The following is a 72,089-nucleotide window of genomic DNA, read 5'->3' on the forward strand; positions in this document are numbered from 1 at the left end:
TTATTGTCTAGATTCCCAGAAACTTTACAAACTTAATATGACATTTATTATCTATATTCCCAAAACGTTACAAATTTAATAATGCTTAAACTGACAGGCATCTCGTTTCTACTTAAGCACTGAGAAAGAGGATGGGACTACGTTGCTGCCCTTGTGGTCCATCTGCTGGGACAGTGATCGAAATTCGCACCCAAGATTACTACGAGAACCGAATAATAAAAGTTCTCTTTGGCGGGAAAACGGGGGAACAAGTAGACACAAACATCTCCCATATTGACAAAAGAAAGCAAATTCTTAAAAAATAAAACATCCTGTGAAATACGGCACACACAAATAATCAATTAACAGCATACGTAAGCATCCTCACCTTAACAAATTTCCAAGAACAAACTAGTAGCTCGCTGGTAGTGCAATTCAGCACCACATGGGTGACCGATACCAACAGCTAATTTCTTTGTACTCACCCCTCTGTTCGTTCTTGCTTTCCGTACTATAAAATCATTCGCACACTCGACCTATTCTTTGTCAAAGTAATTAGGACGTGCTGCTTGCAAATGAGGGTTAAAAAGGAACCGTAAAAAATTTATGATATGGCCTAGAAAAATTTTACATCACACGCTTAGAACCTTAAGTATGTCACACACGCATCTCCTACCAGGTTTCACACGGGATCGTCATCCAAAGTACTCATCAGCCGTTACGACCACGTGTTAAACTAGGAGGGCTGAGGCCCCAGGTTACTTTAACATTGCAAAAAACGCTGATTCTAAAAGTGAAACTATACGATTTTTTTAGAGCTATTGCTACTCTCGTGTGCTGAAGGCACCAAGTGATTGCAGCGTTATAAATGGATAACGCCAGCCCCCATGCTCGCCTCTGAAAAAAGAAATCCTAACTGAAAACCTTAATTATAAAGGCAAAATTTCTCAAAAAATGAATGAATAGCCGTAACGACACGATAACTATTTCAGTCCTGAAAACGAGCGGATTAGTAACAGTGTAAAACATCGTACCTCATCCCACGGTGAAATTGGCGGCAAAGACGGAGATCGCCCTCGATTCCGTCGGCGAAGTTCAGCCGCTACCCCAAGAGTGACTAGCACGGCGGCTCTCAACGGCCGTTCCCTCACATGGAGGGGAGGGGGACCTGTTACCAACCCAGGACTACCCCTGGCAAACAGGTGCATCATCTCTGTCTTTACTCCAGGCTTAGGTTTGCACTAACCGACCTACAGGGTGACCACATCTCTGCCTTGGCACTACCAGCAGACGAACCCTTAATACAAACCCCAAACTTAATCAACCCAAGGCAACGTAGTGGGATTAGGGAAGGGAGTGCATTTATACAACTATGAATTGAATTAAATAAACAGGTAGTCCACATCTTCACTCGAGATATCACACTATTTAAACTAAAAAAATGTAGAAAGTATATTCAATATAATGCAACAAAGAAAGCTAATTGTAATGAGATGGAACAAACTGTTCCCTCTCAACTGTCTTTTGCATAGTTGTTAATAGTATCACGCTGGTCGTTGACACATTCCGCTCGATGGCCATAGAAATTGTAAGTGCGTTGTTATTTCCCAAACAGCAAGCACTCGAAGAATATCCGAGTGTGGCTTTCCTGATTATTACTTCACGATGCGCTATTTCCGAGCACTGACGGCTTGAAGTCAGTTGCCCACCCTTAGTACTCTGGGGAGTTGCTAGACGGATGTCCCTGCTTCCACAAAGTGCTACGAGACTTATAAAATATATTAAAGACGTTGTCATTTCCCGCGCATTATTTGTCACAGAGTGCTTCCATAATTGTCTTGCTATCGCAAAAGTTTGTCGTATAGGGGGAGGGGGGGGGGGGGGACAGTTTGACTGATGAAGAAATTACGGGGCTGCTTGAAGAATCCCTTTCCGAAACTGACGATGATAAGTTTGAAATCGACTACTGTATTTCTGATGCAGATCTTAAACTGCTTTTTTCCTTCATCTGATAAGCAAGAGCCATACAAGGAAATGGAAAAAGTTTACTCCTCTGCGGGGCTGCAGCAGTCACTGTGGCCCCAATGGAATGTGTTTAATGTCCTGTCCAGTGTTCCTTGTTTATTGACTTCTGTCTTTTCTGTTACTTCTCGAGCCTTGTAACAACAACTCGTCAGTTGCATCCAACTATTGGACAGTTGGATGAATGGGCGAAGGGAAGGGTCATAACATCTCCACCGAGAAGTCCGTGTGCAATCCTTTCAACCGTCCACGTTGCAAGGTATCAACCGATCTTCGTACCACAGTTCGAGAAAATGTGCCCGCTCCGCCAGGACCTACCAAAGACAGACAGCTTCATGAACTCAACCACCTACTGAAATTGTTACGCAACGTGTAACATATCCTTCAGTCATGGCAGATAATAAAGTGAGAAAAATAATTAAATCGAGCAAAAAGTACGCCTAGTGAAAGAAATGTCACGGAATCAATGCCACGATGCGGTGACTATTATAACACACATCAGTAAGTGATCAGTTATCTTGTTATATTATTGTTACATTGTATCACCATCACCGTATATTGTAGGCCATCACTTATTACGTTTCTTTTGATCTATCAGGCATTATTAACTGACATGCATGAAAAAATGGTAATAAGTATAGTCCGGACTTCGTATAAATGAGTGTGTGGATTCGAATTTTTAAGAATGTAGTATTTAAACGACACAACGCGATAAGCTATCGGTCGTTCTCCCTTCAAACAATATGTGTACAATTCCTGAAACATTCATCTTCAACATAAAACTCTTACAGAAAATTTAATATGCCCAATACCTAAAGGTTTTTACAATTAATGCAGACACATTTCCTGCCAATATGGCAAATTTATTCAATCAATGAGACAAATTACAGAATTAAATGACAGGTATTTCCTATAGGTTCTCAGGCAACATGCGAAGTAAGTTCCAAGAAGAGGAAGGCTTTGCTTCCGAATCTTTTGCTTTATAAAAATAAAGTTGAATGAGATTTACGAATTTTCTTCAACATTTCTCGTGATACTGTCTTCAAGTTACATCTAATATTCATTCTCTAGTCTTTCGTGTTGTATACATATTTTACGACATGGTTTTCGTGCAGAGTGATTATTCCATTCTAACAATTTTTAAATAAATGAAAATAAGACGTCTCCTTGAATTCTGGAAGTTATGGGTCGATGACTCCTCACTTCCAGAATTCAGGCCCGCCGGGGTGGCCGAGCGGTTCTAGGCGCTACAGCCTGAAACCGCGCGACCGCTACGGTCGCAGGTTCGAGTTCTGCCTCGGGCATGGATATGTGTGATGTCGTTAGGTTAGTTAGGTTTAAGTAGTTCTAAGTTCTAGAGGACTGATGACCTCAGAAGTTAAGTCCCATAGTGCTCAGACCCATTTGCGGAACGCCTGAAATCACTTCTGTTTTACTCGAGGACCTTCCGTCAATTACTACGAACTGTGACCTCTCTGACAGGAAATCGCAAATCCAGAATTCAGTTGGAGTAGAAAAATAGCAGTGAGACGTAGTATTTTGACTCGTTCGAATATGTTTCCTTTCGTCTGCACCTTTTTTTTTTTTTTTTTTTTTTTTTTTTTACAAATTAGCACAAATGGCTTTTGATGCAGTAGACCTGAGTGTTTATTGGCTCGCTCTGGAAGTCTGGAATTGTTTTAGCTGTGGTGAGGACAGATATTTTGTCCTGTTCACCTATTCGTGTACGAGATCAGGGAAAATAGATCGTGAAACCCCAGTCTGGACGTTCAGACTCTCTTAAAATCAGTAATTTTCAGTTACAAAGTGTTTTAACATTTAGTACAATTTTATTGCTAACGGTCTTCCCGCAGTGCTAAACACCGGTTCTCGTCTGTGTCTGCCGTGCGCTGCTGGGAGACGGGGTGCTCTGCCCCAGTGAGTGAGACAACGGCTAGGAGAGCGCTGTGCTGACCACGTGCCCCTCCATATCTGCGTCCAGCCTATCGGCTGAGGATGACACGGCTCTCAGTCGGTGCCGTTGGGGATTCCGAGGCCTGTTCTGACGGAGGAGTACAGTTATATCAAGTGACAAATTAAAGTTCACTTTTTCGGTTTGAAAAAAAAAAAAATGGTTATAGGTTTTACTTTGTGAAATAACATACATAAACATTTGTTTAGTTTCTCTTGGTTTTTAAACTCATTTTGTTGTACTTAAATGCTCATTTCTGTTGCATTTATGAAATTCATTAATTTTTGGGATATCTCTTTATGCTCTGATCAACCAGTCCTACCCAGCGTTTTTGTTTTGACTCGAGTATATTGTGAGAGTTTTTTTCAGTTTTTATTTACGCTGCTACTCATTTTATATAACAAAATTCTACTTTTGTAGTATCATGTCCGAAAATAAGACTCGTTGTCAGGTGATGGGTTTCGCGGATATGTGGAGTGCCACGATATCAGCGACAGAAGACAGCTGTCTGGTCGCCGCTGTTGCCGATGCTGTTCCATCGTTGGCAGCATTACTCGGTTCGTCTTCCCCACAAGTTTTAGCGACAGCTCATCGAGGTTGGACACATGTCTCGGTTGCACGGCAGAATCAGTTTTCTACAGTACATAGTCTGCTCTACCGTGTAGAGGGAAAAAATTGTGCTAATACATCGACTTTTCGCTTTACAGTAGGTTAGAATGTTTGTCTTTAGATGTCTACCTTTATTTATATCTTAGCGTTTTCAGTTAGTATCGTGAATGTCAGTAAACTTACTACAAGTCAGTGTCCTTTCATTTTCATTATTACACCGACAGTTTCATATTTATCATGAGGTGTGACGTCTTATGTGTCAGTGTCTGTATATTTCGGAATCACCAATACAAGCACTTTTTAAGGCGTCTTTGTGTGGTAGGGTTTAGTAACAGTTTCCAGTTAGTTCATGGCCGCACGTGGTCAGTCGCATACATTTCAAAAGTGACAACTGACTGTCGTCACGGATAACATTGTCGTGGTCGTCAGTAGAACTCACTGCTGCCCTGAGTTGCCGCTCGCGTGTGCAGTGTGCACACCTCCAAAGTGTCTTACATTCTGATCCAAGAAATGCTTTGCTTTAGTTGAAGAGTTCATCCACTGCAGCACTTGTCATTGGATTTGCTCTATACTTCAGGAGGAGGAGACTACTGTGTAACGTCCCTTCGACATCGAGGTCAGTAGAGGAGCAGCACAGGCTCGGATTAGGGAACGATGGAGAAACAAAGTGACCGTGCTCTTTCGAAGGAACCATACCAGCATTTGCCTTAAGCGATTTAGTGAAATCATGGAAAACCTAAATCAAGATGGCCGGACACGGGCTTATAGCTTCGTCCTCCAAAATGCGAGTCCAGTGTGCTAACCACTGCCATGTCCCGATCGGTCTCTGCGCTTCACTATTAGAGATAAGGAAAGGTACGTGAACACTTCACTGTTCCTTCACGTCACTGTTCCTCTGTGTCGCTGACTGTTCCTCTCCGTCGCTGTTCGTCTACGTCCCTGTGCATAATTTAACTTGTGATCATCACTCACATGAGCATTCACAATTATTCTACACGCATTAACAGGAGTACTATACTAGTACTGTCGCAACACAACTTCCTACACCCCTCGTGTTCCACAAATTTTGGTGCTTTTGAACTCTATACGATTTGTGTCCTCAACAGATCAGAACGTTTGATTTTTATTTACAATAACTTGACAGTTTACATAAATACTTCACTGTGGCAGAGTGTAGGGGAAGATTAGCCGGCTCCAGAAGAGACACATCAATGTTTAGACCTCCAGCAAAAATAACGCAGTTGGTGAGACCTGTGAAAGACGGTCTAGGGCTTAGAACGCCTGGAGTGAACAAAATACCATGTCAGTGTGGCGTCTGCTACGTCGGCCAAACAGTACGTACTGACGAGCAATGCCCGACGGAACACGAGAGATGCTTACGCCTACGCTGTCATGAAAAATCAGCCATGGCAGAACACGCTTTAGAAAATCAACACCGAATTCTGTTGGACGAAACATCTGTCATTATGAGGATGGAGGGATTTTGGGATAGCGTCATAAAAGAAATCGTAGAAATAATAAAAAATAGCTGAAAACATCAGCAACGAGGACGGCGGTTTACAGCTCAGCACAGCCTAGACCCGCCCATCGCGAGGTTGAAGTGGTCGCGAGGGAAAAACGACAGTCTCAACGCCTCAGTACGACCTCTAATTTCCCATATCTTTGAATGATGATCATTGCGCGATTTGAAAGTTGGTGGTAATAATATATACTTACATCCTCGGCGAAGATCGGATTTTGCAATTTAGTGAGCAGCCCCTTCCGTTTAGCGCATCGTCTGTCGGCAAGTGTGTCCCACTTCAAACTTTCTATGAGATTTGTAACGATCTCGCGATGGCTAAATGTACCAGGCACGAATCTTGCCGCTCCTCTTTGGACCTTCTCAATCTCTTGAATCAGACCCATCTGGTAAGCGTCCCATACAGACGAACAATACTCTAAAACTGGACGAACTAAAGTATTGTAAGCACTTTCCTTTGTTGAAGGACTGCATCGCTTCAGGATTCTACCAATAAACCGCAATCTAGAGTTCGCCTTGCCCGTTACTTGTGTAATCTGATCATTCCATTTGAGATCATTTCGAATAGTCACACCCAGGTATTTGACGGATGTTACCGCCTGGGCATTTATTTTGTACTCGTACATTAATGGGGATTTTCGCATTGTTATACGCAGTAGGTTACACTTACTAACATCGAGAGATAACTGCCAGTCATTACACCACGCATTTATTTTCTGCAAATCCTCATTGATTTGTTCACAACTTTCGTGTGATACTACTTTCCTGTAGACTACAGCATCTTCGGCAAACAGTCTAATGCCGCTTTCAATTCCCTCAACCAGATCGTTTATGTAAATCGTAAAAAGCAGCGAACCTGTTACGCTACCCTGGGGCACACCTGAAGTTACGCTTGTTTCAGTTGAAGTCACCCCATTCATGATGACATACTGCTCTCTGTCTGTTAGAAAACTTTCTCTCCAACCGCATATGTCATCGGATAGACTGTAAACAGGCACTTTTTGGGGAAAGCAACAGTGCGGAACTGAGTCGAACGCCTTTCGAAAGTCGAGGAATATGGCATCAACTAGGGAGCCGGTATCTAGAGCCTGTTGTAAATCATGCACAAAGAGGACCAGGCGTGTCTCGCATGACCGCTGTTTCCTAAAACCGTGCTGGTTTCTGCAGATGAGCTTCTCAGAGTCTAGAAAGGTCATTATGTCTGAACACAAAATATGTTCCATGATTCTACAACAAATCGATGTCAGTGAAATTGGCCAGTAATTATATGCATCCGATTTTCTACCCTTTTTACAGATTGTTATGACCTGGGTCTTCTTCCAGTCCCGTGGAACATTCCGCTGTTAAAATGATCTCTGATAGATGATGGATAAGAATGGTGCTATATTTGTAGCGTAGTCAACGTATAATCTTACGGGGATACTGTCTGGACCAGATGCCTTCCTGGCGTCTAAGGATATTAACTGTTTTACAATCCCAGATACACTAAACACTATGTCAGCCATCCTTTCGTTTGTTCGACAATTTAAAGGGGGAATGGTGCTACAGTCCTCTACCTTAAACGAGTTTTTGAAAGCTACGTTTAGGATTTGGGCCTTGTGTTTATCCTCATCCGTTACATTACCCGTACTGTCAGCAAGAGAAGGTATCGAATTACTTGTAGCGTTCATAACTTTTACGTACGACAGAAATTTATGGGGTTATTTTTAGAATTTCCAGATAAAATACTGCTTTCAAATTTGTTAAAATACTCTCTGTGACCTTTTGGCGGCTGCTTTCATTTCGCATAATTTCTGTTTTTCAGCGGGGCAGTGACTGCATTTAAAACGACTGTGCAAAATTCTCTGCTTTCTCAGCAACTTCCTAATGTGTTTGTTGAACCAAGGTGGATCCTTTCCCTCCCCTATATTTTTTCTGGACACATGTTGCTCTAGCACGTGGTGGACAATATCTTTAAATTCCGATCAAAGATGCTCAATATCTTTTATCTTTGTGTCCCGCGGTGAGTGCTTGGAGCTGACTAAGAAGACATTCATTAATGACAATTTTATTTGCTTTTCCAAATAAGAAAACTTTACTTTTTTTTTCTTCCCCAACTTCCACTGACATAGAAGCCGCAACGACATTATGGCCACTAATACCTCCTTCTACATTAACTTCTTCAAACATCAGGTGTGTTTGTCGCCAAGATATCTAATATGTTCCCATCACTCAAACTGCACACGCCCTACAATATTACAGACCTTCCACCAGCTTGAACAGTCCTCTGCTGACATGCAGGTTCCACGGATTCATGAGGTTGTACACGTCCATCTGTTCGATACAATTTGAAACGAACCTCGTCCGGCCAGGCAACATGTTTCCAGTAATCAACAGTCCAATGTCGGTGTTGACGGGTCCAGGCGAGGTGTAGTCGTGCAGTCATCAAGGGTACACGAGTGGGCCTTCGGCTCCGAAAGGCCATATCGATGATGTTCCGGTGAATGGACGAGAACTGAAATTTCCGACCGCAGCGCCGTATTCTGCCTGTTTACAAATCTCTGTATTTGAATACGCATGCCTATGCCAGGTTCTTTGGCGCTTCAGTGTACACACATATTTATACAATTATATAACATTATGATATTAGTAGGACATCCATATTTGTTCCCATGAATACTAAAAGCCTTACCTCCACGGGATTAGGAATGTGAACTAATTTAAAACAGACCACACATAAACGCCAGCGTTGTAGCGCAACTGTACCACAAATCTGAATGCTCTACCCGGTAAGTGTCATTGAAGTCTTTGGCTCACCGAAGCTGAACACGACCCATTCGGGTGTGCATGTTAACTTGCATTTACGTAGGAGTAAATTTAACAACCACTTTCTGACAGCATGTAAAATCTTGTGTCTATTATTTAGGTGCGTGGCTTATTACAGTTTTATATGCATCTCTCTACACTTATTTACTTTGTTATCAAAATTGTTTCGTTCATGAATCCAGCTTTGCGGAGCTATGCTTTTGGCGACGTTTAACTATGTTGACTAGTGCCATTGTCTTGCTGTATTATTCACTGACCCTCGCACTGGTTAATAAATTTACGTCACGGTAATAGTGATTACACATTATTATGCTTATTCGTTTAGCATCCCATTTTATGTACATAAAACACACAAAATTAATGAAACTAGTGTCTTTTTCATATTTAGATACAGCATTCCTTGCGTCTGGTCAATGGTCTGTCATACACTTAGATAGTAAGGAACGTGTTACATAACAATAAATAAGAAAAATAACTAGGCTACGTAGTAACTCCACTATTCGTTTGTTTAATCATTACTCTCAAGTGTCATACATATTTGTATTTCAAATCGTCACGTTTGGGAAAGTATGCTCTTTACTTGTGGTAACTAATACACATTCAAGTCTCTACTTTATATATTCTTCTCATTGACATGTAAAACTTTCACAAGTACGGATATTGCACATCATACAGCTTCTTTTCTCATTCCTGTAAAAACTTACTCCTACAAACATATACAACAACACAAGAAAAATTATAAAAATCTGACTGTTTCTTTACATATCTCTTTAAGTCTTTGTGTGGATACAACCCTTTAATTTTACTTGTGTCCGGATAGGCAGTCAAACAATATCCTCCATGTGAGATTCCCACTACTCTGAATGGAACAGGATACATTAACTGGCATTTTTTGTTATTTTCCTTCCTCAGTGAAGGTTTCGGGTTGTTCCAAAGAAGTGACATGCTTCCTATGTTAAATCTTATGCTTTTATCGAATATTTTATCGTAAGCCTCTTTTTATTCTTCAGGTACTCTCAGTTAATGAGATTATAACCTGCCTTACCTTTTCTTCTCACCAACCACCTGTTTGCTGTAATCACAGTGATGGGTTCAACCATTCATTGTTTCCATGTTTTGCCAGAAATATTTCTGCTGGCGCTCGAGAAGTAGAAGTGAGAGGTAGCATACTGACTATCTCCTCGAATGGCGCTAAATGATCTACCCATTTTGTTTACTTGTTGGGTACAAATGTGCACAAGGTGTCTTTGAATTCTCTGAATAGTTTTTCAGTATGTTGTCAATAACATCTGCCAGTATGAAGCATAAGATCTATTCTAGTTAGGTATCAAAATCTGTGAAATTTTTGTGTCTGCTTTTCGAGAATCTCCGATCCCGTTCGCACTGGCACAATTGTTTCGTTTATCTCCCATGCGTCTAGAACAAACGCACGTGTCCATTTGCCTTGCCCGCTGCTAACAAAGGACTCCTGTGTGGTGATAGCGCCGTATTCTGACACATTACCCTCAATTCTAGCATTTTCCTTATCTGCTATTTCACGGCTTCGCGTTTCGTCCACATAATGGGGTAAGGAGACGAACAGTAGATTTTGTGTGGAATTACCTCCATATACTACTGGTAACACTTAATGATTTCAGATTTGTCAGAAAAGACATCAACGTATTTTTTCAATAGCTCAGCCAATTCAGCATGGTGTGTAGTACTTGAGGCATCATGATTCTGCTATCTTGATCTGAAAGCGGTTCATGTTAAGCTCCACATTCCGATTACTAGTGCAAGGCTTCATTTCGCTAAAACAGCGAGACTGTCATCAATATACAGGGATTTCTTCTGTATAATCTTTACCCTACTACCCTGCCACCCTGCCACTCTTACCATGCCATGCATTAGTCTTCAAAAGATCCACAATGACTTCCTCGCCACCGACTGTCAAAATCCATTTGCCTCATGAGAGGCCAATTCTAACCTTATTATACAGTTCACAGATAACACCTTGACGTTTATGAATACGCATTTCGTTGCTCCGTTTCCTAAATTCAACGTAATTTGCGCCTGATATTTTACGTTTTGTGATTTTGCGCCAATAATTACCGAACTCCTGAAATTCTGCACAGCCAGGGTTGGTATGCATCGTGTCTTACTGATTTTGCCATACAAATTACTGTCAATAACATTTATCATAGCACCTGTGTCTATGGTCAGAGTAGTGGGAATTCCTTCCATTATCTCACTAACAATGGGTTGTACCAAATCTTCTGTCTGTTGCTTGCATGCCTCAGTGTCATTACATAAATCATCACGAACGCGTAAGTCGTCGTTATACCGCGTTATAACGACGCTGGTAGCATGTCTACTGCCTTTACTCCATCCCATAACACACATCGAGTGTTGAGTACGGTTGTATCTAGTTCGTTTCCCCGCTCGGTTTCAGTGGAGCATGACTGTTTGACATCTCCACTGTTCGAATAGATTGATTTTGTGGTGGCACCCAATTCTGGTTGACTGCTTGGGACCAGTTCTGGATGCCTCCAGCATTAGGCATTTGCCTGTCTCCTATTTTCGTGTTGTTTATATGGAGCAGTCCTCTGCTGTCCATCTTGCGGTGACCACATGCATTACCAGGTCTCTTCTGCACGTTTTGATTCTCATTACCATGTGGGTGGTCACGATAGCCAGGTAGCAATCTGTGTCATTTTACCTCGTTTTATTATACACTGAAGAACCAAAGAAACTGGTACACCTGCCTAATATTATGTAAGGCCACCGTGAGCTCGCAGAAGTGCCGCAATACGACGTGGCATGGACTCGATTAATGTCTGACGTAGTGCTGGAGGAAACTGACACCATGAATCCCGTAGGGCTGTCCATAAATCGGTAAGAGAGGGTGGAGAATTCTTCTAAACAGCACTTAGCAAGGCATCCCAGATATGCACAATAATGTTCATGTCTGGGGAGTCTGGTAGCCAGCGGAAGTGTTTAAACTCGGAAGAGTGTTCCTGGAGTCACTCTGTAGCAATTCTGGACGTGCGGGGTGCCGCATCGGCCTGCTGGAATTGCCCAAGTCCGTCGGAATGCACAGTTTACATGAATGGATGCAGGTTTTCAGACAGGATGCTTACGTACGTGTCACCTAGCAGAGTCGTTTGTAGACGTATGAAGGGTCCCATATCACTCCAGCTCCACGCGTCCCACACCATTCCAGAGCCTCCATCAGCTTGAACAGTTCCGTGCTGACATGCAGGGTCCGTAGATTCATGAGGTTGTCTCCATAGCCGTACACGTCCATCCGCTCGATACAATGCGAAACGAGACTCGTCTGATCAGGGAACTTGTTTCCAGTCATCAACAGTTCAATGTCTGTGTTGATCGGCCCAGGCTAGGAGGAAAGCTTTCTGTTGTATATTCATCAACGGTACACGAGTGGGCCTTCGGCTCCGAAAGCCCATATCGATGATGTTTCGTTGAATGGTTCGCACGCTGACACTTGTTGATGACCCAACACTGAAATCTCCTGCAATTTGAAGAAGGGTTGCACTTCCGTCACGTTGAACGATTCTCTTCAGTCGTCGTTGGTCCCGTTCTTGCAGGATCTTTTTCCGGCCGCTGCGATTTCGGAGATTTGATGTTTCACCGGATTCCTGATATTCAGGCTATACTCGTGACATGGTCATAAGGAAAAATCCCCACTTCATCGCTACCTCGGAGATGCTGTGTCCCATCGCTCGTGCTCCGACTGTAGCACCACGTTCAGACTCACTTAAGTCTTGATAAGCTGCCATTTTGGCAGCAGTGACCGATCTAACAACTGCGCCAGACACTCGTTGTCTTATACAGACGTTTCCGACCACAGCGCCGTATTCTGCGTTTACATGTCTCTGTATTTGAATACGCATGCGTATACCAATTTCTTTGGCGCTTCAGCGTAATATGGAGCATTATTCTGATTCTGCGGACTGTTTATATCTGCAGCTGCTTCTGCGCCAGGTGACGCTCCTGCCACGATTATTGTGGCCGTTGCTGGCTGTTGCTGCTTGCTGATCGATGCCGTTGCCAGAATTACCTTCTAAACCCTAATGTATGAGACCCAGAGAATCGAGAACATACGTGAACTGCTCCAGATCATCCTCCTGCGCGAGAATTGATTTTTCTTTAACATGCGCACGCAAATTCGATTTTAGTACTTTAATAACATCTTTGTGAGACATGGGTTAGTCCCATTATCTCGTCATATTTAAGTATCACTCGAAATACTTTCTCAGACTGCCTTGCTTTATTTTATAAGGCTCAAGATCGTATATTTCTTTTCGAAGTCATTCCTGTGTTAATGCAGGCTAGTGTTTGCTTAAGGAGGCCCTCTCGAGTTCTTCGTAGCTTTGAAATTTCTGAGCTTTTGCTGTGGCCAAAAGGTGGCATCACCTTGTCTAATATATATATATATATATATATATATATATATATATATATATATATATATATATATATGGTGTGTGTGTATTTGTACATGGTGGTCCATTGGTCGTAACCGGGCCAAATATCGCATGCAATAAGCGTCAAACGAAAAAACTACAAAGCCGAAACTTGACTAGCTTGAAGGGGGAAACCAGATGGCGCTATGGTTGGCCCGCTAGATGGCGCTGCTATAGGTCAAATAGATATAAACTGCGTTTTTTTTCAATAGGAACCCCCACTTTTTATTACATATTCGTGTAGTACGTAAAGAAATATGAATGTTTTAGTTGGACCTTTTTTTCGCTTTGTGATAGATGGCTCTGTAATAGTCACAAACATATGGCTCACAATTTTAGACGAACAGTTGGTAACAAGTAGATTTTTTAAATTAAAATACAGAACGTACCTACGTTTGAACATTTTATTTCGGTTGTTCCAATGTGATACATGTACCGACGTGAACTTATCATTTCTGAGAACGCATGCTTTACAGCGTGTTACCTGTTAAAACCAAATTAATGCAATAAATGCTCAAAATGATGTCCGTCAACCTCAATGCATTTGGCAATACGTGTAACGTCATTCCTCTCAACAGCGAGTAGTTCGCCTTCCGTAATGGTCGCACATGCATTGACAATGTGTTGACGCATGTTGTCAGGCGTTGTCGGTGGATCACGATAGCAAATATCCTTCAACTTTCCCCACAGAAAGAAATCCGGGGACGTCAGATCCGGTGAACGTGCGGGCCATGGTATGGTGCTTCGACGACCAATCCACCTGACATGAAATATGCTATTCAATACCGCTTCAACCGCAAGCGAGCTATGTGCCGGACATCCATCATGCTGGAAATACATCGCCATTCTGTCATGCAGTGAAACACTTGTAGTAACATCGGCAGAACATTACGTAGGAAATCAGCATACATTGTACCATTTAGATTGCCATCGATAAAATGGGGGCAAATTATCCTTCCTCCCATAATGCCGCACCATACATTAACCCGCCAAGGTCGCTGATGTACCACTTCTCGCATGCACCGTGGATTTTCCGTTGCCCAGTAGTGCATTTTACGCCGGTTTACGTTACCGCTGTTGGTGAATGACGCTTCGTCGCTAAATAGAACGCGTGCAAAAAATCTGTGATCGTCCCGTAATTTCTGTTGTGCCCAGTGGCAGACCTGCACACGACGTTCAAAGTCGTCGCCATGCAATTCCTGGTGCGTAGAAATATGGTACATTTGCAATCAATGTTGATGTAGCATTCTCAACACCGACGTTTTTGAGATTCGCGATTCTCGCGCAGTTTGTCAGCTACTGATGTGCGGATTAGCCGCGACAACAGCTAAAACATCTACAGAGCTTCGATTGCGTGTACAGGTACAGCTGCCCATGCAGCTTCAACACGATACCACAGTTAATCAAGAGTAGTGACTGGCGTATTCTGACGGGCCAGTTGCTCGGCCAACATTGACCAGACGTTTTCAGTTGGTATGAGATCTGGAGAATGTGCTGGCCAGGACAGCAGTCTAACATTTTCTGTATCCAGAAAGTCCCGTACAGGACCTGCAACTTGCTGTCGTGCATTATCCTGTTGAAATGTGGGGTTTCGCAGGGATCGAATGAATAGTAGACCCACGGGTCGTAACACATCTGAAATGTAACATCCACTGTTCAAAGTGTCGTCAGTGCGAACAAGAGGTGACCGAGACGTGTAACCAGTGGCACCCCATACCATCACGCTGGGTGATACGCCAGCATGGCGATGACGAATACAAACTTCCAATGTGCGTTCACTGCGACGTCGCCAAACACGGTCGTATGACCATCATGATGCTGTAAACAGAACTTGGATTCAGCCGAAAAAATGACGTTTTGCCATTCGTGCACCCAGGTTCGTCGTTGAGTACACCATCGCAGGCGTTGCTGTCTGTGATGCTGCGTCATAGGTAACCGCAGCCATGGTCTGCGAGCTGATAGTCCATGCTGCTGCAAACGTCGTCGAACTGTTCGTGCAAATAGATGTTGCCTTGCAAACGTCCCCATCTGTTCACTCAGGGATCGAAACGTGACTGCACGTTCCGTTACAGCCATGCGGATAAGATGCCTGTCATCTCGACTGCTAGTGATACGAGGCCGTTGGGATCCATCACGGCGTTCCGTGTTACCCTCCTGAACCCACCGATTCCATATTCCGCTACCAGTCGTTGGATCTCGACCAAAGCGAGCAGCAATGTCGCGATACGATAAATTGCAATCGCGATGGGCTACAATCCGATCTTTATCAAAGTCGGAAACATGATGGTACGCATTTCTTCTCCTTACACGAGGCATCACAACAACGTTTCACCAGGCATCGCCGGTCAACTGCTATTTGTGTATGAGAAATCGGTTGGAAACTTTCCTCATGTCAGCACGTCGTAGGTAACGCCACCGGCGACAACCGTGTGTGAATGCTCTGAAAAGGTAATTATTTGCGTATCACAGCATCTTCTTCCTGTCTGTTAAATTTCGCGCCTGTAGCATGTCATCTTCGTGGTGTAGTAATTTTAATGGCCAGTAGTGTATATACTGTGACTAGTTTTATCTTCTTCTGGGCGCTCCATGTTTGATGTAACATACTTCTAAATTTTCTTATGAGTAGGACCAGATGTAGAGACTTCTTCTCCAGAAAAAAATCTGGAATTTCCTATGTCTCAGTCAGCTCTCTTCTACTTGGATAGCCGACAAACTCAGTCCTGCACCTATTTGATCGCACGAACTATCTGTGCCGGGAAGTGACAGGTTGAGTCTCTTCATTGTATGTGCATTACGAATATATCGCCTGTGCGTGTGTTGTCAGTTACAGTTCATGCACGATACCTCTTACTGCTGCTGTCACTTGCCACAGGTCACTGACCTTAGCAGTTACTTCATTGCGCAATATTTGGTGTTTCGTCCGTTAATTCAGTTTTGATTTTCGTCATTTCACTTTTTACAACATCATTCAATGCGCTACATTCACATACTGCTTCGCAGCTTATACTCTGTGCAGCCGCACGTAATCCAGTACTAAGTGATTGGTTAACGTGTGCGTCTTGCGTCTGTAACCAAGACGAAGAGTTATTTGCAAGTTCTTGTCGTTACCTATCAAGAATCTCTTTGATCTTTCTTTTCTGCTCCACAACTAAATTTTAAAATTGATTTGTGATCTGTTACACAGAGGTTTCCATTGCAGTCTGTGCTGTCTTGAATGTGCCCACTCCATTTGATAATCGGTTTATTGTACCTGGTATACCCTGATAAGCGTCTCTTAATGCGGTAATTTCGCAGCATGTCCCCGTGAAATCCGTGTTGATCAGATCGGATTCTTCTTTTGTGACCAGATCAAGCGTTATTCTGATTTGATCTGATTGTTCTCTAGGGACTTCATGCAATGTTGCTTTAATCTGGACTAACAGTTTCTTCACACCGGTATTAAAATTTTCTTTCATCCGTGCGTCTAACTTCCCGTCAAAATTTTGAGCAATGCGCTCAGAATTATTCGTTGTTATATCATCTAATTTCTGGTATAACATTGCAAATGGAACTGCTACTGCAAACAGTTGCTGAATTGTTTCGATTGGAGGTGGTTGTATTTGCATATCTGTCTGTGGCGCCGCGCATGTAATTTCAACTTTCGGCTTCGCCATGTTGCAGTTTTCGATATTTTCTTGGCCCTGCACTTCAGCTATGTTAATTACCTTGCCATTTTTCGTCATAACACAAACAATATCTCTAAAAATTAGTCGTACATACTCTAATTGGGCTTGTGTAAGTATAACCGACGCAGTTAGCAATAATAAGATTCTCGCTTAAATTTCTAGAAGCAGCACGCAACGTTACGAAACAGAACAAGGTCGCGCCGGCATTTTAGCCACGCGGAATACAAAAGTGGCCATCTTAATGACACGATTCCTGAGGACACAACAATTAGTTAAATTAAAAATTCTTAAAATTGTAAACGGGGGAAATTGAGATGGGAAATTATACGTTCACTGTGAGACTTCAAAATTTGTGACATCTGATAGCAAAAGATAAAGCAAGGATACCGTTAATTTGTTTTTGCTATCTGATGCGATGACTGTAATGCGGTGTTGTAATATTGGATAATACTTTCGGTTTCCAGTAAATAAAAAGGATACTTCTTTTCAACTTTCCTTTCTCCTTGGATGCATCGAAGTACTTTCCCTCTTATCAGGCGTCATATCGGCGTATTATATGCGACAAGGAGATTACTTTGTAATGCATATACATACAATTTGTCTAGTCGCGCCGGCCGCGGTGGTCTAGTGGTTCTAGGCGCGCAGTCCGGAACCGCGGGACTGCTACGGTCGCAGGTTCGAATCCTGCCTCGGGCATGGATGTGTGTGATGTCCTTAGGTTAGTTAGGTTTAATTAGTTCTAAGTTCTAGGCAACTGATGACCTCAGAAGTTAAGTCGCATAGTGCTCAGAGCCATTTGAACCATTTTTTTTTTGTCTAGTCGCACGTCGCTGTTTCTAACGTATCCATGCTTCCTGGCAGATAATAAAGTGAGAAAAATAATTAAATTTAGCAAAACGTGTGCAATGCAAGAACGAAGGTTTGCCTCGGGAAAGAAACGTCACAAATGCGATGCCACAATGCGAGTCACTATTATAACACAGATCAATAAGGGATCAGTTACGTTGTTACAGTGTGTCATCTTCATTGTATTTTGTGAGACATTATTTATTATCTTTCATTTGATGTATCAGGCGATTTTATATTGACTTCCACGTAAAAAGTGGTAATAAGTATTATTTCGGACCTCGTAGAAAAGAATGTGCATGTTCCACTTTTTAAGAATATGGTACGTAAACAATGCGATGCCATAAGCTTTCGGTCGTTCTGCTTTCAAACAATGTGTGCACCATTTCTGACACGTTAATTTGCAACATTAAACTTGTTGTGACTTGGCAAGACAACCAAGTCACTATGAGGTGAAGCCGAAAGGCACGCGCTTAAGCTCACGCAGGCTGGCGCGAGGTCTGGAACAGTTAAGGGAATTAATAGTAGCAAATAAAGCACGCAGTTGATGTAATACTTAACTTTAATCCATAATTGGTGTACATCGCTCTTGTTGATACATCAATAATAATCTCAATACAAACTGGTAATGGCGCCTTGCTAGGTCGTAGCAAATGACGTAGCTGAAGGCTATGCTAACTATCGTCTCGGCAAATGAGAGCGTAATTGTCAGTGTAGCATCGCTAGCAAAGTCTGCTGTACAACTGGGGCGAGTGCTAGGACGTCTCTCTAGACCTGCCGTGTGGCGGCGCTCGGTCTGCAATCACTGACAGTGGCGAAACGCGGGTCCGACGTATACTAGCGGACCGCGGCCGATTTAAAGGCTACCACCTAGCAACTGTGGTGTCTGGCGGTGACACCACAAAACTAGTATAGAAAATTTGTCATTACTAAAAGGTTTCTACAAAGAATATACAAACATTTATTGTCAATACGCTTCTCGGGTTTCCCGCCAGATCGTATTGTGTAACTCTCAAACTCACGTATGTCGTTGGCCATCTCCTCCCAGTAGAGGTACCAGATGTGACTGTTCACGCTTTCCCATAGGACCTGTTGCAAATATACTTCTCGGGTTTGTCGCCGGATCGTATCAATTCGGTCGTACAATTTTTCCGACGGATCTGTTGCAAATACTCTTTTCGGGTTTGCCACCGGATCGTATCTATACGATTGTACCATAAGATCCGGCGGCAAACCCGAGAAGCGTATTTGCAACAGATCCGTCGGGAAAACAAGAAAAGTCACATTTCCTGTCAATATAGGAAATATTTGAGATAAATTACAGAGCTCAATTACACGTACCTCATATAGGTTTGAAGGTAATATCTCAAGTGAGTTCCAAGAAGAGGAAGGTCTCGCTTCTGAAAAAACTGAATGAGCTTTACAGATTTTCTTTAACTTTTCTCGTATCACTGTCTTCAAATTACAACGGATATTCATTCTCTAGTCTTTGACATTGTATACATATTTTATGACATGGTTCTCTTAAAATTAATTATTTCATAGCAAGAATTTTTTTAAAAAATGAACGAAATCTTTTACAAAATACATCTCAAACAGAAACGCTAATTATTTTAATGAGAAATTAATTATTTAAATGATATAAGAAATGGGTCCAGGTAACTGAATTATGGTGTTAGTACCTCTACATTTGAACTATCTAACATGAAATTGGATAGAATCTCTAAATACTTGAATTAAATTCAAGGTTCAGTGAAATTACATTTACTTCCTCAGTATGTATTCTCATATGCCCAATCAGGTACAATAACTTTACACCACGAAGTCAAAGGAATTAATGAGATAATATAACAGAAAAACATTGATACAGTTAGTTATAATATCATCAAGGTAGCAAGACGATACCAGTAATGGGATGCAAATGGCTAATATCATACGAGAGTTGAATGACAACCACAGAATTTTCCAGCAGTTGCTAGTTGCGTGAGTGCTAACACGAATCTGACGGTGATATTATACATGTTCCCAGACACCACAGTTTGACCAGTAGATCACTGGCGAGTCACACGAACGTTTACTTATATGGAATGACGATTTCAGACTGAATTAAATCCCTGACCCTATTGCAGCTAAACGCGATCGAAATCTTGTACCCCTACGCCGCAGATACCAATTATGGGCCGGAAGCTGCAGCTCGAAAACGTGTAATGCGACAACCGGTTGAGCTCCAAGCACGAAATTTTCTGAGTCTAGAGTGGGCATGAGAAGTGCTCAATGAAAGCCAAGGCGTGATGCCTTGCGAATAAACCAATAGGCAGTATTCCCACACAGAGAAACTAGAGTTCCAAATATTCCCAGGCTTCGTGACACTTCGGCGTCTACCCCCCATCCCCACAAAAAAGAAAATAAAACATATCCAACATATCCTAAAGTGGAGACTGCGACGTAGTAAGGTGCTATCTCGGTGAATACTGTACTGAGAATGGCTGTTTTGTATCGTTGTTGCTTGATGACATCGTAAAAAGGGCCGTGGCTTGTAACGTCATGGGTATGGCTCTGACCTGCGCAAGTGACGTCACAAATGTACACAATGTGTGTGTGTTATCACAGCAATTCTACTGTAATGTATACAACTTCCTTTACAGATGATCTGCAACTTCTCAGAAACCTTCCAACAAATATAAGTCTTCTGTTCGCTTTGTCTGTTACAGATTTTAGGTGTACTTCCCATTTAACATCGCTTCTAGTATTAACCCTAGCCTCGACTTTTGTTCCAGTGGCAAAGCACGCATCTGGAAAGTGAGAGATCACAGGATGGAATCCCAGTGAGACCACGTAAATATTCAGTCTACCTTTAATCTAGTCTTCACCTTCCAATGATATGGGGGATCGCCAGGAATGACACCAGATCGGGACTCCACATTAAATTTCAAATCGCCTTTCCCCGGGTGGATAACTGGGTTTTATTAGGGACACGTAAGTCGCCAATGTGACATCCAACTGAAAAACTTGTACCTGGCGTTGAGTCACATGAAATAGAAGTATTATTCCTAAATATTTAAACGATGTGGCAGGCTCAGTATGTTCACCACTAATCTTGTTATTGGATTTTATTGGTGCTTTCTCTTTACTATAGGCATTATCTTACATTTATCCAAATTTAAAAGAGTCCTCCAATTCAGTACACCAACTGGAAATTCTGTCCACGTCGTAGTACGTTCGTCATCATCCATCAATAACCCTTATCTGAAGATAGCAGCATAAAAACTCTTCCAGTGCCTGTTGACCATATCTGTAGTGGTGGTAATGTTGTTCATCCTTGGATTGATTTTACAAGGATATTGGTCATGTCATGGTATTACGTGTTGAGAATAGACATTCATATGTAACCCGCATCCAGCCATCAGGATTTAGGTTTTCTGTGATTTCCCTAAATCGCTTCAGGCAAATGCTGGGGTGGTTCCCGTGAACGGGGAAGCCCGATTTTGTCCACTGTCCTTTCCAAATCCGATGGGACAGATGACCTCACTGTTAGGTCCCCTCAGCCGAATCAATCAACCAACCAACCATTCATACATACATTGCCGAGTAGAGATTTAAAAGTCTGGTTTGACGAATATGCAACAGCTTGTAACAATCTCAAAGGCTTAAATATCAGCTGGTGAGTTCGAACAGGGCAGAATCATCATTCTTCAGGAAAACGGTTTGTCGTACCATCAGATTTTGACTGGTACAGTGTTTGTTGGAAAGGCAGTGATGTAAGTGCGGGATAATGGCTGGAATACTATAGAAGTCTGGTGCTGCACTCCTACACTTGTCAGGAGAGAGCTGGTCAGGATGCAGTGGAGAGCAACTACTTATGCTTGAGAACGCCAAGTAAACATTATTGACAATTACGTATTTATTAGGCAGCAATACTGGATTTTCTTCCAAAGTGACGCACCACAGCCGCACTGGATGGACAGTGCCTCTTCAGCAGCAAAAAGCCAAAGTGCCCGCGGCCTTCAGCTCTGCATATCCATCTCCAAAGTGCTCTCGTGTATCTGGAAGATTTGCACTGGTGAGTCTCATCCCAGGTCCACCAGAAGTACTCAGTAGCTCGCAGTGGTCGGCTACCAGCCCCTGTTTAGGAAACAGGAGCCAGCAGCGCTTGTGTTGGCCTCAGGAACGGGATAAGTAGCAAATCCTCTGGACGGCGGCCGACAGAGGGCATCCACGTCAGTCAGGTCAAGCCTCCAGCAGGCCTGCAGAGTGATGGCGGCCTCTGTGCACCATCAGCAGCATCTTTCCAGAACAACTCGTGTATCCATAGGCGACTGCAGACAGCTTAGCATGCTGCGGGTAGCGCTCCATTGTCTCTCCTCACAATGGATAACTGATAACTGGAACTGACGCAAGGGTCGAGACTATGCATTCAGCAATCAGACATTTGTTAAGAAGGACGGGACATGTATGATGGCATACCCCGTGCACAACGCGGCGATGGGGATGGCTGTGACAGCGTGTATCCTCGTTTTCTCTCGCTGTCAGCTCTCTGAGTGACTTTCGAAAATCACCTTTCCGAGGCTCATTCTTACTGCCTCGGCACCTGAATATTTATTGTTGCGTTGTGCCTGTCTTCCTTACAAAACTCTGCTTCGTCACTAGAATGACGGTATCTCTCGACTTCCACCAGGTTATTATGCTTCACTTGCACACTTGAACACTCGGTCGTTCCCCTTACTGCAACAGTTACTTTGTTTGCCACAACTCGCTAAGCATTTCTCCCTAGCTAGCAATCTACTCTTCATTGACGCAGGCGGTTCAGCTTCCAGGAGCTGCCAGGGTAGAACTTGGGCGAATTTTTAATATCCACCGGGGATACTAGCCTTGGGCGAAACAATACGGTCACGTGTATCGACAAGTGTGTACTTTTATCCACATGCTCGTAACAGGGTGTGCAATCTTGTCCATAGCTGTGGCTTGACACTGGAGCGCTCGGTGGATGTTGACTTCACTGTGTCAACACGTCGGTGCCATGTACTATGGTCCGCTTCAGTGGCACGCTTTCCATTGCACCGACCACAGATATTCAGAACCAACAAACTGCACAGATTACGATGAGGACGTGAACGCAGTCGCCCGTCAGCTGTGTGATAAGTTTTACGTTTTCAGAAGAGTCTCATTTAAACTGTTCTTATTGTCAAGACCATAAACGTGCTGGATAATACTTTGGTGGACAGAGTTCTTGTAGCCTATATTGTTGAACGGAATGGCCAAACACCGAATGTGCTGGTTTGCCGCACCACTGGATACCAGATGCGACGGGCTCCTATATGTTATAGCAGCTTTGAATATTAAGATGAGGGATGTTAGGACCCGAGGTACTGCTCCGTCGGACCACATAAGGGAGGACCTGTGCAGATTACATGAAATGTAATCGCAGTTGCGAATATGGACAACAATCAGCTTTAGAAAGGAAAGACGACAATGAAAATTTGTGCCGGATCGGGACTCTGATCCGGATGGTTGTGACAATTTTCGCAACTGCGAATAAATTTCATAATATACATAACAACTGTAGACGCCTGTTCCTTCGGACGTGCATGCGTGTCCGAACGAACACTGCACCGTACTTCTGAACAACAGACAATGCAATATCGTATAAATGAACAAACTTTAATCGAATAACGACGACTACTGCAACCTCCATCCTAGTTAAATCTGGACTCGCTACGTTGTTCGATCTTCGGTGGGTGATGTAGTGACACAGGAGGAAGTTGCGTTTGAGAAGGAACTGTCTCGATTTTCCTTACCGAGTTGCTACGCGAACATATCCTTTCCACTAACCGATTGGTGCCAGCTTCTTTACTGCTGGCAACCGGATTATTCCTGTAAAATAAACAAACTGGAGGCTTTGGCTACTGGACAGGGAAACTCTCGCGATTGATGTAAAATGATTTGTGAAAATTTCAATTATTTGGCATTGCATACTGTAGGAGAATCCGTAAAGTTCAAACATTAACTTCCTTTCCACAATATGTAATCTTAAAAATATTCGTTAACTAATAGCTCACTGAGTTCAGACAACTGATACTTGACTCGTCACTGTATTAGGCACTTGTCTTTAATACCGCAATGAATAACGCTACTGAAGATTTATACTATTCAATGATCGTAGCCTTCCGCAAATAATTAATGATTAGTCACAGCGTTTGTAGCACTTTCTATTTTAGTGTAGTCAACGTTCTTTCTCACGCGTTTAGCTAGGTTGGCATTGTGAACAGTGAGCCAACTAGCGAGCTGTCATTGTCTATTAAATCTTGTGTGCTTGGTATTTAGCCGGCCGGTGTGGCCGTGCGGTTAAAGGCGCTTCAGTCTGGAACCGCGTGACCGCTACGGTCGCAGGTTCGAATCCTGCCTCGGGCATAGATGTGTGTGATGTCCTTAGGTTAGTAGGTTTAATTAGTTCTAAGTTCTAGGCGACTGATGACCTCAGAAGTTGAGTCGCATAGTGCTCAGAGCCATTTTCTTGGTATTCATTCATCTCTACAAAATTCTACAAAACACGTTTATCACTAGTTTTTATTATTATTATTATTATTATTATTATTATTATTATTAGTACTATTATTATTAAAATTATCATTAAATTATTATTGATTAATTATTATTAAATTATTATTAAAATAAAATAAAAATATTATTAAATTAAAAACTTCGTTATCACCTACATGCAATACCTTCAAAATAAATTAAAATGGCCATTATATAAATGTAAATCGCACTCGAAATAGAGACTTGCCGTGGTTTACGTAGATATTCCCTGAGACTGTTTTATGAGTATACTAGCCGTTATTTTAGATTCGTCTCCATGTGGGATGGCAATTTCCATATATTCGTTTACAGTTTGGCGTGCTCACTAACGAAACACCAGGCTGGTATGGGCCATGGCCTGGCCAGCTCAAGGCGATCTTTCCCGGAAATTTCGCAAACTTGTGCCGCGTAAAGTGTGAATCATCCGATGGAGGCGTATTGTTAGCGCTTAAAGCCCAGCGGTCTCGCGGAGTTTTTAAAGGTGAAAGGAGGAACGGTGGATCAGGGCACGCGAATGGGCTGACTGTCGCGATGTCTAAAGGACAGCTTTATAATAATTTCGGATATTTCAGATTAACCTTAAAATCTAAATCTGGATAGCCAGCCAGGATTTCTACTGTAATTCACCACTTTATTGCTACATTTACGCCTGGACATTGTGACATTTTGACTTTCCTTTTGTGACAGCATTCGATTTACAGGTGTGCGCTTTTATCACGGAAGTTCAAGAAATATGAACATAACATAGCTTATGCTGAATAGAATAGCCATAAAATTTCTGCTAGCATAATTTATTTTTAATTATGCTATCGGAAAATTCGAAAAGGTGGTTGTAAGCCGAAAAGCACTGGACAGTTATGTTTCGTAGATAAGGAAAACATTGACATATATATAGAGAGAACACAGAAATGTGTGAGAGAAGAGTCTTCATACATTCAGTCCGCTATATATGTTTTGTGGATCAGATATGAAAATTTTACACTGAATTACGTAAAGTAGAATCGAGAAGAGACAGTTCACAGTATGTAGTGAAGCAGCAACCTGGATGGCTTCTTCGATAAAGCCACGGCCGATTATCTCCACAAACCTTCTCCTAATGAGTTTCGCTCCTTCTATGTTTCAGTGAGGTTAGCAATACGTATCTGACAGTAAATACCATATTATTCCAGGATATGGCAAATGTACTCAGTCTGTGTCCAACCGACATCTCTCTCCTCTTTCATAAAGTGATGATTGTCTCCAAGCAGCATTTCTCTTCAAGAACTCTGTTGACTCTGTAAATAAAGTCCTCGCAGTCGGTGTCATTTAAAAAGCTTTTGCGCTTAGTGCTACGTCGTAAAACAAAATACTTAAAACTCTAAAATATCCAATTTTTCAGCAGCGTTTCAGTTGCCTTCTTCTAAAAAAAAAATAAAAAAAAAAAAAAAAAAATAAAATAAAAAAAAATTAACTAAAAAAAAAAAAAAATAAAAAAAAAAATTAAAAAAATAAAAAAAAAAATAAAAATAAAAAAAAAAAAAATAAAAAAAAAAAAAAAAATTAAAATAAAAAAATAATAAATAAAAATCTAGACGGTTTTTGCGCTGAATAGCGCAGCGAATGTTGCAAGTCGAAGCTACCTCCGCTGACGTGTCAGTGCGGTCTTTCTAAGATCTCAGTGAAGGGGACATACAGGAATGCCCATTAATTGTTGTTTTATTCTGCTGCTCCCCATCCTGACACGATCGACAAATGTACTACGATTAAATCAGGATGTAGAAGGAAGAAAAGAAAATGTTACAAATTCGACCGCGTGCGCCTCCCCCCCCCCCCCCCCCCCACCACACACACACACACACACACACACACACACACACAAGAAGTGATTTACTTAAATCCCCAGATGCGTACAGTATACCATACGACAGCTGCCCTTCAGAATATATTGGCCAAACAAGAAGCAACTTTGAAGTAAGAGTGAGGTAATTCCAGTGCAAAGTCAGCTTTGAGCGTCCTCGTGCAAGAAACAGGACACACTATATCTAATATTGCCACTAATATTCAAAGACTTCACCGGAAATGAAAGGATAATATCCTACATATTCTGCAAGACCTTGAGACTTTTCACGCCCTAAGAAGAGCCTTGAAAATACCCTGAACTCGTATACCGATTTACGTCGCAGAAACGTCTTAGCCAATTTTTATTAGTTAAATGAACGATATTACTCCACTCTTACCACGTTGAAAAAATATCTGTGTAAATAATTATTAATCGTCAGGACATCGCGTGGGGTATCAGTGTCCTATAGGAGCTTTGATAGCAGCTGAAAATGTTTTGAAATTAAGTTAAACAGTAGTTTCCCGACTCACACAGAATCTAGTGTTTCTGAATATTATAATTTGTTTTTAAAAATGTACAGCCAACCCTTAACATTTCAATCGGGGTACTTTGTTATACCTTGTTTGCGACACTGCGCATGCCCGGATTTCCGCGTTGGTCACGCTTCATCTTTGGCTGGTTTAATGCTGGCAATAGCAACGCTTCCTCCCCAGGCTGTTTGTTTGGGAGTTAGTAACATGTTCCATGGATCATTTTGCACGATAGATCGTAATGATCTGGAATGAGTCGTTATACATTCACATCGCAAATTGATTTTTACATACGGTTACATTAAGAACATTTCTATTTATTTATTTACTTATTTACAAAAAGATAAAAAGATATACAGATGTGAGTAAGTAATTACTACCCACCACCTTTTACACATTACAGTAGTAGACATTATGCTACGGAAAAGGAGTTGTCAAGGAGCAACTTTGTTTGTTATCAAATTTTACTTTTCTGTCTGCCAGATATATTTTATATCACTGGGTAAATGATCGAAAATCTTTGGTGCAGCACTGTGCACCGCTTTTTGTTCTAAGGACAACCTTAATGTGCAATAATGAACGCCATTTTTCCATCTGGTATTATAATAATGTTCCTCATTGTTCCTCTTGAACTATAGTTGATTATTTACAACAAGCCGGCCGCGGTGGTCTCGCGGTTCTAGGCGCGCAGTCCGGAACCGTGCGACTGCTACGGTCGCAGGTTCGAATCCTGCCTCGGGCATGGATGTGTGTGATGTCCTTAGGTTAGTTAGGTTTAAGTAGTTCTAAGTTCTAGGGGACTGATAACCACAGCAGTTGAGTCCCATAGTGCTCAGAGCCATTTGAACCATTTACAACAAACTTCACGAGGGAATAAATATACTGTAAAGAAGCAGTCAGAATGCCCAACTCCTACAAGATGATCGTGGGTGAGCACGGCATATTATTCTCAGAACACGCTCTTGCACAATGAAGACTTTTTTCCCTTAAAAATTAGTTACCTCAGAATATTATTCCATATGACGTTACTGAATGAAAATATGCAAAATATGTCAACTTACTGATTTATTTCTCCCTAAGATTTGTAATGATTCAAAGCGAACATGTCGCTCAACTAAGTTGCTTCAGGTGATCGAAAATGTGTTGTTTTGCAATTTAAATACTTATAACTATGGACTCATAAGAACTTTGAAGTTTCCACCCCATTTATTGTTTCCTCACCATGTGTTACACTCATCAATGGTGTAGTACCTTTAGATGCGCAGAAATGAACATGTTGGGACTCTTTAAAATTGAGCGTGAGACTATTCACAGAAAACCAGTCAATGAAATTTTTAAGAACATTGTTTACAGTTTTTTTCTGCTCCTGTATGTATGATTGGATTGATTACAATCCTAGAGTCATCTGCAAAAAATAACTAATTATGCCTCTTGTATACTAGAAGGAAGATCGCTTACATACACTACTGGCCATTAAAATTGCTACACTAAGATGATAAACAGGTATTCATTGGACAAATATATTATACTAGAACTGACATGTGATCACATTTTTACGCAATTTGGGTGTTTAGATCCTGAGAAATCAGTACCCAGAGCAACCACCTCTGGCCGTAATAACGGCCTTGATACGCCTGGGAATTGAGTCAAACAGAGCTTGGATGGCGTTTACAGGTACAGCTGCCCATGCAGCTTCAGCACGATACCACAGTTCATCAAGAGTAGTGACTGGCGTATTGTAACGAGCCATTTGCTCAGCCACCATTGACCAGACGTTTTCAGTTGGTGAGAGATCTGGAGAATGTGCTGGCCAGGGCAGCAGTTGAACATTTTCTGTAACCAGAAGGGCCCTTACAGGACCTGCAACATGCATTCGTACATTATCCTGCTGAAATGTAGGGTTTCGCAGGGATCGAATGAAGGGTAGAGCCATGGGTCGTAACACATCTGAAATGTAATGTCCACTGTTCAAAGTGCCATCAATGCAAACAAGAGGTGACCGAGACGTGGAACCGATGGCACTCCATACCATCACGCTGCTCAGATTGTCTCCTAAATAGTTCCTATGCCTGGTAACTATAATTAAACATTCCGTACATAAAACATTATAACACGGAAGTATTGGAACAAAGCCTTTCTAGCACAAAGTGCCGTTACCCAAGATGGCGGCGATGACGTCATCCAAGATGGCGGATTTCGGTGAGAAGTTTGAATTTTGGTGGGAAGATAGGTCAATTGGGCGACCTCCACTAACCAAACCCCCTCTCCCAGAAAATCGCTGGAAGTTCAAATTCCAACAGGAGAATGCATCAGACCTCAACTAACCTAACAAAATCGTGGGAAGAGAGGTCACTTGGGGTACCCCCACTAACCAATGTCACCCAACCGCCACCTCTTCCTATGAATTTCCAGGAGAAGGACTCCCCCCTGCGGGTTCAGGTGTTAGGATCGGCCCGCGGTATCCTGCCTGTCATATGAGGCGACTAAAAGGAGTCTCAAACGTTTCAGCCTATATGTGATGGTCCCCTCTCGGGTTTGAGCTCCATATTTCCAAATTCTTCCGAAGAGCGAGCCAACTAGGGAAGGGCGCCTTACATGGTGGAATCTGTTGCCCTCTGCCAGCTGTGCATTGGCCACACCTCGATAACGCACAGCTATTTATTGCGCTGCGAGGACCCACTTCTATCTCGCTGCGGGTCAGCTTTGACTGTGCTCCACTAGAGGCCGTCAGTTGTCGACGTATTCCCGCTCGTTCTCGTAAGCAGGACTGAGCAGCGATAATGGTGCCTGCGAGATTATCGTGTTCCGAGAGCGCGGTTTGATAGTGAGGCGACCCGATACTCTGGGCTGGCCACCTGCAGCGCCGCCGGTCGCATGGGGCCGTTCCGAACGCGGCTATCCGAGTTACAAGTATACTAGTAAGGGACATGCACGTGTGACCCGTCACAGTTGTGCTGGTATGAATGAACGCATTTTGAGAGATTTAACACACATTTCGGTAGAACGATTTACAACTGAGACATTCGAACAAATCCAGTCCACGTAATTATAAATGTAAAGCTGCCAAAGTTTCCTGTAAAAGTGCAATCAGTTGTGGCATTCTGGTTACTCAGAAGTTGTCATGTAATGGCGACAAGGGAAATCGTGAAACCTTATGATAAAACAAGAGATGACGACTGTAAATTATTTTCTGCATGAAGATACGATTATCGTGGGGTCTAAGCTAAGCATTAACACGAAGTCATTTCTTGCAGTAGCGAGGAAAACTAGCCACCCACTTTCCTGCCAACCATAGATATTAATGTTGAATTTTGTGTGTGTGCGTTTTGTACTTACGGTTGTTTTTAACGTGACGTCTCATTTTACTAATGTTTCCTATTTCGTGTGTAACTGCGCATACGCAAGATTTCCTTTAGCGAAATTAGTTTAGAACTTCATTGCTTTTATGTTTGTTTTTATTTCTTCCTCTTTATTTAGCTACAGATTTATTATCCCACTGTTTCTTCACTCTTCGATGACTTAATACGGTTCATTGTATTTATTACGACCTCCGTTAGCATTAAAAATTGCCGTCAACTAGGGCAAGGTTGTTAACATATTATCTGTTTCAGACTTAATTCTGTAAAGTTTTCTATGAAAGCTAATTGTGTAACTTTTGTGTTTTATTTTTTGTAGTTGTAGGCCCTAGTTCTATAAAAGATATTTCGCTTTTGCAACAACGCTGTACAGGTAGAATGTTCGAGAAGGCAGGTGCTTTGGACTTAACGACAAGTCTTTCGCAGGCCCTGTAGCTACGCAGTTGGAAAGCTTGAAGGAACCGACCACCTTTTGAGGTGTTCCACTTTTCAGGTCATAGGTGCTTAATGTATTAATCACAGTACGTGATTACTGTTTGTTATCGTTTGATACCCTTCTGTTAACCTTCACCGCCTTGCAATTTTATTTTTATATGCTGTGTTTTCTGACTGAAAATATACAAATCACAGCAACAGACATAAGAAAAACTGCAAAAAGCCGGATCCACCTGTTACTAAAGATGAAAGAACCTTAAGATTACGATGCTTGAACTCAATAAACAGAAATGCATTATGAAAGTATGTTCTGCGGTTACTCATCACTTAGAAATAAAGTATTGATTGCACAAAAGAGAGCAGTAAAAATAATATGCGATGTTCACTTACGGAAATCATGTAGGCACCATAATCTTCAACGAGGTTAGCATTTTAACTGCGTCGTCAAAATACATATATTTGGTAATGACATTCGTCATAGACAAAAAAAAAAGGTTCAAATGGCTCTGAGCACTATGGGACTCAACATGTTAGGTCATAAGTCCCCTAGAACTTAGAACTACTTAAACCTAACTAACCTAAGGACATCACACACACACCCATGCCCGTGGCAGGATTCGAACCTGCGACCGTAGCAGTCCCGCGGTTCCGGACTGCAGCGCCAGAACCGCACGGTCACCGCGACCGGCCGTCATAAACAGCCCATCATAGTTTGAGAAGAACAATGATGTTCATAGGGAGAACACTAGAGGGGGAAAAAAGATCTTACCAATTATTAAAGCTGTCAGTGACTGAGAAAGGAGTTCAATATGCAGCAAAAAACATCTTTGCTACCTGCCAGACATTTTATGTTATTGGGCAAGTGATCAAAGCAAGTTTCAAATCGAATTTAAAAATTAAAATATCTGGCAGGTAGCAAAGTGAGTTTTAAATCGTACTTAAAAATCACTTCTCCTGGGCAACTCCTTTTGTTCCATTTATGAATGTGTATTGAAAACGTGGTAGCCAGAGAAAAAATTACGCTCTTTCCACATAATTTCCATAAAAGAATCATTCAAATGGTCTATCGAACATTGAACTAACTGACCAACCAAAGACTGTTGTACCGACAGTCGTACAGTAACACCCAAAAGAAAAACGATTTAAAGCAGCAGCTGAGGATTTGATCCACCTGCTAAACAGTACGTTGGAATTAATCTGTTATTTAGTGAAGAAGTCGCGTCTTATACACAACCAATTTTCTTCTACTCAAGCTATGTAAACGACCGTAGTACACAATAATAAATTCATTTAATTAAAAGAAAGTGTACATAGTCAAAACGAATAATTTACAATATAGTTTCGCAAATTAATCTGAAACTTTAATTCCGCAGTCCCATTTCCGAAGATATTACACTGCAGTTGAGTCTGTTCTCCCGTTAGTATCATAGTTACACAACAATTTACGTTACTTAGTATGAAGTGTGTAATATCCACTGCATAATTGTGCAGTCATCACATATCACTTCTCAATATTATATTTGATTACGTATACACCTCAGAAAACCAGTTGTCAGTTACCTTTGCTTCTGTGCTTCAAATTTGCCGCGCGGGATTAGCCGAGCGGTCTCAGGCGCTGCAGTCATGGACTGTGCGGCTGGTCCCGGCGGAGGTTCGAGTCCTCCCTCGGGCATGGGTGTGTGTGTTTGTCCTTAAAATAATTTAGGTTAAGTAGTGTGTAAGCTTAGGGACTGATGACCTTAGCAGTTAAGTCCCATAAGATTTCACACACAATTGAACATTTTTGAGCTTCAAATTTAGCTTATTTGGTTCTCTTATTGTTATGGACGATGAGAATATCATTAACGCGATCGGAATCTACACAACTTCTTTTCTGAGTCAGTAGCATCCCCGCCTTATTAAAAGTTCTTTCACTCGAGGCACTACTGGCAGGTAAACAGAAAACCTCTTTGCTGAGTTTCGACAGGGCACAAAAATTTGTTTTCCACCATGAAAAAAGGTCTGTGAACTGATCGTTTGGACTTTCCATGTTCATATATTTCTCAACCTCATCTTTCGATTTTATGGTAGATGTTCACCAATTTTGAAATTTTTTTGCTGGAGAAGGCATGACATCTTTGGTTATGTTCGTATCAACAACGTTGTTTAACATTTTTCGCACATCTTGATGCATTTTTTTCTCTTATTTGTTCGGGAAAAGCTAATTGTTCCTTGAAACAGGGATGCAAGAACGTTGCCACGTACTGAATGTCATGTAGTTCTTTGAGAACTTTCTGTTTTATAAACAGTTCTGCCCTTTCCCTTAGCTTACACATTGTCACATCGTCGGCTCGTTTCGCAGAGACCTATCAGTTTCAAAATCCACGGCATTGCAAATGGTAGTGTAGGCTCATTGTCTCCTTCCAAATCGTCCGTGGCCTCTTTGAAAACCTTCAGAAATTGAATAACGCTTTACATAGTCGCATTCTGATACGACATCATCATCTCGTGTTTATTTGAATCGCGCGAAACGGTCTCTATTTGGGCTTTCTGTGAATGGAATGAGTCTAACATCATGCACACATTGTTCCACCTGGTTTCCATATCATGGTGTAAGGTTTTATCTAATCTCGCGACTAAGCCAGATTGTTTCATAAAGCCTACTAGTTTACGTACATTCAGAATGGAGTCATACACTGCAGGAATCTCATTCATTAAGAAACCTTCATTGAATGTGTGCCTCTGTGTGTATTAATACAGTGCATCACACGTGGGAGTCGTTTGTGTGCTTGTAGTGCTTTCCTGAGTTAGCTCCCTGATCTGTAACGAAAGTAACCTGCCTAAGTTCCGAGGACGTTATCTGCAACTCTGCCATTTGTTCATATATTTCCGTAATGATCACCAGTCTTTGCAACATGAGGAAACCTCGTAGTTAAGAGTACACTGTTTTTTAGACTCCATTTGCCCGTCAACTAATCAATGTAAGTGGACGTGACAGTCAGGTTCAAATGGCTCTGAGCACTATGGGACTTAACATCTATGGTCATCAGTCACCAAGAACTTAGAACTACTTAAACCTAACTAACCTAAGGACAGCACACAATACCCAGCCATCACGAGGCAGAGAAAATCCCTGACCCCGCCGGGAATCGAACCCGGGAACCCGGGCGTGGGAAGCGAGAACGCTACCGCACGACCACGAGATGCGGGCTGACAGTCAGGTAATGGGGTCTTACGATAACTGTCTGTCCACAGATCGCACGTCATTGAACACTGCTTTTTACCAGTTGCGTCTTTCACTACTGGAATAAGTTCACTCCTGACTTGTTCAGCCAGTTCCTTAATATGTCGTGCTACAGTCCTTGGAGAATGTAGTACGCCTTGGACGGTGATCTGTCCATATTTTGCCCCTGTATTTATCAGTTCTTGAGCGAAGCTTATGAATCCTTCACTACTTACCATATTAAATGGTCGGAGGTCTGTTGCACACATTAAAACACATTTGTCCCTAATCGATATTTTATCAGCACTGGCAGCTGCAACGCTTGACAGTTGTCGATTATCCTTACATTTATGTCTGTTCACTCCAGTTGTGCTTCCTTTGTAAGCAAGCAGTGCTCCACAGTTTCCATTTTGGCACTGAACCTAACCAACTGGAAGATGTGTATCTCTTTCAACAACCACCTGAAACAGTCTTAATAGACACCTTCATGTATGTTTCACGAAGACAATTTTTCTTTTCGTTTACGGACACAACAAAGGTATCAATTCATTAAAAATGCTACACAAACGAAGTGATTCGATTAATCACATACTGTCACGTCTCGAATTCGGAAGTTCTGTTATTATTTGGTAATAATTGAAGGGCTTACCTTAAATTTTTCCCAGCTGGAACTGCCAATCCTTACTCCCACTTCATTTATCAGCGAGTTTCTTCAACACATCATCTTTTGTGACGGCAGTCATTGCACTGGTCCCGGTTCCGCAGCCACTCATACTGAGTTTAGTCCCTTGACAATTTACTGCCTACCGCTACGTTACGATAATGCGAGTCTCTCGGCCAGCTCGCGCTGCCTCAGTCTCGGGCCGGCTCGTGTCCTGTTCGACAATCCTCGTCTCAGCTCAGTTTCGCAGCGTGACGTCAGTGAGGCCCACCTGACGCGCCTGTGCCAGCGATAATGAGCCGCGTACCCAGTGAGAAGCGAGCGAGACTGAGCAGCGTTTTGATGTACTCCATGGTCCACATCTTGTTGGACTGCCCGCTTTTAACTCCGCTCAGGCAGACGTTTGCACTGCCTGATACGCTTCCTGCACTTATATCAGATGACGTTGCGATGGCAGATTTAGTTTTGAGTTTTACTCATGCATGGGGTTTTTATCGCTTGATCAAAGTGTTCGTCCTTTTTTCTTTGTGTTGAGTCTGGCCTTTGGCCTACGATTTTAGACTGGGGTTTTTAGTGCGTTTCTTGGTGGTTGGCTTTTCCTTTTTTTTTTTTTTTTTTGTTTCTACGGTCAGCCAACCACTGTCACACTCGGTGTGATTTTAATTCCTTTTGTGTGGTCTCTGTCTGTGTCTTTCTTGTCCTGTGTCGTCTCTTGTCATCTCCATTGTTTGTTTTTATACCTTGTGGGGTTTCAAGTTAATGGAAAAGGACCAACGGCCCTAACAGTCTGGTCCCTTCAATCCCACAAACCAACCAACCAGGAAAAGGACTCAGCCTGCACTGGACTGCTGGAGAAAGGAAGGAGTGTACTTTATTTGTTTATTTTGAAACAGTTTATTTAGTGAGGGAGTACATTTATAACAGTGATACAGAACCCACACTCTGACATGCTTGGAGTCACGTCACACAGCCTACAGACATGCAAACCACTAAAAGACTCTCCAAACATGCTTGCTAAGTATCAACTGTTGAAATCATGCACCAGTCTTTATTTAAACAATTTGAGCCACTACCGCCATCCAGTGTGCTCGCCACAAGGTCCAGAGCCCAACTGACCTAGTAGACAGTACCACCACCAGAGGGAACTGTCATCCTTTCCGTGACGTAATCCAAGATTGCTGTTGTGACTTCAGCTGATGACGCATGTACCGTTATCCAAGATGGCGGCAAACAGTGTGTTCACCACCAGATCCGGACCTGGTACACAGTACCTCCACCACCACCACCACCACCACCACCACCACCACCACCACCAGAGAGTGCTGTCGTCTGTTTCGTGACATAATCCAAGATGGTGGGAGAAATGGTGGGAAAACGACTCTGCCTTTGCTGGACATGAGTCTATTTTGCACGCACTGTCTCCACTATGAGATCTAGAGTCCAACTGACCTAGTACACAGTACTGCCACCAGAGGGTGCTGTCATCCCTCCAGTGAAGTAATACAAGATTGTGGTCTGGAGGGGGAAAATGGCGCGAAAATGACTCAGCCTGCGCTGGGCTGCTGGGGAGAGTAAGGAAGCAGTGTACTCTATTTACTTTGGAGTATTTAATTTGGGGATGGAGTATATTTATCACACTGACAGAAAACACTCGCACTGATGTGATTCGCGTCACAATACGCAGTCTGCAGACCACATCTAAATAACACTCTCCAGACACGCAAACAACTCCTAGTTTCCCAAAATAATATCAGTACAGACATGTAGACTCCTCCTAAATAATGCAGCACAGTGATGTGTAGGCACACTCAGTACTTGTAAACTGTCCAAATAACACCTATCACAGCCTACATACCTGCTCACAAAATAATGCAACAGACACGTAATCAAAGCGTGCAGACACCGTCCACCACCCCCTGTCCAGTAGGATGCACAGGAGGCTAGCGACAGCCCCCACAAAGTGACGCGGTCGTCAGCTGTCAAACCACGTACAGCTTCCCTCAAGCATGAGATAGTGACATCCCTTTCGTTCTTGGTACCTGAGAAATCCCTCTCGAAACACGTGACCACCTAGGCATCGTTGATGACGCAACCAGACAAGACCGCAGATGCTCCAGGGACGCATGCACTGTCACAGCCGTGAGCCTGTCTTATGTCTCAGCTTGCATGCATGGAAATTCTTTCCCTAACAGAACCTGTTTACGAAAATAGCGTGCAATAATGCCGAATGCAGTCTTCCTCGTGGATCTAACGTGGTACCCAGTCCATCAAGTGCTACCTTTCCTGCTTTCAACACACACACACACACACACACACACACACACACACACACACACACATACACACACACACACACAAACGTTCCCTCCGATATGTAGAGGCTCCTATATCCCACCCAATCGAGCATTATGATTGGCTCTTACCGAATTTACCCATCAAATTACTGATGTCGCCAGTATCAAAGCACTGTGCACCTTTTTCCCTTCTGTAGACGAGACATTCAGCGGTTATTTTACACAGATCGCCATATCGCACTGGCAATTAAATCTTACAAACTACCATACATGTATATAAATATGGAAAGGCTCCTACTCAAATACGCTGCCCTCCCACTGAGGACAGGAGCTTGAATATTAGTGCACGAAACCTATCTCCAGCCCAGGAATGTATCACCGCATACCGTGTTGATGTAGTAACCATACAGTTCGTATCCTGGGCCAAACAAAGTCATCCCTTTTACATCATTTGTACATATATCGTGGAGACGGACAGTACCGTATATACTCCTCACAGTACTAGATATTTTCTCGCAGCCTACGATCGCAAGTCATGCCCAATGTGCGCTGAGAGCACCCTCAGCGAACCGAAGTCGCTCTCAGAACTGTTCTACAAATTCGGGATCGTTTCCCCTCGGCACAAACACGTTAATGTTTCTGCTTTGAACCTGCTTTCTTCCTTGCTCGCGTTTCTATGCGCATCTCCAGACTCGAGGATTACAAGAATACACGTATTTTAACATGGTTCACCATGATATTAGACCATTTTCGCGGTACTTCTCGATATCAAACACTAGGCAGCATCCCACTGATCGCTCACGGAACATAATTCCCAAGATATACACTGGGAATTACACTCCTGGAAATGGAAAAATGAACACATTGACACCGGTGTGTCAGACCCACCATACTTGCTCTGGACACTGCGAGAGGGCTGTACAAGCAATGATCACACGCACGGCACAGCGGACACACCAGGAACCGCGGTGTTGGCCGTCGAATGGCGCTAGCTGCGCAGCATTTGTGCACCGCCGCCGTCAGTGTCAGCCAGTTTGCCGTGGCATACGGAGCTCCATCGCAGTCTTTAACACTGGTAGCATGCCGCGACAGCGTGGACGTGAACCGTATGTGCAGTTGACGGACTTTGAGCGAGGGCGTATAGTGGGCATGCGGGAGGCCGGGTGGACGTACCGCCGAATTCCTCAACACGTGGGGCGTGAGGTCTCCACAGTACATCGATGTTGTCGCCAGTGGTCGGCGGAAGGTGGACGTGCCCGTCGACCTGGGACAGGACCGCAGCGACGCACGGATGCACGCCAAGACCGTAGGATCCTACGCAGTGCCGTAGGGGACCGCACCGCCACTTCCCAGCAAATTAGGGACACTGTTGCTCCTGAGGTATCGGCGAGGACCATTCGCAACCGTCTCCATGAAGCTGGGCTACGGTCCCGCACACCGTTAGGCCGTCTTCCGTTCACGACCCAACATCGTGCAGCCCGCCTCCAGTGGTGTCGCGACAGGCGTGAATGGAGGGACGAATGGAGACGTGTCGTCTTCAGCGATGAGAGTAGCTTCTGCCTTGGTGCCAATGATGGTCGTATGCGTGTTTGGCGCCGTGCAGGTGAGCGCCACAATCAGGACTGCATACGACCGAGGCACACAGGGCCAACACCCGGCATCATGGTGTGGGGAGCGATCTCCTACACTGGCCGTACACCACTGGTGATCGTCGAGGGGACACTGAATAGTGCACGGTACATCCAAACCGTCATCGAACCCATCGTTCTACCATTCCTAGACCGGCAAGGGAACTTGCTGTTCCAACAGGACAGTGCACGTCCGCATGTATCCCGTGCCACCCAACGTGCTCTAGAAGGTGTAAGTCAACTACCCTGGCCAGCAAGATCTCCGGATCTGTCCCCCATTGAGCATGTTTGGGACAGGATGAAGCGTCGTCTCACGCGGTCTGCACGTCCAGCACGAACGCTGGTCCAACTGAGGCGCCAGGTGGAAATGGCATGGCAAGCCATTCCACAGGACTACATCCAGCATCTCTACGATCGTCTCCATGGGAGAATAGCAGCCTGCATTGCTGCGAAAGGTGGATATACACTGTACTAGTGCCGACATTGTGCATGCTCTGTTGCCTGTGTCTATGTGCCTGTGGTTCTGTCAGTGTGATCATGTGATGTATCTGACCCCAGGAATGTGTCAATAAAGGTTCCTCTTCCTTGGACAATGAATTCACGGTGTTCTTATTTCAATTTCCGGGAGTGTATTTCTATACAAACCCTAAACTTTAGGTAGGTAGGTGGAGCGTGCTATAGACGAAAAATGATCGTTCCACCCGTGAATATCAACCTCGGTGATGTAAAAGATTCGAAATCATCGCTATAATTTACAGGGTCAACTAAGGTGTTTCTCATGTCAAGAGAACCGGCAAATGTGTCTTCCACATGCTAGATGCACACCCTGCAATCGATTTTCTCTCAACTAAAGAAAAGCGCGAAATGTGCAGAAGCAGTCAACTGAACAATTAACATGGGAGGATATAATGGTCCAGCGCAAATGCACCTCCATACACAATCTTCAAACATTTCCACTTGATCACGAAAGCCACCCAACACATACTAAGTATTAGTTCGCTTTTCGGTCGTCTAGAGGACGGCAAAGTTGAATCACATATATTCCTACACTCCAACAGGCCTCTGCATTTGGACGGCTGCTGCCGTAACGGGAAACGTGAATCATTCCCGCACAGGTACCGGTGCTGCAGACCGAGCACGCACAGGTAGAATCAATCATCCTAAGAAATCGGTCACATATATATTTTAACCCTGTACTTACAGCTAAATGTTACAATCGCAGTCTCAATTGAACGGCATTCTAAGGCGAGCGAAGTATCGGAAATACACCCTGCTGAAGGCTGTGGCTCTGGAAATGGAAATATCTGTACCTCCCTTGCGACTGGACATAGTCATTTCCTTTACGCGTGTCGGAACACAAACACATGCATTATAAGCCTGATGCTCAAATGCGAGACTGAAACGATGTTAATGGTTCGTTGCCACTATACCATGAGGATCCACCGTGGCACACAGGTGGATGTTCTGAAGGTTGACAATATCGTCCCTCGTAAAGTTAGCTTCATCTGTAAATAGGATGGATGACAGAAATTCCAACACGGCGGTGGCCTGTGCGGTGAACCAGCGACAAAACCGTCGCTACGGGTCATATTCTACAACGTTTAACTCGTTTTATATACGCCCTCAAGTGAGCGTACCTGCCTTAGAAAACATTCCGGGCCACAGGTCCACATCACTTGTTCTGCTCCGTAGCGCCTCAGCCATCGTACCCTGCAGTTTGTCCTCGCTTAACAAAATCAGCCTGTATAAGCAGAAGAGAGGCGAATAGGAGATATTGAGTAGGCAACGTCATTCGCAATTGATCTTATTGTGTCCCCTCCAATTTTCGAACGCTGTCGCGCCTATACCGCTACATTCCACCAGCCCTATCACTATATCTCTCCAAATCCTCTTCCAACGAAAAATTCAGCCGTATCATTCTCCCAGACACTTAAATTCGTCCCGACGTTCACTCACCCCATTAATTATAATTCCACCCCACATTTCCAGTCTGATCGGGGATGCCTTTACCTTTTCCTCCACTTCTCTACGTACCTCTTTCCCGCCGGTCGGAGTGGCCGAGCGGTTCTAGGCGCTACAATCTGGAACCGCGTGACCGCTACGGTCGCAGGTTCGAATCCTGCGCCCGCATCTCGTGGTCGTGCGGTAGCGTTCTCGCTTCCCGCGCCCGGGCTCCCGGGTTCGATTCCCGGCGGGGTCAGGGATTTTCTCTGCCTCGTGATGGCTGGGTGTTGTGTGATGTCCTTAGGTTAGTTAGGTTTAAGTAGTTCTAAGTTCTAGGGGACTGATGACCATAGATGTTAAGTCCCATAGTGCTCAGAGCCATTTGAACCATTTGAACCATCGAATCCTGCCTCGGGCATGGATGTGTGTGATGTCCTTAGCTTAGTTAGGTTTAAGTAGTTCTAAGTTTTAGGGGACTGATGCCCACTGCAGTTAATTCCCATAGTGCTCAGAGCCATTTGAACCATTTGAACCTCTTTTCCTTGTCCCTCCCCATATTTCTTCTTCCCTCAGTATTATGACCCCAAAGACGCCCCAGCTACTCCTTCCTTCCTAACATGCGCTAACCCTCCATCGAACTGCCCATCAGTTCTTTATTCTTACACCTACACACTTCTACTATACTAAACACCTAACCTTTTCCACTCCAACAACAGACCGTTTTTCCCAGTACAGGTCTTTCAACTTATAGTGCAAGTGTGATGCTTTATTCTTTACATCACCGTTTTTAAACATGATTGAAATATATTCTTATTGTTTTCATTTTACGTTTGGTTTTCCTGTTTTAATTAAAAAAGAAATAAGGAGAATAGTGTTTCTTTTATATAAAACCTTCATTACAGTTATCCTTCACGAACTTCAAAACTATTTGTAAATATTTCAGAGTTTAATTTTTGTTTTTCGTCTTTGTGCAAGTTAGTGTGGGTTATGGTGCCGCGGACAGCCACGTCCCCACTCATATGACGCGAGGGGAACGACATAGCAATAAAGAAAAAAAGAAAATGGGAGATAATTCCATAACGGGGAAATCCTATAGTATAAGCGACTTTGACATTGGGGAGATTGTTGTTGCCAGGGAACTTGGAACGAGTAACTGTGACATGGCGAAGTTGGTCGGTTGTTCGCGTGCTATTATCGTGAGCATAAAAAGCAAAAGGTGTTGGACGTCCACGCCTCATCACAATCTGTAAAGCAGGATAGGCGGTGATCTGTGGCAGATTTGACGACAGAGTACAATACTGTCGCAAATACACACATTTGGGAGCACACAGTTCAGTGCACATTGTTGAACGTGGCGTTTCACAGCAGACGAGCCCAACGTGACCGCTTTTGACCCGACCATATCGTCAGTTACTATTACAGTGGGCACAAGATCATTGAGACTGGACCGTTGATCAGTGGCAACCAATCATCTGGTGGGATGAATCGCGTTCCTTGGTACATGTGGTCGATTTTCTTGTACCAGATACACCAGCAGGCAGGAAAACGCTAGCTCGAAACGTGTACCTAGTTACGGAAGCTACGCAGTAGGGGCTGTTTTATACTGTGGCAGACATTCACGTGGGTTTCCATCGATCCTGTGGTAATATTCGAAGTCACCATCACTACGTGAACTTTATTGTGGACCACCATCATCTCCACATGCTTGATGTCTTGCCCGATGGCGATGACATCTTGTAGCCCTTCCACTAGTTTACGGGAATTTCGTGATCTGTGCCTAGACATACAGAGCCAAACAAATTTGGCAACCCACGAAGGACTTGTCGTACCCATGACAGGGGGAACTGCCGCTGTATTATGCTCCAGAGGTGGTGCAATATGTTAGTAAGAATGTGGCCATTATGTTTTCGCTGATCAGTGTACCTAGCATACTAGTTGATACAGTTTCTTCATGTTACATTCATCCAAATATATGTGAATTCCTAGGTAGCGTCGGCTACTCCAAACCCGCACGGATAGCCGATCGCGTTAAGGCGCCGCATCCGGGATTCAAGGTGGTGCACCTGCCCCGGATCTAATCTGCCTCGTGGATTAACGACGACGGCTGGTGAGCCGTCCAGCTCGGATGTGGTTTTCCACATCCGTCTAAGTGAATACTGGGCTAGTGCCCTCGTCTCGCCTACGCAAACATTTAGACAATGTTCTCACACTTCAACATCAAATTAATTGAATACGCTGACAAATGGGGTACACAAATTCTGTCCCAGGGGGAGTGGTAGCGCCATGCAGAGCATCCGGCCACCAACTATTTTCGTTTAGTTATTCCAGTGCTCTGTCCAAACTCGTTTCCTTTGTATTGCCCTTCGATATAGCCGTAACACATTTCATCCTTCCCTTCTTTGCTTAGTATTGACCTGCCGTCTGAGTTCTTAATATTCATTATCTTTAAACACAAGCAGCGACCCGTCCCAGCTTCTCGCGGGCTGTAACAAACGTCAATAGGCCGACAGCTTGCCAGGCGTAGCAGTAGTAAATGATACATGCAAACCTTCCTCGTAAATTAGTCTATCAGCAAAAACTGCGTGAAAATCCCTACAGTAGTTTCTGAGCTTAGCCTTCACATATCGACAGAAAACGCGGCGGGGTACTTTATAATACATAATATATAGCGATACGCCAATTGCTAGTTCACAGTTAAAATGATACGCTGTTTGTACTGCGTTACTTCACAAATTGCAACCACATGTCCGAAATTTTTTACCCATGTAACAGCTAGCCACTAGTCTGGCACTTATTTTCGTATGTAGCTAGCAACAGTCATTCCATAACACAGTAATGTTAACAGTGCTCATTACATTAATCTTTTGTATTTCACTATTTAGGTTTGTCATTGTCATTACACATCACAACAAGTTTAAATTTTTTTTTCATATTCCCTGTTTAAACATCACACAATGAATCTTGTACGATATTTCCAAAGTTGTTTCCTAAGATAATTTTATCTTCTGAGGACTTCACGGATTTGGTTTTCGGCAGAATTGATCGCATCATAGATTTTTTTTTAATTATAACATGTTTACTGTTCCTCAGTTTAAAAGCATCTCTCTTCATTTCTCTGACTTTTTTCTCCATTAAGTGAATTCAGTAAAAATTAAACAAGGACTTTCAGGCTGCTATTAAAAATAAACCCATAAATACACAAAACCTGAAAATAATGAGTGGCAAGAGCTCCAGTGGATAGTGTGCAGACAACACTAGAGATACAGTACATCCACTGTTATACGCGTTAGCGTCTGGAATTTATGATGCATCAGTGACAAGAGGCAGAGTAGTCGGACAGAAACATTACTATGAGGAGCTATGGGTTTGTATCCTCACTGAGGACGTCCTTTGCTATTTGTCAGTATTATGCAGGCACTGGGTCCGTGAGGTACAGAAATACGTGATGAACACAGTTATTAACCTTCCTATTCAAATTCCATGAGGACATTTATAGTAGCACTCTATATGCACCGGCCGCGGTGGCCGAGCGGTTCTAGGCGCTTCAGTCTGGAACCACGTGGCTGCTACGGTCGCAGGTTCGAATCCTGCCTCGGGCTTGGATGTGTGTGATGTCCTTAGGTTAGTTAGGTTTACGTAGTTCTAAGTCTAGGGGACTGATGAACTCAGATGTTAAGTCCCATAGTACTTAGAGCAGTTTTTGAACGCTCTATGCTGACCCTTCATAACTGTATCCGACGTCCTGGCACGTGACTATACGGATATGTCAAGAAACCATTTTGAGCCGAAAAGGACACGTATTCCGCATATGAACCACGCTAGAAAATACAAGTTCTGTATCATTGGGAGGCGAAAAGTGTGCCGGGACTTACCCCGGTTCACTACCACTAACGCCACGTCATCATAAAGCGTCTGTGCGTAGCATACAAAGAATTGCACCATAATCTGAGACTTAAATTAAAAATTAAAATAACTTTCCAAACTTTTTCAGTGTATGCTTCAATATACTGTATTAATGTTAACATTGTGAAGTCTCAGAACGGTCAGATGAATAAGTTTTGCTAAATATATTATTTTAAGAAAGAAATAAGTGGAACTAAATAATCCAGCTAGAAAGCTAATACTTGTTTAGGATGTGTAAATGCATCTCACAATTAAAAGTTATAAGTCTCAACTTGATGAGAGCAGTATTTTGGTCAGAATCGGAAGTTTTACAGAAAACTGAAGGCGCTAAATATTAGATTCAGAAAGATGAAAATTCGTATGAAGCCATAGTTTCATATGAAAACCTTATATCTATGACAACAATAACTTACTTTCATTAGTTTTAAGTTATTTACTAAAAAACCAAATTTGGAATAAAAACGCCCTTAATCATAATAAATTAATTATCATTTATATTTCTTAATAGAAAGTCTTAATTACAGTACTTCATTACATTGATGAAATAATACAGCTATACCAGTTTTCAAGACTCTATTATAAATAACAGTCATCTACTGTCGATTCCGTTCAAAAAATTTTAGATGGCAAAGTTTAAATGCAGGCGAGGTAAAACTTTTCCAATAAGTAAAGAAAACGTAACTCCATTCATGTAAAAGTTAAGAAGATCGTAAATTGTTGAACGGCAGAGCTATTAATTAATGTGTGTCCGAGAAATGGGCCATTTAGATGCTGCTGCCTGTGCCTAGAGCTGTCGATAGCGTCTAGAGATGTTGATAGCGGATGTTCCTTTCAGCGGTCCGCTGCGCCCGTATATAAACACGGCCAGAGAGACCGTGAATAGAGACACTTCGCCCTGAGATATAAATTTGTCCCCGTTCGCTGTGCCTCGGATGACATCGGAGCTAGGTACCTATCAAAAACTTTTTCAGCAAAATTAGGAAGCTAATTCGGGGACTGTACACTGTTCTGGGTCGCTTAGCTTTCACGGAAGTAACTGCTTGAGAGCAACGCGTAATGTTGACAAAAACCGCGTGGCAAGTGGCGAGATTATTTTTCATTTTTAAGGCGAGCAATTAACGACTGGTGATGAGAAAGCAGAGCGATAGACGATTTTACCTGCATCTTTCCGTAGAGGTCGCCTCTGAACTGTTAATAGTGCTGTTTCCGATAGGAACATTAATATCAGGAATAATATTCCGAGTATATTTTTTGCGTGTGGACTTTTACTGAATATATCAATCAGTTAAAACTCAAAACTTTTATTTATAGTCGTTATTCCTGATCCCACAGAGTAAGTAGCAGGTAGTAAGGCTTTCTCTCAGTGAGCACAATGAGTAATGTAAACTTGCAGACTGGAAATTATGGTCCATATATTCTTCATAGCTTTCTGGCTGACCGCAAAAATAACTTTTAGGCTCTTGCCAACGGCGAAAGTAGGTGTAAAGCACGCACAGACAATGTGTCTGTATGAAAAAGACACAACAAAACAAAAGAACAGTTACTTACAGCCCGCAGTGTGTGTGTGTGTGTGTGTGTGTGTGTGTGTGTGTGTGTGTGTGTGTACGCGAGGAGGTGGATACCATTTTCCCATTACAGATAATACGAGGGTCGTTCAATAAATAACGTGCTCCACACTGTTTTTTTTAAAAAACCCATTAATATACATAGACAGACGTCCTTGTTGGTGCTTCATATTTGATGTTTTTTCTGTGCGCCGGTGAAGTTTCGAACCGTTCTGTCAGATGACAGAGCCGTAGTACAGCTCAAAATGACATCTAGATACGACCCACGTTATAAGAAGATTGCTGTTATTGAATTCTTGTGTGCAGAAGAAGAAACCGTGGTGAACATCCATGAACGTATGTGTGCAGTTTACGGCGATGCTGCAGTTGATAGGAGTACAGTTGGGCGATGGGTAAAGAAAGTTACAGCCACAGGAAATGCAGAAACACAGCTCCGTGATCAGCCACTCTCGGGACACTCCTACCTAAATGACCTCCAACGTGTTGATAAAATTTATAAGCGATGAGAAGAAACGTTGCTAGCTACCTACACAAAAGCAACCACAGTTGAGAGCGTTCCAGTCTTAGTAGTAAATGAAAAGTATTTAAAAAACGCCACCACTGAGCAATGCTCTCACGTGAAGATTTGTTACAAGCGTTGTATCGATATGTTATCTCAATCACAGGATCATGCGCTTATGGACAGTCTTGAGCAACAATCACGATCTTGTAGAGTCCCTCCAAGCTTCAATACAGTTCTGATATCGTGGAGGGAGATACGTGTATCGGATATAGTGTTCAAGCCTTGGACCTGTCTTCGCAGGTTCTCAAGAGATGTTGCTGGGAATGCAAACCCGATCGGATAAGTCAAGACGTCTCCCCCCATCAGCTTCCTGACGTTGCTGACTAAAGTGACATAATGGGCTAGATGATAGAGACTTACCTTCTACTATCCTCTAAACAAAACTCGGGAACTTTACAGTCATTCGAAGTCATAGTTTTCGACTGCATGAAGCAGAGAGTAAATATTCGCTACAGCAGTTGCTACTCTACTAGTTGGCATCGCAAGCAGGAAAGACGATAGCTGGCATCATGGCAGTATTGATATTATCGCTAATAATTACGTTGTGCCATTCGTCTACCTAGTTGCATCTTTTGCCACATCAGAGACATGTTACACTGGTGCCTGGGGTGTGACACCTTTGTGCGTTGATTATGCTTCTAGAAAACAATTCCTGATTATATAATTGAGACGTTGAGTACAACATAGTTTCTAATTTGAGCTGTAGTTGCTGTGCAATCAACAATGTCGGATTGCCTGTAGTGGAGCCCCTTGTGAATTGTACACCACTGCCATCTGGAACCTCAGAAGTGACCGAGCGAGGTGGCGCAGTGGTTAGCACACAGGACTCGCATTCGGGAGGACGACGGTTCAATCCCGTCTCCGGCCATCCTGATTTAGGTTTTCCGTGATTTCCCTAAATCGCTTCAGGCAAATGCCGGGATGGTGCCTTTGAAAGGGCACGGCCGATTTCCTTCCCCATCCTTCCCTCACCCGAGCTTGCGCTCCGTCTCTAATGACCTCATTGTCGACGGGACGCTAAACACTAATCTCCTCCTCCTCCTCAAAAGTGAACTACTTCCTGCCTTTCTATAGCGTACGAATTAGTACACAACGATAAGGAGATGTGGGCTATACAGTGGTGCGGCTGCTTTTATCATAGGAAAACTGGACAGGAGCAGAACTGATTAACGAACAAGTTAACAGTAAACAGAAGATTTACTTAACTCGTGTTTCTCAAGCATACAAAGATGCATTATGAATAATGCAGCAAGAATTAGAGTCCAGCTATCACAATGTCAACAAGATGAGGCTCGTTGTACTAAGGACGAACGATGATGTCATAGCAATGAGTCTGCAAGTGCAAGTTGCCTGAGCGCCTGTCACCGGCCGTCCTATATAGCAGCAGCAGCAGAGGGCGCTCGTGGTACAGAGCAAGTGGAGGGGTGGGTCGGCAAGTGTGCACCACTGGGTCTGCCAGAGCCCGCTCCACCACTGTGAGTGTCAGATGGAAACTTGCCACTAGAGTGGTATCAGTACGTGATACCACATTTTCCTTTGATTGCGGCACTGATATGCAACCGATAACTACCATCCGTGGTGTTCGGTAGTTCTTGCAAGGTGTTGTAACCGAGACCGGCATGATCGCTGGGTTGCCGAGAACGAAAGTGCGGTGGGACCGAACGGGAGCGGCCCGCGAGAAGACAAAACGGACAACGAGAAAGGACGGACACGAACGACGACTGACTACAGAGCAAGACACTACGAACTACAGCACGCAAGTAGCAACGGGGTCACAAGCGAAAAACCTCACGGATCAACAATGTCCACTCGTACACGGAAACAAGCAAAGTAAACGCGCTGTCTGTAGGCGAGATGTCGATAGACTCACGCGAATATCAGACTGCCTCGCTGAGGAAGAGGCAGGCGCTTGAATACATGGTAGGGTACGTCGCTATTGGCCGCTGGGACGAGGCTTTCAGTATATGATATGCAGTTGTTACAAGCTCAGCGTTATTATTCTCAGTACGTGGCTTGTACTTAGTTTTATTTACCTTTACTGTCCTCCATCAGTTGTATTTCTGTGTCATTCTTCCACAGACTATATACCAGTTCATTGAAGAAACATTCCCAGTTGCTTTCATTGGCTGGCTATCTGACATACTAACAAGGGAAGCGGTTCCTTTGCTACTAACAAGGGTAGTTCACCAACATGACTTATTTTAAGGAGGAAAAAGCACACCTGAAAGATATCAACTGCAACAATCTATCCCGCTTAAAAATTTGGGCCATCATTCTGATATTACGCAGTTATGGCCTCCTCAAAGTGCAGCTTGTTAGTAGCTCATTTCATCCCACAGCAGCCACCTAATGCTCGAGCGTGATGAACTGTACTGTGGAGCGAGCAAGAGGTTTAAAAATTACTGTTTTAACACTGGTAATATACTTTCTTGATTGTGTGAAAGTAGCAGTACTTAATTATTAATATTTCTCTTCTGCATTATTTTCTTTGGATTTTAAAGCTGGCACTGTTAAAGTGAAGCAACTTTACACCAGATTCACTATTCTTCAACGTGATTGGCATGATTAAACTGAAATCGAAAATCATTAACTTGAGTTCATAATAAATTTTCGGCTGCTTAGGATTATTCACTTTGCCAGGGGTGAGTCACGTAAGATGTAACACCCCGTTTATTTTGTGAAACCGAAATGCAATGCGATTTTTGGCAAATCTTAGAGCTACGATCGGCACGCATGTTTTTGTTTGGTTAATGGTTTTAGCGCTGGTGTCAACCAAGATATTTAAGTATGTTTTTTTAAACGGAACTGTGTACTTTTTATAACTGTTTTCAACAGCTCTTTGGAAGACAATTACAGTGATATAGCGTTTGCTAATGTTGTCGTTGAAACCTATCGTAAAAAATTCGAGAAATGTCCTAGAACGTGAGAGCACACTGACTGGGAAGGGAATTTGCGGTGCAGACACTGCCTAGCGGGCGTCTCGGACCAGACTGCGCAGTTGTAAGAGGGGGTTCCCAAGAAAAACTGGATTATTTTTTAAGAGCTCTATATTTTCAAATTGTTTACAGAACAACGTTATCCCCTTAAAAATACTCTACAGTGGAACTAATAACATATGTCCCACCGGCGCGTCCACTGTTAGACGCATCTTTTGTAGTCATCTTTAGAAATGGCTGACAGTCCTCCCTCGTTTGTGTTTCTTTTTTTTTTTTTTTTTTTTTTTTTTTTTTTTTTTTTTTTTTTTTCCTTCCTTGACTTCTTCAGTGTTGCCAAAACGGTGTCCTTACACGCCCCTTTTCATGTGTGAAAATAAGGAAATTTGCACGGAGCCGTCAGGCGAGTAAGGTGCGTGGGGCAGCGGAACCATGCCATTATTAGCCAAAAAAACTGTCTAACAGACGACTCTGTATACAGGTGCGTTGTCATGTCGGAAGAACCAGTCTCCTGTCTGCCCCAAATTGGGTCTTTTTTTGACGAACACTATTTCGCAATCTTCTTAAGACTTCCAAATAAAAGGTCTGATTGACAGTCAGACCTGGGGGAACAAACTCTGAATGAACTATTCTCTTGGCATCAAAAAGGCAAATCAGCATTGTTTTGATGCTTGATTTGACTTCATGACTTTTCTTTTTTTGGACAGGGTGACGATGAGGTGTTCCACTGGCTTGACTGTTGCTATTTTTCTGGGTTGTAACCACACCACCATAACTCATCACCAGTAATGACCTTCGCCAGAAAATCTGGATCAGTTTCAGGTTGTTGTTTCAAAGCACATGTTTCAACTCGACGTTCCTTTTGATTGTCAGTCAGAACCCGAGGAACAATCTTGGCAGCAACCCTTTTCATTCCAAAATTTACCGTTAAAATTCGATGAACTGAGCCCCAAGATAACCCACTAATCTCTGATAGTTCATCAATTGTCTGTCGACGGTCTATGAGCACAAGCTCTGGAATTTTTTCGATATTTTCGTCGATTCGTTGATGGACGTCCAGAACGTGATTTGTCATCAATCGCCATATCGTCTTTCTAAATCGCGCAAACAACTCGTACACTTAAGATTTTTCCACTGGGTCATCTAGGTAAGCTGTTTTCAACAATAAAACAGTTTCAGCATCATTTTTACCAAGTAGAAAACAAAATTTCACAGCTTCACGTTGTTCACTTAAACTTGGGATCATAAAAACCGAAACAGGAACAAAACAGCGCTAGCAAAAACAATCACTGCGCATGAACAGAACAAGGCAGGTCAACGACAACAGAGGCGGCACTGAACTGGCAAAGAGTTGCACTGTACATGCCTATCGACAGAAATGCGTAGTACACAAGCTCCGCCCACGGCACTGTTGTTACGGATATATTTTACCCCCCTCGTATACCGTAAGATAGGCCTGCGCTACGGGATTGAAGCTTTATTTCCCCTTGCACCAACCTACGACCTAGATGGGCTCCTGTACGTGACTGTGTGGTTCTTAGAGGTAAAATACGAGCTCTATACACTGCTCTAAATTACATCCTATGGGATACATTCGTTGAACTAAACATTTTATTAAAAATATTTCGGTAACCGCCTGTATACAGCAAAATAAGTTTCATCCTAAAAGTATGCGCATAATGGCAGTGTTACCGGCTACGTGCAATACACGCTGTCGAAGTATTTGACATTGCAGTGCACTTTCGGACTCACATAAATGAAAGAAACAGTTTACTAACGATGATTTGCTAACCACCAAAATCATATAAATTTTGTCTTAAAAAAATAACCTTATCCTTTATTTAATCATATGTCCAAACTTTTGACCATGGACTGAAAGACACATTTACTATCGCCGTTCGAAAAAACGATGAACAGATGCAATTACAGTGCATAATGTGGTAGAGCATGCACTGGCGACTGGACGACACACATCGTCTGGCGTTGTTGGGGCTTCGTAACAGACTGTATCTTTGAGTGCTCCCCAAAGAAAGAAATCAATCAAGAGGAGTGAAATCAGTGGACTACGCAGGCCATTTGACAACAGAATTTAATCCCATCAAACGTCGTGGAAAGTCGTTCAGTATTTGCGTTGCAACACGGTACGAATGAATTGGACAATCGTCGTATTGCAGCCACATATCCAGCGGTCCTCTTATAAAAGACACAGCAGAATGTTAGTCAGAAATGGTGTGTACGAATATCCAGTTAGAATGCCTGAGATGAAGTAGGTTCCCACAATGTAACTGCCTATGATGTCGTACCATACGTTTAAGCTCCGGGGCCGTTGATGTTGCACCTGAAGAAGGCAGTGTGGTTTTTTGGGTGCCCGTAGTGCCTGTTATGCAAATTTACATTATCGTGGTTAGCAAACGTTGCTTCATCGGCAAAGAGCATGCAATGGAGAAACGTAGGGTCGTCTCTCAGTTGCTGAAGGCAAACCGACAAAATTCTCTACGACGTTCGATATCAGCGGATGGACCTGTAAGGGTAAGGAGACAACCTCATGAATCCATGGATCTTGTATGTCAGCGGAGGACTGTTCAAGCTGCTGGAGGCTCTGTAATGGTGTGGGGAGTGTGCAGTTGGAGCGATATGGGATCCGAGATACGTCTAGATACGACTCTGACAGGTGACACGTACGCAAGCATCCTGTCTGATTACCTGCATCCATTCATGTCCATTGTGTATTCCGGCGGACTTGGTCGATTCCCGCAGGATAATGCGACAACCCACACGTCCAGAATTGCTACAGAATGGCCTCAGGAACACACTTCCGAGTTTAAACACTTCCGCTGGCTACCAGCGTCCCCAGACATGAACATTATTCAGCATACCTGGGATGCCTTGTAACGTGCTGTTCAGAAGAGATTTCCACCCACTCGTACTCTTACGGATATATGGACAGACTTTGCTGGATTCATGGTGTCAATTTTCTCCAGCACTACTTCGGACATTAGTCGGTCCATGCCATCTCGTGCTGCAAGACTTTTGCGTGCTCGCGGGGACCTTACACAATATTAGGCAGGTGTAACTGATACTTTGGCTCTTCAGTGTACCTTGTCTATAGAATTTCGATACAAGCATATTGTTAAATTAATATTGAACGTATAGCCTATGTACGTGAGGTTGACATTTGACGTACTCCCATTACTTACTCTTTGCCAGGTAGAATTACCTGTTCTCGAATAAGATTTCAAAAAGCTTTCGGCGGGTAAGTCCAGCTCTCGCCTCCTCTTGCCGGACCTTCAGCTTAAGGCAAATAAGAGGTCTCTTGTTGTCGTTATACTGTGCAGTGCTTGTCGCTCTTGCATTAGGCGATGCAGTCGGCTGCACCAATGACAAACAACCGTTGCGCGCAAAGTTTAAAAAGCTGTTCATTTAGAAAGTGGTATCTGCGTTCAGAATTACGGCCCAGATTTTCAGACGGGAACATTGCATCATACCTCTGAACAACACTGTCACTGGAATATCGTATCGTATCGCATCGTAAGCCAGTAATGGCTGGAGAGAGACTGCGTGAAAATGGGGAACCCAACCTGGCCGTTAAAAAGCAGACAGTTTTCTTCTATCCTAAGTTTTGGACTGTTGGGCGTGAAGGTGGAACTTCGTTTCGTAAAAATGTGAATTTCAGATTGATTACTTGGGTTGCGAGAATGACGGAGCCTGCCGGGGTGGCCGAGCGGTTCTAGGCGCTTCAGTTTAGAACCGCGCTGCTGTTACGGTCGCAGGTTCGAATCCTGCCTCGGGCATGGTTGTGTGTGATGTCCTTAGGTTAGCTAGGTTTAAGTAGTTCTAAGTTCTAGGGGACTGATGACCTCAGAAGTTAAGTCCCACAGTGCTCAGAGCCATTTGAACCATTTGAGAATGACGGAATCTCAAAAACAGAGGGGAAAAAACATCTACCTCGGACTGTCCTGCGCGCCTGTGAACTACATTGCTGACAGTTTAAAACGGTCAATATAGTGAAACCTTTGAGGCACCTGTCGCACTCCCCCTTTATTTAGATTACCAAGGCAAGCGAGGCTTAGTTTGTCGATCCATCTAGCTCCTTGGCTCGTAAGGAAATAAGCTCTTAATAACTGTAAGCAACAAACTCAAAGCGGTAAGTATGGACGCCTTAATGAGCTGCAGTATCAAAAGGGAAGGCTAGAGGTTAACGTTTTGTCGACAACGAGCTGGCTCGTTGGAACGAAGCACGAGCTACATCTTTCAAAAGCCTATATAACCACCTTTTGCATCTCCGACCTCTCAGAGTGTCAGTGAGGGTCTCGAAGGTCTACAATACCGTTGGTTTTTAGGACGAGGAGTCGTCGTGAAGTAAATGAATCAGTCTGTCGGTATGGGTTAAAGGTGCACTGAATTGTGCCAAGATTAAAGTTGTTGGTGATGTGACACATTACTATAGAAACTGAAATATGGTACCTGTCTTTTCCTTGAGAAAATAAAAAAATTACACGACAGCAAAAAAAAAGTAAGTATTGGGCCATGGTAAATGACCCATCCCAAGTCATCCAGATATTGATTCACCAACAGACACTGACATCTCAGAGGGGGAAACCGTGGCAATGAGGGGAGCTGTGCTCCCGTCTTCCGTACAGTATATATACAGGGTGGTCCATTGATAGTGACCGGGCCAAATATCTCACGAAATAATCGTCAAACGAAAAAACTACAAATAACGAAACTTGACTAGCTTGAAGGGGGAAACTAGATGGCGCTATGCTTGGCCCTCTAGATGGCGCTGCCAATAAGTCAAACTGATATCAACTGTGTTTTTTTTTAAATAGGAACCCCCATTTTTATAACATATTCGTGTAGTACGTAAAGAAATACGAATTTTTTAGTTCGACCACTTTTTCGCTTTGTGATAGATGGCGCTGTAATAGTCATAAACATATGGCTCACACTTTTAGACGAAAAGTTGGTAACAGGTAGGTTTTTTAAATTAAAGTAGAGAACGTAGGTACGTTCGAACATTTTATTTCGGTTGTTCCAATGTGATACACGTACCTTTGTGAACTTAGCATTTCTGAGAACGCATGCTGTTACAGCGCAATTACCTATACATACCACATTAATGCAATAAATGCTCAAAATGATGTCCGTCAACCTCAATGCATTTGGCAATACGTGTAACGACATTCCTCTCAACAGCGAGTAGTTCGCATTCCGTAATGTTCACACATGCATTGACAATGCGCTTAGGCATGTTGTCAGGCGTTGTCGGTGGATCACGATAGCAAATATCCTTCAACTTTCCCCACAGAAAGAAATCCGGGGACGTCAGATCCGGTGAACGTGCGGGCCATGGTATGGTGCTTCGACGACCAATCCACCTGACATGAAATATGCTATTCAATACCGCTTCAACCGCACGCGAGCTACCGAGCGAGGTGGCGCAGTGGTTAGACACTGGACTCGCATTCGGGAGGACGACGGTTCAATCCCGCGTCCGGCCATCCTGATTTAGGTTTTCCGTGATTTCCCTAAATCACTCCAGGCAAATGCCGGGATGGTTCCTCTGAAAGGGCACGGCCGACTTCCTTCCCCATCCTTCCCTAATTCGATGAGACCGATGACCACGCTGTCTGGTCTCCTTCCCCAAAAACAACAACAACAACAGCACGCGAGCTATGTGCCGGACATCCATCATGTTGGAAGTACATCGCCATTCTGTCATGCAGTGAAACATCTTGTAGTAACATCAGCAGAACATTACGTAGGAAATCAGCATACATTGCACCATTTAGATTGCCATCGATAAAATGGGGGCCAATTATCCTTCCTCCCATAATGCCGCACCATACATTAACCCGCCAAGGTCGCTGATGTTCCACTTGTCGCAGCCATCGTGGATTTTCCGTTGCCCAATAGTGCATATTATTCCGGTTTACGTTAGCGCTGTTGGTGAATGACGCTTCGTCGCTAAATAGTACGCGTGCAAAAAATCTGTGATCGTCCCGTAATTTCTGTTGTGCCCAGTGGCAGAACTGTACACGACGCTCAAAGTCGTCGCCATGCAACTCCTGGTGCACAGATATATGGTGCGGGTGCAATCGATGTTGATGTAGCATTCTCAACACCGACGTTTCTGAGATTCCCAATTCTCGCGTAATTTGTCTGCTTCTGATGTGCGGATTAGCCGCGACAGCAGCTAAATCACCTACTTGGGCATCATCATTTGTTGCAGGTTGTGGTTGACGTTTCACATGTATCTATTCTTCCTATTTCCTTAAATAACGTAACTATCCGGAGAACTGCCCGGACACTTGGATGATGTCCAGGATACCGAGCAGCATACGTAGCACACGCCCGTTGGGCATTTTGATCACAATAGCAATATATCAACACGATATCGACCTTTTCTGCAATTGGTAACAGGTCCATTGTAACATGGGTAATGTATCACGAAGCAAATACCGTCCGCACTGGCGGAATGTTACGTGATACCACGTGCTTATACGTTTGTGACCATTACAGCGCCATCTATCACAAAGCGAAAAAGTGTTCCAACTAAAACATTCATATTTCTTTACATACTACACGAATATGTAATAAAAAATGGGGGTTCCTATTTTTAAAAAAACGCAGTTCATATCCGTTTGACCTATGGCAGGGCCATCTAGCGGGCCAAGCATAGCGCCATCTGGTTTCTCCCTTCAAGCTAGAAGTTTCGTTCTTTGTAGTTTTTTCGCTCGTGAGATATTTGGCCCGGTCACTATCAATGGACCACCCTGTATATATTCATTTGTGTTTACTCCATACCCCTGCCTCCTATATATATAGGAGGCAGGGGTATATATATATATATATATATATATATATATATAAAATCAAAGATACCCTTCTAGTGCTAGTGCTGCCACGTGCCGTCTATGAGTGGTTATTGCGGGTTGACATCGAGGGTAGAAGATGGTCACGTTGTGACTGCACGTGTATAATTGGAGAAGCATGGCTAAGGAAATGGGTTGTGTCCCGGCGTTTGCCTTAAGTGATTTACACACACCACGGAAAATTTAAATTTGAGCAGTCGAGCGCGGATTGCAACCACCGTCCTCCTAAATGCGAGCCCACCACTTTCTATTGCGCGCCTAGCTTGCTAGTTGAAATATCGGCATTACAAGGATAATAATAATAATAATACACAAAGCAATCACTCATATAAATACATCGGCTACTCCACTGCAATTTCATAACCACTTCTACAACCCTTTAGATCACATAATATCAACAGATACGAAGAAAGTAAATTGGAAAAAGGAAACACTACATGGCAAGCACCCGTATCATCTAACACAGCCACACATCGATCAAGACGCATCCAACTCATGGCTAAGAAAAGGCAATATATACAGTGAGACGGAGGGATTCATGATTGCAATACAGGATCAAACAATAAACACCAGATATTACAGCAAGCATATTATTAAAGATCCCAATACCACAACAGATAAATGCAGACTTTGCAAACAACAAATAGAAACAGTAGATCACATCACAAGAGGATGTACAGTACTAGCAAATACAGAATACCCCAGAAGACATGACAATGTAGCAAAAATAATACATCCACAACTTGCCATACAACATAAACTAATAAAACAACACGTTCCCACATACAAGTATGCACCACAAAATGTACTGGAGAACGATGAATACAAATTATACTGGAACAGAACCATTATAACAGATAAAACAACACCACATAACAAACCTGACATCATACTCACCAATAAAAGAAGAAATTAACACAACTAATTGAAATATCCATACCCAATACAACAAATATTCAGAAGAAAACAGGAGAAAAAAAATTGAAAAATACATCCAACTGGCTGAGGAAGTCAAGGACATGTGGCATCATGATAAAGTTGACATTATACCAATTATACTATCAACTATAGGAGTCATACCACACAATATCCACCAGTACATCAACGCAATACAGCTACATCCAAACTTATATATACAACTACAGAAATCTGTAATTATTGATACATGTTCAATTACCCGAAAGTTCCTAAATGCAATGGAACATATACCGTACAGTTAAAAGGAAGTCACGCTTGATCAAGGACCGCGTCACTTTCCATTTTTAACCAGACGTAAGGTCTGAGAAAGGAAAGAAGATAATAATAATAATAATAATAATAATAATAATAGAATACCTCTTACCGTGCAGACTTCAATGGTCGGTATTTATATTCGAGATGCGTTTAGCTTCGTGGGTAGTAGCCTCTATGCGTAACGTTTTGTCTCCAAAATGGAGCAGGCGAGGATTCAAGCATGTTAGCAAAGGTGTTTGAATTTGTAAACACATCAATTCCCAAACATATCTAGATAATTTTCTAAAAATAAAGTAGTGCGAAAACAGTTGTCTCGAAAATAACAGGGAATTCTAGAAAAATTACAAACGCAAGATACTTTTCAGTTATTTGCACTCGTGGGTGAGCTTGCACCCTGACCGCGTGTGCAGAACATTTCTGCCTGTTGAGAGCGCCCATTGCACAGGCTAGTCGTAACTGCTACCGGCAAAAACTCCGATTCGCAGGTGGAACCAACAAACCACGTGAAACCGTAGAATGCAATCGTCCACGGCCGGTGTTTGCGTAATCGCTGGTATTTGATTTATGGGCGTAAGGCCTTGGTTGAAGTCATAATTCTCTGCCTACGTTGCGTCTTCGACTGCTCGAGACTACATCAGTGGCTTTAACATCTAAGAAAGCAGTGGGCAACAACTCCACTGACTACTTAGCACTCCTCCTGTCAGATGCAAATTCTCAGCTTATCCACACACTACAAGCGTAGTGCCATTTGCCCTTTATCCTCAAAACTAGTGGCATTTCGCCGATTCTGACAAGAGTTCAAGCTTGGTGCACATCTGCACTGAAGGGATCATTGGCCGTCCTAGCCTTAATTACATATATGTGGCGTCTTTTCCTTTGGAAATGTCCCAGTGTCGTACACACCACATATAAAAGCGTACTTACCTCACCAAGCTGATTCATATTCACAACATGTGTAGCACACGACAGCGACTTCAACATATGTAAACAGGAAGGCCCAGCTCTCAACCGTTTTCGAGAAAATCGACTTTGAAAATTTTAAGCCTACTTACATACTTCGTGTGGTCGCTAGCATTTAAGGATTACGCAACTGACCGTACTTGTTTTCATTCCCACGTTATTCGGCCAAACTGCAGTATTAAAGTAAGCCCTCCTTATTGTGCTCCGCTGGTGCTGCCTCGAGACGTTTATGTTTACGCGGTGCGTTCAATAATAGATGCAATGTATTGTTTTCTGATATCAGTTTGTTTTTAATGAGGATTCCAGTACAACATATTATTCCCCGTTCTTTTGGCTACAAAACCCAATTGTTCAACATAACATTGAACAGAGGTTACGTCCTTACACCACCTTACCGGGAGGATGTGTATGCGAGCATAGTACCACTACTGCATCGTTCTTCGGCCAAATAGATCGTTGTCGCAAGGTGCGAGATGAGGACACACACCTTTGAGTACACCAACTGGTGGACGAGTGTGACAGCACTACCAACGGAGACGTCCCGTTGAACAGCGAGGTCTTCGATTGTGATACGTCGATCACTTCGAATGAGTGTGTCCGCACGTTCCAACACTGCAAGAGTCACAACTGTATGCGGTTGGTCGGACAGGTTTGCGCGACTTTGTTGCGATGATGACAGACGCCTCTTCCAACGACTCACCGTGCTTTTGTTCACTGCCGGGTCTCCGTACACATTCTGCAAGCGCCTATGACCATCTGCGATACTCTGGCTTTCAGCCAAAAGAATCTCAATGACAGCTCTCTGCCTGGAACGCACTTCCCTTACAGACGCCATTTTGAAGGCTACGTATAACGTTGCCACGTATCGGATCTTCATGAAGCTATAGGGGCTGAAGCGGGAATATTCCACCATGTTCCACAACAAATTCCACATTTTTTCAATCGAAATGGGCCGAGGAAAAATGTTTCGCACTACTTACTGAACGCTCCTCGTACATGCAGGCGAAGACCTTTATACAATGAGTGCAAAATTGCGCATACATCATCGAACAGAATACAAAGCTATCATTTAGAGAAGACTACATAAAAATTCAATCAATCGTACATCAGTCATCTGTACCGATATTCGGTGATACGCTTCGATATGTGTGGTACGCTGCTAAATTGTGCGATGATCGAAAGCCGTTTATGAATGCAAAGCAAGTTTGGTTTGCAATAGGCACAATGAAAAATCAGGTACATACAAAAATTCGGCGTTCATCCACACTTGCTGTATGTCACAATAATTACTGTTTTTCATGTTTCCACGGTCAGAACCACCCTGATTACTGCGGTGCTCCATAGGTTACATATTGTACTTGTCTCAAATGTATATACAACAATATAAATGTAATGACTACACTTACCTGAATGAAAGTTCTCTTGTACCTTAAATATTGATAATTTGCACTGTTGCGAATACCTGGGAATGGAAAAAGTACCAGCGGGGACATTCGATCCATAGACCTCGCCCTTATTAAACAACGCGCTTACTCGCCCGGCTGTGTACCGCTTCAGTGTTTGCGACTATAGAAAGCACATAAGCAGGCCTTAAATTTTCAGACCGGTCTTCTCTAAAACAGGTGAGAGTTGCGTCTTCGTGTTTACGTATACTGAAATTCTAGTAGTGTGTTTCCACATTATCAGAATGAATGAGATCGGTGAGGGGGAGCTCGTACGGCCCACTTGTCAGCAAGTCCAACTGTTTATATGTATCGACGCAACCGTACGTTCGTGACGTCATCAAATCCATGCCTAAGAACGAGGGGTAGCGTCGACGTATGCTGTGGAGATAGTAGTGGGGAACAGTTGGCTCTCTTTTATTGAGCACCAAGACCCACTTATCGAATTTCAATCCTTAATCTTTTATGTTAAAGTTGTTTTTGTGGTTTCGAATTTCTGTGAAATCTTTGTACATCCTAGCGCAGTAATTATCAGATCTTGCCAAAACCACATTCAGAAAAGAGGAGTGATCAAAGTATTGGTGGACCGGGTTAAAAGAATATGTGAACCACAATACTTCGAGGACGATCCCGATTATTTAAGAACAACCTTCAGAAGAAACGAGATACATAGGACGCTGCAGCCTTAAAGATCTAGAGCTTCTAATGAAACAGAACCTGTTGTGTCTAGGAATCCTGCATATTCGGTTCGCTAGACAATCAATCAAAGAACTCGTATTAATGAGTTGTATTACAATCAACTCCATTACAATACTTAACTTTGATAGATGTGTCGCAAGCAAAGGGCGACATTCAAAATAATCAGTCTTCTTCAGAGTAGACAAACTGAAGTCTGTGCTACGTAGAGATTCCTAACGAAGTGGGCCACGTTGACGCTGCTATCGAAGTGGTCGGGCTGTCACGTTGTCGTTCTGGAGGGAGGTCGGTCAGCCGTGTCTTCTCTTTCGTTCCCGACTAGCGTGCCGGCGCTGACTTCACGCTGTAACAGAACCAACTTAAAGGAAACTTTCTTCAATTTGTGTTAACTATCACAGATCGCATCAGCCAAGTACTCACAAAACACGGTGTTGATTCAGTGCATAAACCAAGAAAAAAGACGCACGAATATTTAAACACGGCAATGGACCTCTGCCCGCCGCTTGCCACAGCTGAAGTACATAAAGTCTTTTGCACCTGCCGCCAAATGTGCATAGGAACTACAAAAAGAAGCAGACATCCATCTTCAGGAACACAATAGCAATTGTCATCTGGGCAAGACGGACAAATCAGCAGTAGCAGATCATGCACTAGGACCGGAACACCACCAAATTGGTTTCTCACACACTGTGGTTTTAGCAAGATTTAATAATTACTGCGCTTGGAAGCACAGAGAGACCACAGAAATTGAAAATCACAAAAAACAATTTTAATAGAAAAGAACAAGGGCTGAAATTACAAACGTTGTGGGCCTTAGTGCTAAATAAAACTAATACCGCCAACTGTTCTCCACTGCAAGCTCCATAGCTTACGTCGGCGCGACTTCACGAACGTAGGCAGCGATCGGATGACGTCACCAACCGACCGTTATGCTAACAAGGGGATCATATCAACTTCCCCTCCCTGATTTGATCCATATTGACAGGACGTCTAGGGCACGATTAGGATTTCAACGTACGTAGACGGGGAGACGCAACGCTCAACCATTTTCGAGAAAACTAAATTTGAAAATTTTGGGCGTACTTTCATACTTTGCATGGCCGCTACTAATCAAGAAGTTTGCAGCCAAGAGAAAAAATGTTCAAATGTATGTGAAATCTTATAGGACTTAACTGCTAAGGTAATCAGTCCCTAAGCTTACACACTATTTAAAATAAATTATCCTAAGGACAAACACACACACCCATGCCCGAGAGAGGACTCGAACCTCCGCCGGGACCAGCCGCACAGTGAATGACTGCAGCGCCTGAGACCGCTCGGCTAATCCCGCGTGGCTGCAGCCGAGAGAGGAAGCGCTTATTTTCACAAGCGTGAGGTCTGAGGATCGAATCTCGCTGTTGGAACTTCTTTTCATTCATTCCCATGTAATTCTAGCAACAGATCTATTATGACTGTGCAAATAATCAGTATTTAATTATTTATATACTATTTACATAATCTATAACCTGAAAAAAGAGCATTTTGTTTCGTAAGGAAATTGAAAATAACAGGATACACAAGAACTTTCAATCAAACGGCATAGTCATTCTATTTATGTTAATGTATCCACAGCTGTGACGAGTAACTTTAACTTGTGGCGTACTGCACGTATCAGGATGATGCTGATCGTAGAAACACGGGAAATAATAATTATTGCGACATAGACCACACGTAATGAGCGCTGTATCTTAGCATCAGTACAGTTTTCTCAATGTGCCAAATGCAAAACAAGCTTGGTCTGCATCTACACACACCAAAAAAAGTTTTGTATCACCTCGGTTCCGAGAGTTCCGGAACCTATATTGAAAACTGGAATAGAGATAAACATAAACATCATTTCCGCCCTTTTTATTGCTCATGAAAACCACACACTGCATGTTGTATCACCATAGACTACAGCGAAACCTTCAGAGGTGGTGGTCCAGATTGCTGTACATACCGTCCGCATCTCGTGGTCGTGCGGTAACGTTCTCGCTTCCCACGCCCGGGTTCCCGGGTTCGATTCCCGGCGGGGTCAGGGATTTTCTCTGCCTCGTGATGACTGGGTGTTGTGTGATGTCCTTAGGTTAGTTAGGTTTAAGTAGTTCTAAGTTCTAGGGGACTGATGACCATGGATGTTTAGTCCCATAGTGCTCAGAGCCATTTTTTTTTTGCTGTACATACCGGTAGCTCTAACACCCAGCAGCATGTCCTCTTGCATTGATGCATGCCTGTATTCGTCGTAGCATACTATCCGCAAGTTTATCAAGGCACTGTTGGTTCAGATTGTCCCACTCCTCAACGGCGATTCAGCGTATATCCCTCAGAGTGGTTCGTGTGTCACGTCGTCCATAAACACCTCTTTTCAATCTATCCTAGGCATGTTCGATAGGGTCATGTCAGGAGAACATACTGGCCACTTCAGTCGAACGGTGTCGTTATTCTGAAGGAAGTCATTCTCAAGATGTGAACGATGGGGTCGCGAATTGCCGTCCATGAAGACGAATGCCTCGGCAATAGGCTGCCGATATGGTTGCACTATCGCTCGGAGGGTGGCATTCACGGATCGCACAGCCGTTGCGGCGCCTTCCATGACTACCAGCGGCGTACGTCGGCCCCACACAATGCCACTACAAAACGGCAGTCAACCTCCAGATTGCTGCACTCGCTGGACAGTGTGTCCAAGGCGTTCAGCTTGACCGGATTTACGCCAAACACGTCTCTGACGATTGTCTGGTTGACGGCATATGCGACACTCATCGGTGAAGAGAACGTGATGCCAATCCTGAGCGGTCCATTCGACATGTTGTTGGGCCCATGTGTACCGCGCTGCATTGTGTAGTGGTTGCAAAATGGATCTCGCCATGGACGTCGGGAGTGAAGTTGCGCATCATGCAGCCTATTGCACACAGTTTTAGTCGTAACACGACGTCCTGTGGCTGTACGAAAAGCATTATTCAACATGGTGGCGTTGCTGTCAGGGTTCCTCCGAGCTATAATCCGTACGCAGCAGTCATCCACTGCAACAGTAGCCCTTGGGTGGCCTGAGCGAGACATATCATCGACAACACCTGTCTCTCTGTATCTCCTCCATGTCCGTACAACATCGCTTTGGTTCACTCCGAGACGCCTGGACACTTATCTTTTCGAGAGCACTTCCAGCCACAAAGTAGCAATGCCGACGCTATCGAACCGCGGTGTTGACCGTCTAGGCATGGTTGAACTACAGACAACAAGAGCCGTGTACCTTCTTCCTGGCGGAATGACTGGAACCGATCGGCTGTCAGACGCCTCCGTCTAATAGGCGCTGCTCATGCATGGTTGTTTACATCTTTGGGGGGGGGGGGGGGGGTTGGTGACATTTCTGATACAATATCCACAGTAAACGTCTATCTTCCCGAATTCTGGAAACGGGGTGATGCAAAACCTTTTTTGATGTGTGTTTAAACGGTTCTCGATCATCACACAATATCGTGACGTACCACGCGCACCTGTAGCTAGTATTACGCGGGAACGAAAAGAAAGTACAGGAAGCGAGATTCGATCCACAGACCTCGCGCTCATGAAACACAACGCTTAGTCTCTCAGTTGCGGACTCCTGGAACTCTAACGACCATAACCACATCTAAAATTTTCAAACTCGGTTTTCTCGAAAACAGTTGACATTTGACTCTTTTTGTTTACATCAGCTGAAATCATACTTGCGCCCTACACACCCTGTCGGTATGAATGAAATCAGTGAGAGGAAGTTCGTATTGGTTCTCTTGTGGTTATGACCCAGTCTATAACTGCTTCCCGAGTCGTTAACGGCTTTGTTGAAGTATCCTCTATTGGTAGACGAGACGTTAGTCAGAGAATTATGCGCTGGACGACGGTGTTACGCCAATAAAACAAATGTCACCAATTACCCAACCTTGGGAAGTAGAGAAAGGTAAGAAACAATGGTAAAAACCAGCTGCTAAGCAAAAAAGTAAGAGAAATATTGACCCTCCGAAAGTAGGATGAAGAGCCGGCCGAAGTGGCCGTGCGGTTAAAGGCGCTGCAGTCTGGAACCGCAGGACCGCTACGGTCGCAGGTTCGAATCCTGCCTCGAGCATGGATGTTTGTGATGTCCTTAGGTTAGTTAGGTTTAACTAGTTCTAAGTTCTAGGGGACTAATGACCTCAGCAGTTGAGTCCCATAGTGCTCAGAGCCATTTGAACCAAAGTAGGATGAAGGAAATAGCATTCCATTTCCACTCTTTCATAGCCATAGCCATAGGCTGTAGACATGTCTTCACAATCAACCTTCGTTACAAATTTAAGGGAAGTCGAAGTCTAACCGACAATCAGAAACATAACGAAGCAAAATGTGCATAACGAGAGAACCGTTCAATGAATTCGAAAATAAAATTTTTTCTACCGATCTTACCGGAACAGCTAAGAAGTTCTGCTCATACGTTAAGTCAGTATGTGGATCGAAATAATAGTCACTCAGTGATCAAACTGGCACCGAAATGATGACAGAAGGGTCAGAAACTTAATTCGGAATTCCGAACTCGTTTTTTTAATGGAGGATCGTAATACTATTCCTTCAATCAATAATAATCGCACGAATGCCTAAATGGAGGGTACTGTGGTGACTGTCAGTGGAATAGAAAAACAACTCAGATCACTCGACTGTGGAACGGCATCTGGGTCATCTGCAAGATTCTTCAGTCATTGTGCAATGAAGGATACAAGGTGATAAGAAAAAATTGCAAGGGATTCAAGAAAGATCTTTCCTTAGATGGACCCAGTTACAATCCTAGGTCGCTGACGTCAATCCCTTGTGAAATTTTTGGGTATTTTCTGTGCTCACTATGATATTTTGGAAAAACGAAAAACCTCTGTATTAAATTTAACGTGTATTCCGTAAACAGAGATATTGGGAAACACAGCTCCCTCTGTTTGTCCATGAAATCTAGAGTGCTTAGACAATAGAGCGCAGGTTCATGTCGTGTTTCTTGACTTCCGGAAAGCCTTCAGTACTGTTGTGTACGACTTCGTATACTCTGGTAATGAGAAATGTGCTTCAGAGTAGAGCGGCAAATGTCGTCGTAGGAAAACTAGACAAGAACAAAAACCATTAGCGAATAAGGGAACACAACAAACAGAAGATTTACTTCACTTTTATTTCTCCAAGCACACGATGACTCAATACAAATACAAGCAAGAAACAGAGTCCAGCTATCACAGCATTAACAACGCTGAAACAGGAGTAGCGACTAGGAGGCTGCCACTTAGCGTCCCAAAACGAAGTGGCTCCAAGCACGGATGCGCTGAGCAGCTACCGCTGGTCATCCCGTATCGCGACGGCAGAGAGCAGTCGTGGTACGGAGCGTGGCTCAGCAGGAGTGCGCCATTGTGTCCTCTGGGTCCTGCACGACCGCTATTGGCGTCTCACGGAAACTTTCTGTTGCGGTGCTATGACGCCCGTGGGGTGGTATCGATACGTGATATCACAAACACAGTTCCGGAACAAAATAGGAGCTTAACAACGGACAACATTTGTTGCTGAAGAAAGAACTCGGAACTCAACACCTTGATCTTGGAACACCACTCACGATTGCCTTTAGGCCTGCTCCAGCTGGACGACTGGTGCTCACGAGGCAGTACGAAAGCGCTATGGGATCGGCATGTCGCCAGCCCCTCCAGCCGTTGCCAGCATTCCGGCAGTGCCACTGCTTCTTTGTTGAAGCAGCTCCTTATTTGGACTCACGAAGCTGCGTCGATTCTGTTCCAGACACCCCTATCACAGAAAAAAATCTGAAGGTGTGCGGGACTCGAACTCTTGTCCTTCCAAACTGAAGGCAGAGATGCCAATCATTCAGCTAAAGAAGAGTTGTTCTTAACAGGACGAAATCGACAGATCTAAGGGTAATTTAGAGTGTATGCCAAGGAAGTGTGTTAGGGACCATTACTGTTAATATGCAGATAGTTCCAAAATGATCTTTTCAACTTTGATACATGCATTTCAGAAATGGTGGTACGTAGGAAGGTGTGGTTTGGGCCATATTTCTTTTTACTTTGCTTATTGACGAAAGTGGCCACCCCATCCCCAGCAGATGGCACAGCATGATAGAGGCCAAATCTGACACCCAGGTCTAGCACAAATTCGTAACACGTTACAGAAACATGCAACTGTAATGTTTGAATGGTACTCCCACCGTTTGACTGTGCAAACTACTTTATGCTATCGTCATGATTTCGGCTTTAAGAAATCATCAAGTGTAACATTGGAAAACGTACAAATGTATAGAAACTGACGACGAACCAAAATTTAACATCAGTATGCCGTTCCTGTGTCACATTAAAATTTTTCGAAATAATACTACCTACATGTTGGGTATAATAAGACTTTGTTAAGTGAAGTGGTCGACAAAATATATAAAAACTGTGTGTTCCAGGGTGTAGATAAGTACAAAATCATCAAAATGTTTGGCAGACACATAGGAAACATGTTTTCCAGCCATAAAACATTTGAGCCACAGAATGAACAGCAATACAGTAGTTACATATGCAATGATCATGGTCTAAAAATATACTATAGGGGATACTCGTTCACTGGCGCTCAGTGTTGCGCGATCCACGATTACAAAAAGATCATAGGTGCGTAAAATCGGACATCTCTGGAAGAACTATTGTCTGTGAATGCAACTGTAAATAGTTTTTGGAAGAACAGTGCTGTCTGTGAATTCAAGGTGTAAGCAATATCTTTGTAGCACGTAGTAATATAAGATAAAGAAGTCAAATGGCGGAATTACAGTTCAGAGATTATTATATGACTGTGGCCCAAAAATATGAAAAGATTGACACAAAAAACTGTCACGTCCGACCGTCAGACAATGATATACGAGGATCGATTCCAGAAGTGTTGTGAAAGGGACGAGCTCTGTATGTCATAGCAAAAGTGATGTAGTTTTGGAACAGGTGCACCACGCATTTATCGTTAAGTCCAACCAAATCAATCCGTCAAGCCGCAAACCGTACTCCTCTACCTATCCCGATTTCTGAAATATACGTGACAAAAGTTGTAAACATCATTTTGAAACACCCTGTATATATAAATGATCCAGTGGATAAGGTTGGAAGCTCCCTCCTGCAGTGCCTAAAATAGATCCGCGATTGTTCCTTGCCTTCGTAATAGACTACACGTAGTGAAGCTCGTATATTGACGATACAGCCATTACTGGGACACCCACCAGTTTTAGCTGATTTCACAATCTTTCCTTCAACCTTTTTGGCTTAATTACTTACGGTCCCCTTTTAGGGTTCTACCTTCACTTTTCTAAATTTCACAGTCCAGGCCGTATGGGGCACCTTACGTGGTGCATAATCTATCCACCGTGCGCTGTGATCTTCTGCACTTAATATTAGAGTGGGGTTACAGCGAGGTGACAAACGTCATGGGATACCTCCTAATATCTTGTTGGACCTCCTTTTGGCCAGCTTAGTCCAGCATATCGATGTGGCACGGACTGAACAACTGATTGGAAGTCCCCTGCAGAAACACTGAGCCCTGCTGCGTGTATAGCCATCCAGAATTGCGGAAGTGTTGCCGGTGCAGGAGTTGGTGCACGAAATGATCTCCCGATTATGCCCCATAAATGTTCGATGGGATTCATGTCGACGATCTGGGTGGTCAAATCATTCGCTCGAATTGTCCAGAATGTTCTTCAAACCAATCGCGAACCAATTGTGGCCCGGTGACATGACATCGTTGTTTGGGGACAAGAAGTCCATGAATGGCTGCAAATGGTCTCCAAATAGCCGAAAATAATCATTTGAACCAGAGGACGGAGTCCATTCCATGTAAATGCAGTACACACCATTATGGAGTCACAACCAGCTTGCACAGTACGTTGTCAACTATTTGGCTCCATGACTTCGCAGGGTCTGCGCCACACTCGAACCCTACCATCAGCTCTTACCAACTGAAAGTGCGACTCATCTGACCAGGCCACGGTTTTCCAGTCGTCCAGGGTCCACCGATATAGTCACTTGCCCAAGAGAGGCGCTGCGTGCGATTTCGTGCTATTAGCAAAGGTACTCGCGTCAGTCGTCTGCTGCTGTAGCCCATTAACGTCACAATTCGCCGCACTGTCCAAACTGATATTTCCGTTGTGCGTCCCACATTGATCCCTGCTGTTATTTCACGCAGCGTTGCTTTTCTGTAGGCACTGACAACACTACGCAAACGGCACTACATCCAGTTGTTAAGTCGGCCACTGCGTTGCCCGTGGTGAGAGGTAATGCTTGAAATTTGGTATTCTCGGTACACTCTTGACACTGTTGATCTCAGAATCTTGAATTCCCGAACAATTTCCGAAATGGAATGTCCTATGCGTCTATCTCCAACTACCATTTCGTGTTCAAAGTCTGTTAATCCCCATTGTGCGGCGATAATCACGTCGGAAAAGTTTTCACATGAATCACCGGAGTGCAAATCGGAGCTCCGCCAATGCACTGCCCTCTTATACACTACTGGCCATTAAAATTGCTACACCACGAAGATGACGTGCTACAGACGTGAAATTTAACCAACAGGAAGAAGATTCTGTGATGTGCAAATGATTAGCTTTTCAGAGCATTCACACAAGGTTGGCGGCTGTCGGGGACAGCTACAACGTGCTGACGTGAGGAAAGTTTCCAACCGATTTCTCATACACAAACAGCAGTTGACCGGCGTTGGCTGGTGAAACGTTGTTGTGATGCCTCGTGTAAGGAGGAGATATGAGTACCATACGTTTCCGACTTTGATAAAGGACGGATTGTATCCTAGTGCGATTGCGGTTTATCGTATCGCGACATTGCTGCTCGCGTTGGTCGAGATCCAATGACTGTTAGCTGAATATGGAATCGATGGGTTCTGGAGGGTAATACGGAACGCCGTGCTGGATCCCAACGGCCTCGTATCACTAGCAGTCGAGATGACAGGCATCTTATCCCCATGGCTGTAACGGATCGTGCAGCCACGTCTCGATCCTTGAGTCAACAGATGGGGACGTTTGCAAGACAACAACCATCTGCACGAACAGTTCGACGACGTTTGCAGTGGCATGGACTATCAGCTCGGAGACCGTGGCTGCGGTTACCCTTGACGCTGCATCACAGACAGGATCGCCTGCGATGGTGTACTCAACGACGAACGTCATTTTTTTGGATGAATCCAGTTTCTGTTTACAGCATCATGATGGTCGCATCCGTGTTTGGCGCTATCGCGGTGAACGCACATTGGAAGCGTATCGCCCGGCGTGATGGTATGGGGTGCCATTGGTTGCACGTCTCGGTCACCTCTTGTTCGCATTCACAGCACTTTAAACAGTGGACGTTACATTTCAAATGCGTTACGACCCGTGGCTCTACCCTTCATTCTATCCCTGTGAAACCCTACATTTCAGCAGGACAATGCACGACCGCATGTTGCAGGTCCTGTACGGGCCTTTCTGGATACAGAAAATGTTCGACTGCAGCCCTGGCCAGCACATTCTCCAGATCTCTCACCAATTGAAAACGTGTGGTCAATGGTGGCCGAGCAACTGGGTCGTCACAATACGCCAATCACTACTCTTGATGAACTGTGGTATCGTGTTGTAACTGTATGGGCAGCTGTACCTGTACACGCCATCCAAGCTCTGTTTGACTCTATGCCCAGGCGTATCAAGGCCGTTATTACGGCCAGAGGTGGTTGTTCTGGGTACTGATTTCTCAGGATCTATGCACCCAGATTGCGTGAAAATGAAATCACATGTAAATTATAGTGCAATATATTTGTCCAATGAATACCCGTTTATCATCTGAATTTCTTCTTGGTGTAGCAGTTTTAATGGGCAGAAGTTTACCATGCGTACGCGATACTATCCCTATCTGCATATGTGCATATCGCTATCGTATGCCTTTTGTCACCTCAATGTATGTTCGTACCCATTGTTGGGTGGACGGGAAGGTGCGGCGTCGTCATGTACCCTCACGGTTGAAGCCCCCCCCCCTGACAATGCGGGGATTGCATTGCTGATGCCTGAGCTGTAACCTCTTTGTGTATGCCGAGCTGCAGGTTCCTGTCCAGTCTGAGGCACTGGGACTAGGGGCACCTGGTACCATGCCAGGTAGCTGTTGCTGGACGGGGTGGCGTCCATGGGAAGAGCCTCCGATCGGAGTGTGTGGCATCAGGGCGAATGATCCCCAATGAAAAGGAACAAACTCACTCTTACCGTTGGATAGAAAGCAAGATTCTAATGCTGAGGCTTACAACCCCACGGTGCTTCCGTCCTCGGGCACACCATGGGACGAGAGTCAGGGAAGGAGGAATGGAGGTGGACAGTTCGACCAGTTCTCTGTAAGTTTCAGAACTAAAGGATAAACTTCTGTGACAACGAAGCCTTTGTTTTCTTTCAAAATATTCGGCATCGGTTCAGAAAAATTGCTGCAATAGAGGAGATAAGAAATGAATCTATGTTGATCAACACGTTGAATGCTAACCAATCACGGGCACTTTAGGCCTCTGACAAGCTCGGGAATATAACGGTTACATCTCATAAAAAATTGAACAGGATTCAGGCCGTCATCTTCCATGAGAACGTAACGCTACAAGCAGATGAAGAAGTGCATCCTAACTTATGGCGACGTTGAGTCCATCTTATTCGTCGTTTTCAGGAAGGATATTCGAGTGGACAATGGAGCTTTCATCCTAGCCTTCGATGGAAATCTTACCTGAGAAAGTGAAGGTCACAGTTTATAGGTGTGTTATGTGGTGTTTGTTCTTTTGGACATGTCCGAAAGAACAGACACCGCATATACACTCCTGGAAATTGAAATAAGAACACCGTGAATTCATTGTCCCAGGAAGGGGAAACTTTATTGACACATTCCTGGGGTCAGATACATCACATGATCACACTGACAGAACCATAGGCACATAGACACAGGCAACAGAGCATGCACAATGTCGGCACTAGTACAGTGTATATCCACCTTTCGCAGCAATGCAGGCTGCTATTCTCCCATGGAGACGATCGTAGAGATGCTGGATGTAGTCCTGTGGAACGGCTTGCCATGCCATTTCCACCTGGCGCCTCAGTTGGACCGGCGTTCGTGCTGGACGTGCAGACCGCGTGAGACGACGTTTCATCCAGTCCCAAACATGCTCAATGGGGGACAGATCCGGAGATCTTGCTGGCCAGGGTAGTTGACTTACACCTTCTACAGCACGTTGGGTGGCACGGGATACATGCGGACGTGCATTGTCCTGTTGGAACAGCAAGTTCCCTTGCCGGTCTAGGAATGGTAGAACGATGGGTTCGATGACGGTTTGGATGTACCGTGCACTATTCAGTGTCCCCTCGACGATCACCAGTGGTGTACGGCCAGTGTAGGAGATCGCTCCCCACACCATGATGCCGGGTGTTGGCCCTGTGTGCCTTGGTCGTATGCAGTCCTGATTGTGGCGCTCACCTGCACGGTGCCAAACACGCATACGACCATCATTGGCACCAAGGCAGAAGCGACTCTCATCGCTGAAGACGACACGTCTCCATTCGTCCCTCCATTCACACCTGTCGCGACACCACTGGAGGCG

The sequence above is a fragment of the Schistocerca piceifrons genome, chromosome X (genome assembly GCF_021461385.2).
Source record: "Schistocerca piceifrons isolate TAMUIC-IGC-003096 chromosome X, iqSchPice1.1, whole genome shotgun sequence".
Classification (NCBI taxonomy): domain Eukaryota; kingdom Metazoa; phylum Arthropoda; class Insecta; order Orthoptera; family Acrididae; genus Schistocerca; species Schistocerca piceifrons.